At 43.4% G+C, this 72089-nt stretch overlaps 2 long non-coding RNA genes across 2 annotated transcripts; both read right to left on the bottom strand.

The window, feature by feature from the left end:
* Positions 1–24595: 24595 nt before the first annotated feature.
* On the bottom strand, positions 24596–29834 carry LOC310754962. Its single transcript, XR_014544112.1, has 3 exons — positions 29783–29834; positions 26574–26676; positions 24596–24668 (listed from the first exon to the last, which is right to left on the bottom strand). It is a non-coding gene; the product is annotated as an uncharacterized lncRNA (long non-coding RNA).
* A 9575-nt stretch (positions 29835–39409) lies between these two features.
* On the bottom strand, positions 39410–45435 carry LOC310754934. The gene is made up of 3 exons (XR_014544080.1): positions 45301–45435; positions 44474–44536; positions 39410–39675 (listed from the first exon to the last, which is right to left on the bottom strand). It is a non-coding gene; the product is annotated as an uncharacterized lncRNA (long non-coding RNA).
* Positions 45436–72089: the final 26654 nt, after the last annotated feature.

The following is a 72089-nucleotide window of genomic DNA, read 5'->3' as shown; positions in this document are numbered from 1 at the left end:
GTTTTTGTTTCCAAAGACCTGGACTCCCCAACATGGAACATATCCCCTTAAACATGCCCACACTTCATTGGATGCCAACATGGGCGCAGCTAAGGGGGGAAGCTGTCCCCTCTGAATCAAGTAAATCAGTAAAAATACCTAACTAACTCAGGTTCTACCCCCTCCCCCATAAAGCCTGCCTCCCGACCATCAATCCTGGCTATGCCCATGGATACCAAGATTGGACACCCACATTCTGAACAGAGATGGAGCTCAGAGCTTTTATCTGTGAGAATGCATGCTGGTAGCTGGTGAAGGTGCCATTTTGCTTACTGACTGGTGTGTCTGATGGGTGGAGTGTGGAGGCCTTGTTAATGCTGTGATCCAAATTGGAAATATGAGAATTTTCTGCAAATAACCCCGGTTCACCTTGTAGCTTGTTGTGCAAAGCTTGCTGGGTGGTAGAGCAGCTGCTTTGCATGCAGAAGATCCCAGGTTCAACTCCTAGCACCTGTAGTTACATGTTCCCTGCATGAAACCCCACAGAGCTATTGTCAGTTAGTGTAGACAATACTGAGCAAGATGGACGAAATGGCCTGACTTGGTATAAAGCAGTTTTCTATTTCATTGGGGAAGAAACATAGCTCATTGGCAGAGCATCCACTTTGTACACAGAAGGTCCTATGTAGGGCTGGAAGACACCTTTGCCTGAAATCCCAGAAAGCTGCTACCTAATAACAAACAAACAAACAAACAAACAAACCTTTATTGTCACTACACTACCTGTGTGCAGCGAAATTGCCTCTCTGTGTAGGCAATACTGAGCTAAATGGATGAAATAGTCTGACTTGGTATAATGCAGAATCTTTTGCTCTGCAAGATCCATTTGCTGCATTTGGGTTAAATCAGTGCATTATCTGTATTAGTAAGCTTATTTAATTCAACAGTAGCTTGTGTCTATCAGAGATTAATTACCACTCTATTTTCTTCCTACTTGATAACAACTTTATAATCTGGAGTTATATTTTCCTTGCTCTCAAAATAGTCAAATGCAAGTCAAACAGTCCAAAATGTGGTGATCTGCATAAGTGTACACACACACACACACACACACTTTAATTTCCTATATGCACACACAGAGACACACATTTTTATATGGCTGCATTTTTGTGAAACATCTTGGCTATGTTTTCTCAAAGCTTTCTCAGTAGTCATAAGGACTAGACACTTACTTTTAAAAAAATCACATGCACTAAACAGCAGCAGATTGTCACATTTTGCATCAGATTCCAATGTTGGTGATGGTTCAATGATATCCCAAATGCCAAGAATACATGTGTGCTTCCTTAGTACCTAAAGGAATTTGCATTCTAATCCACCCATTATTGTATTTGTAGTTTCCTGGCAAATCTTTCCCCACTGCAATATCTGATGCAATCAACTATTTCCCACATATGTTCTTGTACAATTATCATGCCTGCATCACAAACAAATCAACCTTCACACTTTAAGAATCCTTCCCAATGAGACTCTCTCACATCCACTTGCCAGTAACTGGTACTGTGCCTCTTGCACACCTGACTTTCACAAGATTGCTCACATATACCCATAGAGGAATCAGATCATACTCTACTTCTACTGAATGGTTATTACTCCCCCTCCCCACCAAATGCCATCATTTCAGGTTGCTATGCCCTCTTCTTGCTTTGCCTTTACATAACAGGCCTTCACAAAACACCAGCTGTTTTCTGTGTGCCTGGCCTGCTCTGCCTGCACCACCTCTGCAACAAATGGTTAAGCTACTGTGAAGTCACAAGCTGTGTACGAACATTCCAACTGCAAAGGGGGAAGGGTCAAGGACTGCTAAATAAGGGAGGCCCCTTTTTCTCTTGCCAAGCCTCTTGCTGGCACTGCCAAGCCTGGGGAGGAGGAAGAACCCGCACTTGTCCCAAGTGGTGGTGGAAAGGAGGAGCTGATTTCTTCTCCCTGGCTGCTGTTGCCAGCCTTTTTCATTGGGTAGCCCGTAGCAGCTGCTAAGGAGTGACCAAGAAGGAGGAGAAGCTGCCACCACAGAGGCCCACCCCTGTGTGATGGGCCATTTGTGTGATGGACAGGCAGAGGGCAGGGCCATTCTGGGCAGGGAGAAAGGGAAAGCAGAGGGCAGTGGAAAGATGCTTGATTTTTTGTGATTTATTTTTTGGGAAGAGGGGAATAATAATAAAAATAATAATTTATTATTTATACCCCACCCACCCCCAGCCACTCTGGACAGCTTCCAATAGAATATTTAAAATAATACAGCATTAGACATTAAAAACTTCCCAAAACAGGGCCGCCTTCAGTTGTCTTTTAAAAGTAAAATAGTTGTTTATTGCCTTGACATCTGATGGGAGGGTGTTCCACAGGGCAGGTGCCACTATCGAGAAGGCCCTCTGCCTGGTTCCCTGTAACCTCACTTCTCACAGCAAGGGAACCGCCAGAAGGCCCTTGGCGCTGGACCTTAGTGTCTGGGCTGGTTGATGGGGGTGGAGATGCTCCTTCAGGTATACAGGACTGAGGCCGTTTAGGGCTTTAAAGGTCAGCACCAACACTTTGAATTGTGCTCAGAAACGTACAGGGAGCCAATGAAGATCTTTCAGGACTGGTGTTATATGGTCCCGGCAGCCACTCCCAGTCACCAATCTAGCTGCTGCATTCTGGATTAATTGCAGTTTCTGAGTCACCTTCAAAGGTAGCCAGCCCCATGTAGAGCGCATTGCAGTAGTCCAAGCTAGAGATAACTAGAGCATGCACCACTCTGCAAGACAGTCTGCGGGCAGTTAGGGTCTCAGCCTGTGTACCAGATGGAGCTGGTAGACAGCTGCTCTGGACACAGAATTAACTTTGACCTCCATGGACAGCTGTGAGTCCAAAATGACTCCCAGGCTGCGTACCTGGTCATTCAGGGGCACAGTTACCCCATTCAGGACCAGGGAGTCCCCCACACCCACCTGCCCCCTGTCCCCCCAAAACAGTACTTCTGTCTTGTCAGGATTCATTCTCAATCCGTTAGCTGCTTTGTGTGTCTGCATCTAATCTTGCCCCTTTCTAAAGTTTATTTATTGGTGTGTGTTTTTCTTTTTGTAAATGTACCAAAAAATAAAATGAAATAAAATCAGAATTAAGGGGTTTTCTCAGGATGGTGGAGGGTGTTTGTGTGTGCTGTGTCCTGTTGGTGTAGCAGTGGCATCACTCGCCCTTCTTCTGATAGGAAATGCTCTGTGGGGACAGGGAACAAAAATGGGGGTCAAGGAGGGCCAGTTGGAGGGAGCGAAAAATGTCCCTATTTCCATCTGAGGAATGTGGGAGGGTATGCACCAATCAATCTGAGGAATGGTTTGGGTGTTCTGCAAGAAATCTGCACATTGTTGAAACTTTTAGTTTACTTGCAGTGCTTATAAGGTGTGGTTCAGAGACCACCTCTTTTCTGTTGCTTGCTTTTTACGACCACCTCTGAGTGGAGCTGTGAGGCAGCCACATTTTTCCTGTACAGTGTTACCTCGGGTTAAGAACTTATTTCATTCTGGAGGTCTGTTCTTAACCTAAGGTGCCACTTTAGCTAATGGGGCCTCCCGCTGTCACCGCGCGATTTCTGTTCTCATCCTGAATCAAAGTTCTTAACCCGAGGTACTATTTCTTTGTTAGCGGAGTCTGTAACCTGAAGTGTCTGTAACCTGAGGTCCCACTGTATAGAATTTTCCCCATCCTGAGCAATGACACACCATCAAGCTATGCCTATGCATTTATACTTTTTGATTGGAGCTGTGGCAGGGCCCTGTGTGCCAGCTAGCTGCTTGTGAGCGTCTGTAACTCCTTTTTTAAAACAATAAAGGAGAGAGACAGACACAGTTGTCTAAGACAACAGTCTCACAGTGTCATCTATAAATCCATTTTGCTCTTTCTTTCTGTGAAGGACCACCAGGAATCGCCCCTCCTCCATTCTCTTGTGCTTTGGTCCTCTGTGGATACAACATCAGGGTTCATCCACACTTACCATTTTCCTTGCGCTTTCTAGGCACAGGTTCTACACTTTAAAGCTCTGTGTCTTGAGCCGCCCTTTGTTGCCACACCACTTTCCTCAGGAAAACCCACTCTTTAATGCTGAATCAGAACAAAGGGAGATTCAGATTTGCTTCAACTCAGTGGTAAAGAGTGGGTTTTTATAGGAAAAGTGTGGGTGGGTGACACTGCTCAGACAAGGAGTGCCTAGAAAGGCAGCACAAAAAGGAAGTCTGGATGAGTTATTGCTGGTGGAGAATGGCTGAGAAGGAAACCTGAAGGCAGACAAGGAATGTCATTTCTCCTCCTTGCTGCCTGATAAGACATATATATAACAGCTGTCATGGGGCAGAGAAGGCCTGATTGGAGGTTCAGGTGAGCTTAGAGCCAAGCAGGGAGAAGGTGCTGGAGAAGAGTCTGAGGGGCTGGCAGGCAACTATACACAACTGATTCTTCAACAAGGAACTACAGGGTTGTTTGCCGTGGAGTAATAGAGGGCTTATGAACGCTTACCTTTTGCCCCACTCTTTCAGGCTGAGGTCAGTGCTTTAATGCTCCATGTCTGAGTGTGTGTGATTGCTATCCCTGTGAAAACAGCTCTCTAAAGCTCAATCAGAGCAAACATCAATTTGGGTTTTCTGCGGATTGACATTTGCTCCAATTGAACTTTAAAGAGTGGGTTTTCACATGGAAAGCTTGAGGCAAAAAAGAGGGGGGACTCAGACAGGGAGCTTTAAATCATGGACCATGCCTACAAAGAGTTGGAGAAAATGTAAGTGTGTATAAGCTCAGAGTGCGATGTAACACCTTGTCCCTTTAAAAATGATTGTGGGTTGAATGATCCAGTGGTTATGGCTATTTGTCTGAAGGAATGAAAGATCTGGGGCCAGGGACACAGGGCCTTTTGACATACCCCTGTCCATAGGAGCTCAGCAGTATATAGAAATCCTGAACTCTCTGAATAATAGCAGATTTCCCATGGGCTACTTACACCAAATAGAACAGCAAGAGACCACCAGCTGTCCCTTGAGCCTACGTTGCGTGGTAATTGTGTTTTAGTTTGCACTCCATATAAATATTTTTTGTTATACAATATGAAGTCTTCATGTGGGCATTTTTTTCTTTTGAGAATGTTGTGAACCCTTGGCCCCTCCTACATCATTATTACTAAGGATAAAGAATTGACTCATCATAAGGGCAAATGCGTCATCTAAAAGCATCTCCATATGCCCATCTGATGCCAGGTGGGACGGGTTGTTCTAAAATATGTTCCAGATTGTATCTGACACCAGCAAAACTAATTTCTCCTCCCCCTCCCCTTTATAATCATAATGGAATCTTGGCAAAAAAGATGGATTTGTTAATTTCCATTTCTTCTCACTTTCTCTTTTAATTGCTGTCACACATAAATTAATTTCAGCGTGAACAGCTTCAACCAGATCCTGTCATTGCCTGCCTTTCTCAAAGGCCACAACAGAAGATAAACCCCCAAATGCAGCCCTTGTCTTCTTATATTTCTTCTATTTCCCACTTCAGTTTCCTTAGCACGGAGTGATCTTCTTGTACTATCCAGTGGAAAAATTTATGGAAATGAAAAGACAGAAAGTCACCAGTAGTCGGTCAAGATGAACCTATAGCCCAAGACATGCTGCCCAATGCCTAAACAGGAGGTGGGTGTTCTGTTGCATCTCTAGGTGCCCTTGGACTCCAACTCCCATAAGTCACATCCAACATGGTCAATGGACATTGCAGCCCAACAACATCTGGAGGGTCAGAGGGTCCCCATACCTGATCAGAAGCATGCAGAAAATATCAGCTAGATTTCGCTGTACGTGCCCAGACATCACATACCAAATTCTAGAAAGCCCCTCCAAAATGTGAAATGGTGCCTAGAATCGTTGGGAGATCTAGTCACATATGCCAGGGCCAGTCCTAACATTGAGTAAAGGAAGGGAGGTGATGAAAAGGCATAACGTTGTGAATTAACTTTTTATTACAGTGGTACCTCGGGTTACATACGCTTCAGGTTACATACGCTTCAGGTTACAGACTCCGCTAACCCAGAAATAGTGCTTCAGGTTAAGAACTTTGCTTCAGGATGAGAACAGACATCATGCTCCAGCGGTGCGGCTGCAGCAGGAGGCCCTGTTAGCTAAAGTGGTGCTTCCGGTTAAGAACAGTTTCAGGTTAGGAACAGACTCTGGAATGAATTACGTACTTAACCCGAGGTACCACTGTATTGCATTTTGACTGCCAGGGAGAGGGAGAGCTGCTTGTGGAATATTTAGCCTTGGGTGACACAATACCTTGATTAGACTTGTAATTTGATGTGGTGAGGCAGGGAATCATTTTCTGTTTCACTTTATGCAGCAAAATTTCTGGAAGCTCCTTGCATTCCATGCACATGAATTACATCATCACATCACCCAGCCATGTCACCTTTCTAAGTACTTTTTACACATGCCTTATAACAGGCATGTCCAACAGGTAGATCATGATCTACTGGTAGATCACTGGCTACCCCCCAAAAAAGCTCAACAATTTTGGCTCCCCTAAAAAAAGTTCAATAGCACCCCCCCAAAAGGGCCTTCCTCCTCCCTAAAAAAAAGCTCTACAACTTTGACCTGAACCCCAAAAAGGGGGTAGATCACTGCCAGTTTTTAACTCCATGAGTAGATCACAGTCTCTTGGGAGTTGGCCACTCCTGCCTTACAAGATACAAGATCCCTTTCTCACAGAGAACATATTTAAACTCTTGGTTTTGTTGCTATGAGATGTGGTGATGGCCACCAGCTTGGATGAGCTTTAAAAGGGTGTTCAGCAAGTTCATAGATGTAGTGGCTACTACTGATGCTTCTCAGTTGGAGGCAGCAAGTTGGAGGCAGCAAGATCCTGCTTACAGAACTCAGGTTCTGCTTACAGGTTTCCTATGGGCATCTGCTTGGCCACAGTAAGAAACAGATTATGGACTAAATGGGCCATTGGACCCATCCAGCAAGATTATGCTCATGTTCTTATGGACTACAAGAACTCCCATTGGGACAGTTTACTTAGGACATAGAAAACTTCCTTATGCTGAGCCAAACCATTAGTCTCCGAAGCATGTTGCTAGGAATTACAAAAGGGAGTGCACTGCTGCACTCAGATCCTGTTTGTGGGCTTCCCATAATTATTTGGTTGAGCTTCTATAAAAACAGGATGTTAGGCTAGATGAGCCTTTGACCTGATCCAGCAAACTCTTCCTATCTTCTCATGAGGAATCCTTTAGGGAACAACAACTGGAGAGAGCAGTTGCCTTCATGCCCTGATGACTAGATTTTCTGGGGACATCTGGTTGACTACTGTGGGAAACAGGATGCTAGTTGGGTGTTTGTGTTCATATGCCCCTCCTGCACAAAATTGGCAACAACACTTCATGAAAATTTACCCATATCTAACAATGGATGCTGTGGGGTCTAAGTTCAATGGCAGAGCCACAAATCCACCTCTGAATTTTAGTAGGAGAAAAATTGGAATAGAATCCCTATTGGTAGATGACGTTTCCCACCTGCTGTCTGAGAAATGGGGCTAACAGATAAAAATAAGGACAGGGTTTGAGATCAGAAACACAGACCAAATGGATTTACTTACATAACTTGCCAGATGCCAGGCTGTCCTTGTGCTCTCCTCTGGAAATGAAGGCAATGAGAAAATATGCATTTAACTGAATTGCAATTACACAGACCAGGAGTTCTCAAAATGTGGTCTGTGGTATTTCTGTGGATTTATGGCTGAAGACAGGAGATGGCACATCCATCATATTAAATATTCATATTGATTTTTAATTGTATTTTTATTGCTTCTTTTATTTCTCATACCATATATTATCATGTTACAATTGGAATTCTATAGTATTCAAATTGTAATACAATAAAAGTCCTGGCTCCCATCCCAAATGCTATGACAGAGGCTATTATGTGAGAGTAGAATCATAGAATCTTAGAGGTGGAAGGGATCCAAGGGTCATCTATTCTGACCACCCACAAAGCAGGAATCTCAGCAAAAGCATCCATGACAGATGGCCATCCAATCTCTGCTTAAAACCTCCAAAGAAGGAGAGTCCACCACCTCTTGTGGGAGTCTGTTCCAGGACCAAACAGCTCTTACTGTCAGAAAGTTTTTCCAAATGTTTAGTCAAAATCTCAGTTCCTGTAACTTAAAGCCATTGGTTTGGGTCCTTCCCTCCAGAGCAGGAGAAAAAAAGGCATGTTCCCTCTTCCAAGTTACAACCCTTAAGATATTTGAAGAAGGCTGTCATATCTCCTCCTAGTCTCCTCTTTCCCATGCTAAACATACCCAGCTCCACACCATACATCCTCCATTCTTCATAAGGCTTGGCTTCTAGACTCTTGATCATCTTGGTTGCCCTCCTCTACACACGTTCCAGCTTGTCAACATCTTTCTTAAATGTGGTGCTCAGAACTGGACACAGTATTCCAGGTGTGGCATGACCAAGGGAGAATAGAGTGCTGCTATTACTTCCCTTGATCTGGACATTATATTTCTGTTGCTACAGCCTAGAACAGCATTTGTTTCATTTGCTGCTGCATCACAATGTTGACTCATGTTAAGCTTGTGGTCTACTAAGGCCTCAAGATACTTTTCACATGTACTGCTGGCAAAACACGTGTCCTGTATTTTATATTTGTGCAGCTGGTTCTTCCTGCCTAAGTGTAGAACCTTACATTTGTCCCTACTAAAATTCGTTTTGTTAGTGTCATGGGCCAGGAGTCAGCTTCACTTGCTGAGCAGCAGCCTGAAGGAGTAGAAGGTGAAGTGACTCCACCTGCTGCTGATCAGCCTTCTTGCTCCTGATGACAACCAGCTGGCTCCAGCTTTCTTAAGCAGCCTCAGTCAGTTGCTGGAAACAACATTTGTCGTTCCTGGCCAGACCTTGCTGCTTCTTGCTTCTCATGACCTTGGATCCTTGGCTTTCTTGATTGTTTGACTACATGAACTGAGATACTCCTGACCTTAAGACTGGATTGGACTTTGTATATGGACTCTGCCTTCAAGCAAGCTCAGCTGGTTTGCTGGTTTCTCTCTCCACTGAGCTCTGCCATGGCTGACAACACAGGACTATTAGCTGTGTTAGCTTGCACCCAGTTCTCCAATCTGTTAAGGTCATTTTGAATTCTGATTCTGACTTCTGTGGCATTAGCTACCCCTCCCAGTTTGGTGTTGTCTGTAAATTTTATGAGCATCCCCTCAATTCCTTCATCCAAGTCATTTATAAAGATGTTGAATAACAACAGGCCTGGGACAGAACTCGGTGACACCCTGCTTATCACCTTTCCCCTGGATGACGAGGAACCATTAATGAGTACTCTTTGGGTTTGATCAGTCAACCAGCTACAAATCCACCTAACGGTTACCTCATCCAACCCACATTTTACCAGCTTCCTCATGAGAATATCATGGGGGACTTTATCAAAAGCCTTACTGAAATCAAGTTACATTATGTCCACAGCATTCCCCTGATCCACCAAGCTTGTAACTCCATCAGAAAAAGAAATGATCAAACATTCCATTTCCCAGTAAGATTATGTGTGTGCATGTGATGATTCACCAATGTGCAGGCTCATTAGAACCCATTGGTGGGTGGGTGGGAAGTGGGGGTTGGAATGAAGACAACCTAGAAAAGCTGTTAATCTCTTAAACTCCTGCTTTTGGAGGAATCTAAACAGAAGCTGAGCAGCCATCTGTCAGTGAAGCAATATGCCTGCATTGATGTAGGGGTTAGAACAGATAATCTTCAGGACCCCTTTCATCCAGTGGTGACCCTTGGAACAATTAAGACAGAGGGTAGGGAGGCCAATGTAGATGGAGCCAGAGCCAACAAAAGGTGAGATCAACTAATTCTAGTGCACTCCCCCTCCTTGCCTCTATCCTCTTCCATGGTAAGTTCTACAAAGAGTGCATTCTGATGTGGGGAATATTGTTAGAATTCCCGATTGTAATGCTAGCACTTCTGCCACATTTTCTAATAATCCTCTCATACTACAGTACCTGTTGGGTTGTGGAACTGCGGCTTTTTGACCAATACAGTGGTGTGTCATGCTAAATTTCATTCACACCGGTAGGTGTCATTGGACAATGATGCTGTTCCCAACCTTTTCTACACATGCCTGCTTCTATTCCCCTGTGACTTCCTGATGAAAACAGCAGGAAAAGGTCTGTATGTTTTGTCACTTTGCTCCCATGATTTTCCAAGTTAAGGGGGCTGAAAATGTGTCCCCCCCCCCAGAGTCAAATAAAATAAAAATGAGCTCTAAATATGTGCTATAGTCTGTTATTTTTCTGGAAGTATGTTTTTACAGCGTGTGACGGCTCAAACATAATGCATAGATTCATAGTTAGGAGGAAACCGATTGCCATCAAATGCAGCAACACTGGGGTTACAAAGGGAAAAGGTACAGTTAGTGTAACCTGCTGGACAGGCTGTAAGCAGGAAGCACAGTGGTGGGGTAGTGCCCCATTCATCCTTAGGGACCAGGCTCCTTTGCTTTCAGCTCTAAAATTCCATGATTCTATGCTAACGAAAGCTGGCTGTGTTAGAGCTCCTCAAGGAAATATTGCAACGAACAGACATTTCAGTGCTGGCTCTAGCTACCAGTCTTGAGTTTTGGTCAAGCCAGGCTCAAATCAGAGTTGCACCCCCCCCCCCTAATCACGCTGCCTTTACTGCCTTTCCCTGGATGACTCTGATGCAGCTGGCCCTTTTAATAGGGTTGCATGTAAACCTCCCAGTAAGCCAGTTGGCATCTTTTCAAATGAGCCATTGAATGGCAAACGTGCAGATACACGGGGATAAAATGAGCTCGTCTTATTGATTTTCTAAACCAATATGGCACCAGCGACGCATCTCCATGCCATTTGCCTCCTCTGCCAGAAGGCATTTGCGCCCCTTCCATCATTTTAATTAGACATTACACCTGACACAAATGCCGACTTGATTAACCTTAAAGGGAGCTGGAAGAGGTCCTTCTGATCATTAACATGGGGCCCCTGACATATTATAACTCACACTTAACATGTCCTATTGCACAAACTCCTCGCTCCTGCGCCTCATTCGCCGCAGCTGCCACGCGGCATTATAACATCTACCAAGAGCTGTTTTATGAGACTTTCCCCCCATAATAAAGCAATAAAGGAGAGATTTAAGAGAGAAACGACTCTGGACCTGGCAGGCGATGCATTTTAATGTTTACATAAAATGTGCGTTTTCTGTGGTGTTTTCAGAGATGGAATCATCTTCAGATGCCTGAGGTGTTGTGTGGTTTTTTTGGTGTGTTTTTTTAAAAGACTGGGTCTGCGTTTTCTTCTTGGCCCCACAGGTTCTCAGACAGAATCCGTTGAGTTGAAATCACCTCTCCAATCTTACTCTGCTTCAGTCTCTGAAATCTCCAGTTAGAAGAAGAATCAGATACTCTGGCAATATATGCACAACCATAATATAAATATGCATTTTTGAACATATTTCCTCACAGAATATGCGTTTCTAAATGCATTTTCTTGGAAAAGACAAATTTCTAAATATATCTTATCTCAAAATATGCATTGTAAATGCATAGAGAGAAAGAGGGTGGGAGGGAGCTAAGAAGTACATTTCAAACTCTGTAGAAGTGTAAAATCCAAGGTTTGTACAATGTGTGGATCACATCAGTGGCATAGTGTGGGTTGCTAGTGCCCAGGGCTGCGCAAAGGGTGGTGGGTAGCTCAAGGGAAATGGATGGAGTACATATGCTGCATAGGGGTGTTCATGTCACCAGGAGACTGCAGGTGCAGAGATGAGAAAATAAGAGTTATTCCATTGTCTGGAGAGGTCACTTCCTAGTATGCCTGGAGAAGCTGTTTTCAATGGAGCCCAGAGATGGAAGCACACAGCTATATTGAGGCAACACCCAGTGTTGAAATTTTACGCCCTTAACAATTTTGTGCCCAGGGCAACTTCTCCTGTGGCCCCCTGCATGCTATGCCACTGAGTCACGTCAATGCATTCTGGAGTTCTTGGTCATTGTGTGAGTGGAGTACAGATACATTTTCAGCACAAGTGCAAGACTCCCTTTTCGACAACCTTCTAAGGGCCACCTAACAGTGTTGGGTGGGGCTAGAGGCAAAAGTATTTGGAGCAATGAGGGTTACTTTTGCCTTTGCACATTAGGTTTGCTTTTGCAAACTCTTGTGAATTCCTCTCTGCCCTGTGGTATTATCAGAGCCAGGCAAAAACACTCAAGAAGGTTGCAAAAGCAGGGCTGGTGAGGTGTGTGGCCTGGGGAGAAGGGATGTGATTGGGGTAGATATGTGGCTTGGGAAGAGTCCCAAGGGCCAGAGAGAGAGAGGCTAGGAAGCAGCATTCAGCCTACAGATTTGATGTTTTCCACTCTTGATCTAAGCCCACTTCATTTATGATTATGGGGTAACCTGAGGAAGCAGTGGGAATGTGCATGGCAGATCCTCCCCCTGCCAGCATCCTGGGTGTGGATTGGGCTCTTCTGAAGCAGAAAGTCTTTGGTACTCATGGAGTCTCCTCATACATCCTAGAACCCTTGGAAATCAGGGTTCTAAAATACATGAAGGAGGTTCCATGGGCAAATAAGGGTCACCACGGCACTGGTATGCTGGACCCCTTCTCTGTATGTTGTTGTTTAGTCATTTAGTCGTATCTGACTCTTCGTGACCCCATGGACCAGAGCACGCCAGGCCCCCCTGTCTTCCACTGCCTCCCGCAGTTTGGTCAGACTCATGTTTGTGGCTTCGAGAACACTGTCCAACCATCTCGTCCTCTGTCGTCCCCTTCTCCTTGTGCCCTCCATCTTTCCCAACACCAGGGTCTTTTCCAGGGAGTCTTCTCTTCTCATGAGGTGGCCAAAGTATTGGAGCTCTGTATACTTGCCTGTAAATGTAACACTTGAAGATGGCTCTAATTCCTCAAGCACCCCTAAGTAGGTATATCTTTGTGTTGCCTGAAAATCTTCCTACACACACACACACACACACACACACACACACACACACACCCCAGACATCCTATTGTCCCGCTTTCCACATAGCCAGCTTCATAATTAGAGCCTGCAACCTCTGGGCTTCTTCTCTTCCAACGGATGAGCTGCTAAAAATACAACCCCTGCGGGTATCCATTCAACTTCTATTTCTGTATGATTATATTTCCTCTTTTCTTTTCTTTTTTATCCACAAAGCAATTGGAGGAGAAGGGAGGGGTGTTGGTGGAGGAAATGCTGTGATCACAAAAGCAGGTCTGGGGCATGTGCTTTACATTTTTGGTTTTAGATATTATTATTTATAACAACGAAAAATTATTGGCCTTACACTTATCAGCTTTCTTGTTAGGCTCCTGATGGAATGTTGGAGTTTCTGACCAGTAGGGCTTTTGTGCTCTTTTGATAACTTCTCCCCATGCCTGACAGGTAGAAGTACCTTTTCTGCTGCCCCCCCAAAGGCTGCAAATGAGGAAGTGGCATAACTATAGCTGTTGTGGGTCACAAAAGATATGTAAGAAGCTCCCTGGATCTTTTTGGCTAATAGAGATGCCACACTGATAAGGGGGATAAAAGACAGTGATGCTACATGACAACAAAAGATTTCCAGTAATTTGCTCCAAAGAAAGCCACTAAATGTTGCTTCAATGCACATTCATGCACAGCATTTTATTATTATTCTTCCAAAAATGGAAAGGATCTCAAGTCGTCCAGCTCTCTGCCATTGAAGGAAATCCACTTCTACAACACCCCAATAAGTGGTTATCTAGATTTCACTTTAAAATCTCCAGTGAAGCAGAGCCCACCACCATTCAAGATAGTCAATTTTACTGACATCAGGAAATTCTCCCTGTTTAGTCTAAAATCCCATTTCTCTTGCAATTTGAACCCACTGTTTTGGGTTTTACCATGGGAAAGAGTCTTAGTTCAGTGGTAGAGCAGCTTCATCACATACAGAAGGTCCCAGGTTCAAATTCAATGTGGCACTAACACTCTAGAACAGATTTAAAGGGCATGGGGGAACGAGAGGGGAAGGCCCATTATGTGCATGGATCTCATCCCATCGTATGTTTCTAAGAAGCAACAGAGAACAAATCTGCCCCATCATGTATGCGAAAGTTCTTCAAATATTTGGCTATGATAACTTTGATTCACTCTTCTCCACGTTAACTCCTCCAATCATTCCTCAAAGGACTTTGTTTCCAGGCCCTTCACCATCTTCGAATTTTACTCCAAAAATGTTTCAGCTTGTCGATATCCTTCTTAAACTTTGGTGCCCAGAACTTCACATAAGAAAAGATTTGTCAGAGCAGGCTAAGCATTCATCTAGTCATAGAATCATAGAGTTGGAAGGGGGCGCAATGATCATCTAGTCTAACCCCCTTCAATGAAGCAATCTTTTGCTCAACCTATGGCTCAAACCCACACTCTACCAACTGAGCTATCCCAGCTTGGTCCAATGTCAAGTTTCCAACGCCAACAGTGGCAAGAAAGGTGCCTTCAAAATCCCAGAAGCAGAACATGAAGACAATAACTCCTCTCTTTCCTCACAGCAACTGGTATTTAGAGGTATAGTGCCTCTGACCCGAGAGCTTCCATTTTGTCATCATCAGCTATCATCATGGCCAATAGCCATGTTATTCTTCATTAATTTGAAATCCTTCTAAACTAGTGACCATTGCTGTATCATGTGGCAATAATTTAATCACTTGTGCTAGGAGACAAACCACATATGTGGTCTCAGTTGTGGCACATGACTGGTCCCCTGCATTTAACACTAAATAAGAATGGAGCATCATTATATGTCATTTGTTGTACAGTTCCCTCATGGGAACATTCTGAGGGTTACATGGCAGTGGTAGGAGGGGCCAAAGACAAAAGTGGGTGGAGAGATGTTGCTTTCCAGTCACACACAAGCCTTGTCTGTTTGTTTTTCTGCCCAGGAATTCAAAGAAGGAAAGAAAAGAAATGTTATTTTTAAATGCATAGTATAATTTGTGACCTTTAGGGTTGTGTGTGTGTGTGTGTGTGTGTGTGTGCGCGCGCGCAAACAAACAAACATACATAGATACATACATACACATACATGCACACCAACACAGGGCTCTGAGCTGACCAGGGTCTGTTCCAGAGGGTAGGACTCGAACCAGTGGGTTCAAATTACAAGAAAGGAGATTCTGACTAAAACATTAGGAAGAACTTTATGTCGGCAAGAGCTGTTCATCAGTGGAAATGGCTCCCTCAGGAGATGGTGGTGCAACTGGACTTCTCTGCAACCCTTTCCCTCTGCAGGGAGGTGGGACCACCATCTCCTGAGGGAGCAGAAGTCTGGAGTGACTTCTGTAGGAAAGTAGAAAATCTTAGGAATTTAAGAAAATTGAGATTTGTTTTGACTGATAAAGATAAGTATGATATGCTAAAACTACTTAGGACCATAGCTGTCAATTTTTCCCTTTTCTTGCGAGGAATCCTATTCGGAATAAGGGAATTTCCCTTTAAAAAAGGGAAGCTTTGACAGCTATGCTTAGGACCCACGATGGGGTGATTGGAAGCCGCTATAGAAGCAATGTATGAACGTATTTTATCTTTTGGTAATGTGTATTATTCTTTTGTTAACTGTTTTCTTTATGGATTCAATAAAGCATTTTTTTTTAAAAAAAAGATAACTTGAAATGGGCTAATTCAGTTCAGGTTCAGGTCCCAATATTCAGCCAGATCTGGTGCAAAGTATTAATAATTCTACTTAATAATCATACTTAGAAGCTACTTTGTCAATTATGTGGTATATAAATTAAGAAATAATAATAATAATGATAATAATAATAATAATGATGATGATGATAATGATATTCCTCATCCTCTATGCATTCCTGCTTCCATTCTAAGACATGGCAACACTGGCCTTGAAGGTCACCCTTCAGACAGACTGTCAGAAGAAGCCAGGTGGAGAGAGAGAGAGAAATCCATGGGGACAAATTTGCTGAGAGACTGTTTTGCAGGGCACCTGTGAGGAGAAACAGCCAAGAGCAAGGAGGGGATATTGAACTTTCCCAAAATTGCTAAGGATGGGAAATAAATCTGAAATCTCTCATGGGACAGATCTTCAGGGCAAACTCCCAATTGCACCTGAGTTGCAGGTTTCTCTGGGAAGGTCATCTTGACTTTCCCCTTGGGTGCTGAGGAAGCTCAGTTGATGGATTTCAAATTACTTAGAGAAGAGAAAAACAGGGAGGGAGGGAGGAGGGAGGTTTTTATTTAGATAACTTGGCATATATAATTATTCTTCTGATTGCCTTGGTGGAAGTTATATGGAAATAAACTAATGATGATGATGATGATACTTAAAGTCAATTCTGAGCTGCTGAGGCCAGTATGTTGCAACAAATTAAAAGATCAGGAGCCAAATGCCTATGGCAGTCAATGAATATGTGGCGGTCCCTCTGAAGAAATGGAGTGTGTAGACCATGCATGTGATCTTGGTCGCATGGCAGATGAGGAGGAGAGCAAAGGAGCATGTTCCCAATACCCCATCATGCATTACCACCCATGTGCTTATGAGCTCTCTTCCCCACAAGGGTAAGCTTCATATTTGAGAGGGTGCCAGGAAAAATTCTCGTGAGTTTTTTCTCTGGCAGAGGTAGTGTGCAGCATCAATAATACTCTGAGCAGCCTCAAGCCTTACTAACTGAACACAACAGGACTAGACTGTACTCTGGAAACCCCTTGAGATTCATCTGCTGTAACAGCGGCGGCAGGATCCCAATGGATGCAAGCAATTTTATCCTCAAATGCTTTGCAAACAAGGTTCTGCCATCTCCTTTTGCAAAACTGTAACAGGCCCCGCGCTACGCAGAAAAGCTCTGCCAGACAGTACAATGAGGATGCAATGGAGGCAGCAATGTAGTCCTTCTTTTCAGCCTTCACTGCCACTAGGTAGGCTCAATGATGAGCCCTCACTAGTGCTTGATTGCATTCAGTCAGATTTTTCCTCCACTTACATTCTGGCTTATTTCATCACCCTAAACTCTGGAGTATATCAAGGAGCCAAACAGACTCCACAAAGCAGGAGAGGGCACTCAGGAGCAAACGTGTCAATGGCCAGAGTCATTTGGTTGTTCCAGAGGTTGGCCAGGGCTTCTACAGGAGTGCCAGTCATATCAGTTGGAAAATTTCTCGAAACCACATGGAATCCCACTGGATCCATTAGCCTCTGAGGCTCCCCTCCCTCTGTGGAGGGGAAAAGGTGCCTACCACATGCACTGGGCCAGTGAGATTATGGGACAGCCCCATGGTTGTCATGGCAGCCATGAAGTCCTGAGCCACCCCAGAGACAGCTGCCTCGGCATGGATGTTGAAGGCTCCCAGAACCAACATATCTGGTTGTCCTTGCGGTGAGACCATGGTGGGGAACCTCCGGCTGGTGAGAGGGATGAATGTGGCCCTCCAGGCCTCTTTATCTGGCCCTCAGAAGCCTTCCCAGGCCACACCTCTAACTGGCCTTGAGTTTGTGGGATTTTTCTTATAGAAGCACCAGAAGCCTGCTTGCCGCAAATGTGTAGTGCAAGACCTGAAAACCAGGGACCAAAAGTGACCATCTAGGTCTCTCTACCTGACCCCGGGACTCTCCTCAGGTCATGTACCCTCCCAAGCCATACCCTGCACCAGTATTGCTTTACACCTTAATTGGAGTGCTTTGCTTGGGATGTGCCATTTTACTCTGATCACCTATTATGATTGCCTTGATAGCATTTGGATGGGTGGTGTGAGTGTATATAGAAACTTGCCTTGTGTACAATGATAAAATTTTCAGTTGTTGCTCTGCCCACCTTTGCCTCTGGATATGCCCACCATGGATGTGGCCTCAGGAAGGTTGCCTGAAGGACAAAGAGGTTCTTGGGCTAAAAAAGATTCTCCTTATTTGGCCTAGAGGAGGATGCTAAACCATAAATTTAGCTCCATAGAGAAAACAATTAAAAACAATTCCATATATAAAAACAATATTCCTGCTTTGCAGGGGGTTGGAATAAATAGCTCTTTGATTCTAATACAAACATTTTAAAAGCACTCCACACACACACACACACACACATATATATATGCACACATACATATATGTGTGTGTGTGTGTGTGTGTGTGTGTGTGTGTGTGTGTATATTCCCATACAGATACAGTGTGGGATAAATACCTCCACTTAAAAGGTTGTTGAAAAAGGAAGGTCTTCAACAGACACCAGTAAGTCAAGAGAAATGCAGACCCTCCAAGTGTCCCTATTTTCCAGGGACAGTCCTGGAATTACGGAAGCCATCCCCATTTCTGATTTGATCCCAGAATGTTCCACTTTACCTTAGGATGCTCCTATTTTCATCAAAGAAATGTTGAAGGGTATGGAGCCATGTGACTCCTGAGCCATCTGAAGGCAGTCCTGTGTAGGAAAGTTTGTTAATGTTTTTATATATGTTGGAAGCCACCCAGAGTGGCTGGGGCAACTCAGTCAGATGGGTGGGCTAAAAATAGTAAAATGATGATGATGATGATGATGATGATGATGATGATGGAATAGGACATCCCTATTTTCATTGGAGAAATGGTGGAGGGTATGAAAATGGTGGATGTCTAGTATACAATGAAAGGAAATTCCAATGGTTAAGGGCTCCTATATTAATGGCCCAATTCTTATAACGTACAGAACAGACCTCCTGGTGATGAGATGGAGTCTGCAAGAGGCCCTTGCCATCAGAGAACAGTGGTCAATTGAGTTTACAGGGTGATCCTGTATCCTGGTCCTTAGCTGTATAGGGGTTTATACGCCAGCATTTTAAACGTATGTTGGTAGCTAAATGGCCATCTGTGCAATACTTTCAGCAGCAGCAGGGTAGCCTGGCAATGATAGTCTGCCGCAGTGAGCAGTTGAGCAGCTGCATTTTGCACTTGCTGCAGCTTCCAGGCCAACCTCAAGAACAGCCTGGATCTTATCTCCCTACCCTACTTTGTTTCTTCTATGAGTCAAGCGTGTTGTCCAGTCACAAAAACCCCAACCAACCTGAGTTTGTGTCCATAAATGTGTTTCGGCATCACTTGTCAAAGTTATCCCAAATCTGCATTTCTGAAATATATGGGGCAGAGAGAGGCTGTGTGTGCCTCGATTATTCCATGGTTCCTTTGCTTCCTGTCTCCATATTCCCCTGTCCCCTTGACAGCCTGTCATTAGGAAGATTTCTGCGTATTAGCTGGAATTAAGTTAAACTGCACCTTGAAAATGGTTCAGTGACTGACAGCTTTCTCAATGGATCTGAACAAATTAGTCCAGGCCTGTTTCTGACAGATCATCTACCCTGTCATATTCCACCCCATCTCCTCAACTTGCTGAAGGCTGCCTTAGCTAGTGAGCCCAGGAATCAGATAAGAGGTCCATCAATGCTGGGCTTTGACATTTGCACACCTGAAGCCTGAAGTCAAAAATTTATGACTCCCCTCCCTTTCCTGTACTAATGTCTGTTTTTTAATAGCATGTGTAGATGGAGGCTGGAGTCAAGGGGTGGGGGGAGAAAGGAAGATGGCATATTCCTTCAAATCTAATCTAATTCCTGTAGTGGAGTCCTTGTGTTGTGGCATATTGAGACCAGAGCTTCCTCCACCTGCACCCCAAAATCAATCCCCATCTGTAGGGATGGCAGACTTCAGCTAAGGGGTGGGGGGCAAATACAAGCCTCAAAACCTCTTTATCTGGCCCGTGTAATTATCCCCAGGCTGCACCCATCATTGGATCAGCTTCACGCTGAAAGTCGTCTTCCCTGTCTGGAAGGTGTCCGTGAGCTCTTATAATGCCTCTTGCTTCTCTGGATAGAGAACAGAGAGTTGGGGTGTTTGTGTGCAAGCATGTCTGTGAAAACTAGGCTACTGTACAAATACAAAAATTACATTAGTTGCTCCGCCCACTTTTCACTTTTGTTCTACTCACCCTCAGAAGGGGCCAAGTAGGAACTTGGGGGTGGGGATCGCTGATTGTCCATGTGGTGCCCTTTTTGCCTAATCTGTACTGTTTAGTAAGTGCCACTTACTTGGTTGATGAATTTCTTTCTTTGTTGCTCTTCCCTTTGCCATTTTATCATCACAACATCTCCTCAAGGTAGGCTATGTTGAATGTGTGTGACTAACTCAAAGCCACCCTGTGAGTTTCATGGCCAAGTAGGGATTTGAACCATGGTCCCCCAGGTCCCTAGTTAAGCATATTGTCAGTATTTGATGTATTGGCATGCTGTGATTCAAAAGGCAACCACTCTGTCACACTATGAGACTGTGAGGGAGGGTGCCACCATTGGGGAACAGACTGAGGCATGGCGGGCAATCCCTTAAATAGGGTCCTAATATCAGTCCTCCTCCTCCTCACCCCACATTTGAACATGCCAATAGGTGCCTCACAGGTGAGTGTGCTTCCTCTCTTAGCCACATAAGTCACAAATGTGCTCCACCAGCCAGATCCAGAGCAGAACAGATGAAGGAATGGGCATCAGATTCCTCCAGTTCAGAAGACACCTCTCCAGTTCATTCTTCACTGCCTCCATGCTGTTGGAGCCAGTAGTTATAGGATAGGGCAATGGTCCTTTAAAAAAATAGACAGCTCCGGGGGGGGGGGGCAAGGCTAATGGGAGGTTCCTAGGGCCTCTGAAGACTTTAGCATGCTACTGAAGTGGCAACTATTCCAAAATAAGTCCTATTCAGCACCACACATTGAGAGTTTCCCATGGTACATGACAGGCAATGTTTTGTATAGCTTTGCACAGCCTGCCCCACCCTACCCCAGGCTAACTGGGGGAACACTTGCCCCTGATCTACTCCCAAGGCAATTCCAGAGTGGGGATAATGTTTCATTTGGGATTTTAAGCCCTAATGAAACATACAGTCAGGAGAACAGGGAGGAAGAGGAGGAGGAGGAGGAGGAGGAGGAGGAGTTTGGATTTGATAATCCCTCTTTATCATTACCCTAAAGAGTCTCGAAGCTACAAACATGAGTTTGACCAAAGTGCGGGAGGCAGTGGAAGACAGGAGTGCCTGGCGTGCTCTGGTCCATGGGGTCACAAAGAGTCGGACACGACTAAACGACTAAACAACAAGAAATCTCAAAGCGGCTAACATTCTCCTTCCCTTCCTCCCCCATAACAAACACTCTGTGAGGTGAGTGAGGCTGAGAGACTTCAGAGAAGTGTGACTAGCCCAGGGTCACCCAGCAGCTGCTTGTGGAAGAGCGGGGAAGAGAACCTGGTTCAGCAGATTACGAGTCCACTACTCTTAACCACTACCCCACACTGGCTCTCAAGGGAGTTCAATTCTGCAAGGTGCTGCTTTTCATTAGCCTCTGATGGAACCCTAAGTTGGAAAAGAAGACATAGGAAGCTGCTATATACCATTGGACCATCTAGCAAAATGATGTCTATGAGACCTGTCAGTGACTTTCTGGAGTTTCAAGAAGCAGCTTCCCCCAACTCTACCAGGATATGTTGGGGATTGAACCTAGCACATATTGTAAGCAAAGCAAATGCTCTACCACTGAGCTACATCCCCCCCATTGTAATGACAATAATTAGAGGGCACTGGAAATATTTTATACCATATTGGTTGTATTTATTTCTCCCTTTTTTTCCTGCATAGAACTCTAGGTAACACAACTGGAGTTCTCAGATTCATGTCTCATCTTGGAAGTCCAGCAGGGGAAATAGCTAAGCAAATTGACACTATGATTAGCACAACAGCTCACCGTCCGATGGTTTAGTTTAGTGCAAAAGGCAGCCCATGAGTGTTTTGTTTTCTTGTTTTCTGTGGGAAGCTATGTGGCTACATTTGGGGTAGGAGGAAAGTGATGTATGGCAGAATCCTAATAAATCAAAAAGTTGGCTGTTCCTATTGGACAATCAACAAGAATAAAAACTTCACTCCGAATAAATACTGTACCTCTTTGAGTTACAGGATGAAGTACAACTTTTTCTGACAGATTCAAAATTTCCATGAGATCAGCTGAACAACTTTGCATGGTTGTGTATGGCAGCCTGTGTAGCAGACGTTTTCACATACTTGAACACTCTCAACACAAGCCTTCAAGGCAGTGATGTGATCAACGTTATGTAGATAGAAGGTTGTAGCCTCACTAACATCTCAACTCTGGAGATATTTCTGGAGGCCACTGACAAAGAATTGATACCAGAAGTGAAACATTACGTCACTGAGTACCTGCATGATTTAGCAACAAGCTTCAGAGATTACTTCCTTGCACTAAATCCTGAGACTCATGGATAAGGAATTCTTTTGGGTGTGGTGATGTACAGCTAACAACTCTTAACTGTGAAAGAGCAATATGCACTTGTTGAGATGACGTGTGATGGTTCATTGAAATCATTTTTCAAAGAATGTAGAATGGACCAATAAGAAGTTAGGTGAAAAAGCTTTGAAATTCCCTTTTGTTCCACATATCTTTGTGAACAAACATTTCAACATTTTGTTATATGAAGAACAAGCATAGAAATTGGCTTGATGTTGAATCAGATTTGAGAATAAAATTAGGAAATATTGAACTGGATGTGTAAGGGATTCTTTGGGGCAAAAGGAAACATGATTTCTCCCAACACATGTAGGTTTAGTGTGTTTTTAACATTTTGTTTGGAGCTATCCAGAGTGGCTGGGGCAATCCAGCCAGATGGGTGGCATATAAATAAATTATTATTATTTAGGTTTAGTAGCTGCTAGACATGTTGTAATTTGTTCACTTGTGCTATACATTAATAAAATTACATTTATTTCCCCCCCCCATTAAATCTTTGTCATTTTTGTGGTAATATCACAAATTTCATGGTCTGTTTTTTAGTATTCCTAAAATCCATTGCTTTTTAAGGGCTCCCCCACATTTTCTTCAAAAAATTGCTTTGCACAGGTAATTACCATAGAGTTATCAAAATTTTCAAAAGTGTGTGTGTGGGGGGGGGGTGTCTGTGGCTTGGCCTTTGAAAAATAGGGGGTCCTGAGTACTTAGCTAATTGGGAACCAATGTGCTAGAAGATTCTACTGAGGTGGTGCGGGAATTCCCTACAATGAAAAATGTATAACCAGCACCAACAACAGAATGAGTGCACTCTATAGATGACAAATTGGAAGGAGTGGTAAATGGATCTATGAAAGGGCTAAAAGGTTGTGTTGAGGTAGTATGGGAATTCACTTCAGAGAAAAATGCACAACCAGCAGATGGTGATATACTGCAACTCAAGCTACGGTCTCCTATGAGGAAAATGATCTGGAGGAGATGCCAGATAAGGCAGCGGAACTAAGTGTCTCTTCGCTCACAATGGAAGAATCAAGGATGGGGGGAAGGAACCACAACTAAGGGGAACTGGATGAATATAAATTGGTCAACAAATTTAGACTGTGACTTGACTGAAACTTGCTGGAACTTTAAAAGGATTTTATATAGAAACTGGAGAAATATCAATTTGGATTACTAGAAGGACATTAGCATGCCCTCCACAATTTCTCCAATGAAAACAGGGACATCCCATTCCATAATGATAATTTTACTATTTATACCCCACACATCTTACTGGGTTGCCTCAGTCACTCTGGGCAGCTTCCAACATATATAAAAATAATAATACAACATTAAACAAGAGTTCCCTATACAGGATTGCCTTCATACGGCTCAGGGGTCAGATAACTCCATACCCTCCAACATTTCTCCAATCAAAATAGGGACATCCTAAGGAAAAGTAAGACATCCTGGAATCAAATCAAGGATGTCCCTGAAAAATAGGAACACTTGGAAGGTCTGCATTAGATGAGTCATATTTTGCTGTCAGAGTGACTGGCTGGGCTTGGGAAGGAAATTTGGGGAATGTTACATCCTGCAGAGGGGGAAAACCATTCTGAAGTGCATATGTTAAACATTCTGAATAATTGTTGTTACAGATAATTGTCAGATAGGGTGATGGGAGTTATTTTAATCTATTTTTCTATAATTTTCTATTCTTTTAGGTTTTTCCCTCTGTTCTTTTATTTCTTTCTCTTTTTTATATAATTTTGTTTTGTAAGCATCATGAGTATTCTATTTTATATTTTCATTCTTTTCTTCTTCTTTTTTGGCATATTAGGGTTGCCATGTGTCCTCTTTTTCCAGGACATGTCCTCTTTTTTCCAGGGGTAAAATTTCTGTCTGGGTGGATTTTTTAAATTTGCCAAAATATCTCTGACTATACTTTCTGGATAAGACATAGACATAACTTGTGGTTGAATACTTGCTTTCCTCTTTCTTCTCTTCTCCTGCCCCCCTCAGCAATTATCACAGCTTCTATAGCCTACATATAGTAGGGGTATTTAAAATGAGAGTTGTCATAGCATCCTCTTTTTCACTCTTCAACATATGGCAACCCTATATATTGTTTTTTATTATCTTTTTATAAATGAGTTTGGATTTTAGTACTAAATATATTAAAAACGTTCAATAAAATTGTTTTTTTAAAAGGAAATATATATACTGTATTGCAATCCAGTCCTATACATGTTTACCCAGAGTTATTATCTTCTGTGTTCAATGGGTCTCCCTCTCAGAAAAGTCTTTCTTAGGTTGCAGACTTATTCTGTAAAATTAATGCATAGCAAAAGAATGCACGTTATACAGTTGTAAATATATACTCTTCCTTCCAGGCTTCTCACTGCAAATGTGTCACATTGGGAAGGGAGTGAGCTTGGAAGGAGAAGTTTTGTACTGTCAGACACAGCCCTGGGGTCAAATTCACAGAGCTATCTATGGCAGAAGCACATCTGATGCTGAGACAGGGAAAGCAGAACAGAAAGTCCTTCAGAAGGTCATCCTAACACTCTTGCCATTTATTTCCAGAGCAATCCTAAAGTGATGGTGGCAGTGGGGAAAATGCATAGTAGAAAAATCTACTCTTCTAATCCCTGCTTGCTTGTGCTGGCCAAGCCAGAAGGTAGAATTGACATATTTTCAATCTCCTGTCATTTGGCCTTCTGTATGTGCATTCCTTCACACTAATGGGAGGAAACTAAAGAGCAGCCGGTTTTTGTTTCTTGCTTCTGCTTTTTCCAGGTGTATATCAAGACCAAGACCATTCCTGATCCACCCCTCCATGTTGATCATAAGATCTATTGTGACTAATAACATGACACTAGTTCACACCCATGCCTTTGTGTCTTGCCTGCTTATCTCCTTTTTCCTCGTGCAAAAAGCTATTTCCTACACCAGCCCCTTTGCAACCTGGTGCCTAAATCTTGTTGGACTACAACTCTCACCAGCCCCAGATAGCATGGCCAAGGGCTGAGGGGTGGTGGGGGTTTTAGCCCCAAACAACTGGAGGGCACCAGGTTGGGAAAGACTGTTCTAACTGAGAGGGGGAAGCATAGAGAGTCTCCCCCCTTTTTTTGCAAATGCAAAACTAAAACAAATAGAAGGGATCTAAATATCTTTCCTCCTAAGACTTCCTGGCTCCATTTAATCATTTAATCCATTGCAGGCCAGTGAGATGTATTCCAAAGTCAAAAAGCATTGGTGGGCATTTATAGCTGTTGTTCACTGAAGTCTTGTGTTTTGTCCCAAAAGGACTCCCCTCCCCTTTACTTTATCCTTCTCAGTCTTCCACATCAGCGCACTGAAGATTAATGGCTTGGGCAAAGCTCTCTGGCTGCCAGTGGTTCCAAACAGGCCCTGTCTGAAATGACCGTATTTCCTCCTATCTTTCCAAAGTGCAATACAGGAGTCAGGTCAAGCCCTCATTTCCCTGAGAAGAGTCAGCAAGTCAAAGTTAATTAAGATAACAAAGAGCAAAAAGCAACAATAATTAAAATTTGGCATTGGCTTCTGAGATGTGCAAAAAGGAAAAGAAGAAAAGGGGAAAGATTCTAATACTTAGGCCTGGTGATGGAACAGAAGGGATGCCATCAACCCTGAACATCCCCTGCAAAATCTTTTGTGTAGTTCCAGTACATTTTCATCCGGTTTGGGTAAGGGGTTTGTGATTGCTGTTGGTTGTTGTTTGCACTGTGTAGGTTGATCTACATGTGGGGTATGCGCAACAAGCCCTCACAGCAGTGGCGGAGCGTTTCTCGCTTGCGCCCGGCATGGGCAGGTGTGTACACAAGGGAACACCATGGGGGCAGGGGGGTGCACTGCCAGAGCTACCCCTGCCCACTGCTGCAAAGTAGGTTGCATGCCCCTGGCACCCTCCAAGTGGGGGGTGGGGGTGGCTGAGAAGGACGCAACAGCTCACGGCACCCTCCCTGCAAGCAAGGGCCAGGATGCATGCCTATTGCATCCTTCTCAACCACTCTCCAGCTGGAGAGCACTGAGAAGGAGGCCACAGCTCATGATGGGGCAGGGCACCATTATGTGCCCCCCCCAATAAACTGTGCCCAGAGCAATGGCCCCTCAAACACACACACACACACACTTGCCTCACACCAATGAATTTAATATTAAAATCTTTCTTTTCCCTAACTCACAACAATAGCCTTCATAAATGTACCACATCATGGACTTTGTGGTCTCAGTGATGCATAAATAGTCATTCTTGGGTGCTGTGCTGAAGACCACTCACTGCACCAGTTAACAAGATATTGGCGCATTTCCTGGAATAAAAAATTACTGCAACATAAATATACATTATTAAAATGAATCCAAAGAATTTGGTCAAAAGAATAGGGTAGCTCCTAAAAACAAGTATCTTTGGTGTCAAGGGCCAGCTGATCCATGCAGATCAGCTGAAGGGTGTTATTTCTGCCTTGTCACTCATCAAATAATTGATATAATGACTAGGAAATGAGTGGTTTTCATCTTCGTTGAGCTGCTGGGCTGGGCAGAGAGGTTTAAGCATCTACCCCCAGTGTTGTATTTACTTTACTCCTCCTTCCCCTCCCTTCTTTTTTACCACTGTTCTCAGAAGTGTTGCTTTTTTGGGGGGGGTGTTGGAAAATATTTGCTTGGAGTGCCAGATCAAACACTAAGACTGGGAGTTGGTCACCCCTTCAGTTGAAGACTGAACAAAGTTTGTCTAACTTTTTGTGACTTTGAAGCTTTCCTATCAATTTGAAATAGGTATGGGCTGGTTGTGACAACAGAGTAATGCAAGAATTGGCACATCCTAGAGCTTAGCACTAGGGCTAAGCTTTTGGCATTGACCAACACTTTCCTAACCTTAGCCCAGATGGGGAACCTAAAGCCAGGGGCCACTTATAGCCCTCCAGGTTTGTCTATCTGGTCATCAGCACTCTCACTGGACTACACCTTCAAACCAAGGATACCTCTTATCAGCCCTGCTCTGTGCCCTCTTTTGAGTGCTTTTGCCTAGCTGAAATGTGTCCTTCAACTGGATGCCCTTTGCTTGCCTATGTGCAGGATGGGAAGATGTATAGATGTACACATCAACACATGTAAAGTAAGGAATTACTGGGTGAGATCATATGGTCAGAAATATTCAAAGCAGAGGGAGTCCATGACAGATTAGAGTTTCTTAAAGCCCCTACATTTGTGTGTCTTGTGCCTCTGGTCCTACCTACTGTTGGAATGTGTCTCCCATAGGGTTCCTTGTGTAGGAATGTGGCCCTTGGGCTGAAAAAAAGGACTCTGTCCACCCCTGGACTTCTCCTTCTGGACCTTCCATATGTTTCTGTACCAGCACAGCCCTATTCTATCACTCTGACCTCCCCACATTGCTATGGCTTCTTCTACCTGTTGGTGGTGACCAGGGGCATAGCTAGCTGCTCCGGCACCTGGTGCGGTGGGGGCGGGGCAATCCGCCCACGGGGGTGCCGCAGTGATCCGTTTCGGGCAGCGTAGGGCCTGAGCCACTGCATCACTCCCAGGAGAGATGCGTGGCCCGGGTGCGCTGCAAGCCAGGCCCCGCAGTAAGTGCCCCCCCAAAGGATGACATCCGGGGCAGCCCGCACCCCCCTTCCTATGCCCCTGGTGGTGTCTTCCTGCCTTTTCTTCCTGTAGCCAAAATGGTCTCCTTAATCCCCATCAGAAGCTGCTCCTGACAAATGCTCCAGATTAATTCTTCTCTTTCCCACTCCCTTTTTCAGAAACTTTTAATTAGGACCTGATACTGTGCCATTATTAGTATTTGTTATTAAGTGTTAATATCTTGTTCGCTTTCTGGCTCTAATGCGCCCATGCTCCATCTCCCTTCTTTCCCCTCTTCCTGGGCTTTGTTTTAATTGTTATATTTTTTCATCAGTGATCAGCCGAGCTTCCCTAATGATCTCAACTCATTTAAAGGGGTTTATAACTCCAATACAGAACTCCAATAAAAAAGAAGCAACAGTCTTGCTGGGGATCCCCTAAGGGGATTCAACATCTACAAAGACAATAAACTAATTTACTACTTGCTGGCTTTTCTTATCCTTTCCCCACCTCCTACTGCCTATTATATTATTTTGTGCAAAAATCCAAATCCTACTAGAAAGGGGTGCAGAAGACCCACAAACTTTATTGCCTACTCTGTGCCATGAAGATCAAGATGAAGTCTAAAGCCTGATTCTTTATTATAGGAGGCTATATCCCACAAAGAGAAACCCTAACCCTAACATTAACACGAGGATAGACTCCAGTCTGAGCAGTGAAAAAGAAACACCTTCCATTTGTGCCCTTGAGAGCTTGCTCGTTTTCTGCAAATAGCACCACAAACCAGAAGTTATGGGCAGTTTTATCCAGCCCTGCTTCCCACCTCCAGCCCCCTCTCATAAAGCGCCCAGTCACCCCCATAGTGATAGGGCGCATGCAGGCATTGATGTGACATGACATCATGATATCATGTAATGTGGTGCACATGCATGCTGGGTACCCAGATTCTGGGGCTGAAGTCAGCGCCCCTGATCCCTGGCATCTCCAGTTAGAAGGTGATGGGAAATATTTCTGTCCATCTGAGCCCCTGGAAAGTCATAGCCACAGTAGACAATTTTGGACTAGAGGTGCAGGTAGGCTGAAATGATATAAAGCAGCTTTCTATACAAGATAAATATAAGAAGCCCCAAAATATCAGAACAGTGCAAGGGATGGTTTGAGCAGTTAATCCCATTCAAACTTATTTATTGATAATAAATATCTATAAAAAATGATAACTGGCTTTTTGGTTTCAAACAAATTATCCAATTGTTTCAATGTCTCAAGTGTCTCAGAATCTGAAAAAGCTGCCAGTCCAAACAAATTTATTAGAAGATGTTGTAGCTGCAGATATTGCCACTGCATATAAAATTCATCTTCCTCATCTATCAGTTGATCCAAAGTCATAGCTGTCAACTTTTCCCTTTTCTTGCGAGGAATCCTATTCGGAATAAGGGAATTTCCCTTAAAAAAAGGGAAACGTTGACAGCTATGTCCAAAGTCAATACCCCTGCTTCCATCCATTTTTTCCATGTTACTATCTTTCACCCAGTTTTTTAAAATAGGATCTCCCTACATAGTGATTTTAGCATGTGAAAATGGATCAGATTTATTTTTATTAGACAATATACTCCATATCCTTCTAACAGACTTGTTTCAAGAGCCACCTGAATTTTCAAGTATTTTGATCCTAATATTCTCCAGCCAACACAATGGCCGACATTGATGACAAAATCCAGCATCGCTTGAGCTCTGTGAATGCAGCTTTCTCCAACTGAAATGCAGAGTGTTTGAGGACTGGGACATTTGCAGGGAAATTGAAATGCTTGTTTACAAACCTATTGTACTACCAACCTTACTGTACGCTTGTGGAACATGGACCACTTATAAACACCATCTCCAGCTCCTTGAATGATTCCACAACGGTGTCTCTGAAAAATTCTACAAATCACTTGGGAAGACAGGTGAACTAACGCCTGTGTACTGAAAGAAGCAAAGCTCATCAATGTCAAAGCAACAATTCTTCAACATCAAATTCATTGGACTGGTCATGTTTGGATGTCTGGTTATGGTCTTCCAAAGTAACTACTCTATTCCAAACTTAAAAATGGAAAACATAATGCTGGTGGTCAACAAAAGAGGTTTAAAGACTCTCTCAAGGCAAATCTAAGAAAAATGTTGGTTAAACACCAGCAACTGGGAAACTCTGGCCTGTGAGCACTCCAGTTGGAGAACAGCCTTTACCAAAGGTGTTATGGACTTTGAAGACGCTAGAACTCAGGACAAAAGGGAGAAACATGCTAAGAGGAAGGCACATTTGGCAAACCCTCACTGTGATCAACTCCCACCCAGAAACCTATGTCCTCACTGTGGAAGAACATGTGGATCCAGAATCATAGCTGTCAACTCACAGATTTGAAAATAAGGGACCAGCAGCCTCAAAAATAAGGGATCAGAAGCCAAAATAAGGGATTTTGCGGGCACAGGTATGTTCAACTTCTGAGCCCCTCTGAGCCAAAGGCAGAAAGCCCAGCCAGCAGCCAAACGAAGCCTCAAGCCTCAGGGAAAACCGCCGTCACCTCTCCGCTGGGAAGCACTGAGCAAAGGCAAGTCCCCAGGCAACGCAGCCAATTTGATCAGCACAAGGCATGCAAGCTCCATGCCTTGGAGAGCCAGTGTGGGGTAGTGGTTAAGAGTGGTGGACTTGTAATCTGGGGAACCGGGTTCGCGTCTCTGCTCCTCCACATGCAGCTGCTGGGTGACCTTGGGCCAGTCACACTTCTCTGCAGTCTCTCAGCCCCACTCACCTCACAGAGTGTTTGTTGTGGGGGAGGAAGGGAAAGGAGAATGTTAGCCGCTTTGAGACTCCTTCGGGTAGTGATAAAGCGGGATATCAAATCCAAACTCTTCTTCTTCCACCCCCCCCCCCAGTCGTTCTTAGACTTCTTATTGGGTGAGAAACGCAGCCAAGCAACACAGTTGGAGCCTCCCTCCTCCCTGGCCGGCAGGGAGGGAGGGAGAGAAGCTGCTTCCTTTGTAACCCGGGAAATTTAAGGGACATCATCAATAAGGGACAGCAGCTGGACATGGCGCTAGGATAAGGGACTTTCCCGCCAAATAACGGACGCTTGACAGATATGTCCAGAATTGGCATCCACTGTCACTTATGGACTCACTGTTAAGACTGTGTTCATGGAAGACAATCTTACTCAGCTACAAATGATCACCAAAGAAGAAGAAAAGTGTATTCTAAAGTTGCTCAGGTCGGGAAGTTATGACCAACCACAGGTTTCAAATATTTGATACTTAACAATAAGTAGGCATGATGGTATATTTCTAAATCTGGAATTCCAAATTTCATTAATTTGCAATTGCATTTTCTGCAAGGATATTCTGGGTGTTATTGAACCCAAAGACATTTCCTAAACAAAGAGTTTATCTTTGGGAAATATGATAGCGGCTATCAAACCTTGAGATTCACAGGATTCTGTATTTTTCAATATTATCTAGAATCTGTGAGCTGTCATCAACACCAAATAGCAATTTGATGCTTTCTTGGTTACTGTTTCAGGCATTTTGTAGCAGAGTTGAAATCCCCATGATTCATATTATGTTCCCCTTTGTGAAAAGCCTCCTCTAATTGAGCAGACGGTGACCAATTTTGGGTGTGAGAAACTGCTCGGAGGAAATTAATTACCTGCTGGGCAAAATCTATTTCCGTTGGCATAAGTGCAAGTTGTGTTCTTGAGTGATGACCCAGCAGCGTATCAGAGGGCAGAGCTATAATTCACCTTGAGAGTCATTGTACAAAGAATATAGGGTAGCTATAATATGCTCACTCAGGACTAGCAACTGGGACACGTTGAAAAAGGCAATGAACTGGAAGTGATTTCCTTGTGAGTAAAAGCTTTAAGTATTTGGAGAATTTAGGAGTGATTGCTTTTTGGCTTTCTTTAGTTTAGAACAGGGGTGACGAATTGCAGACCCAGCGGCCAAATGCAGCCCCTTCAGACACACTATCTTGCCTTCATGACTCTCACCAGGCCACACCCTTTTCCCATAAACACCCTTCTCAAATGTGTTCGTGAACTCTGATATTGCTTCTTGCTTGCCTGGATGGCAGACAGAGAAGGATGTGTGAGTGTGTGCAGAACCTAGTCGACTGTACAAAGATGATATTCACATTTATTGCTCTACCCACCCACATTTGCATCTGGCCCTGCCCACCACTGGCATGTGGCCCCTGGATGATTGTCCAGAAGGGTAGGTGGCACTCTGGCTGAAAAATATTTCCCACTCAGGACTTAGGAAAGGACCCGGTTCCACCCTCCCAACCTGATAACTGGATCTGACTGGGCAGCAAAGACTATAACAGGGTTTATTGCTTAAGCCATACTTTGAATGAACAAAAAGCAGTTTGGTTAAAATGGATCTCTCAACACACCCAATTCTCTATAATGAGGAATATAAATACAGCTATTTTTCCCCTTTCCACAGAACAGAAGTGGATGAAATATGCAGGCACAGCGGTTTCTCCAGAGTGGATTTAAAACAGCCAAATTGTAGGTAGTTTTACCCAAGGTTGTATTTTTGTTTTGTTTTAGTGCAGGACATTTTTAAACTTTTACCATTGTTATTGTAATTTTTATTATTGTACTAGTAGTGGTAGTAAAACAAAACAATTTCTTTGAGAAATGGATGAAATTTGCAGGCATGGCTACCCCTAATGAGGGGGATGATGGTTCTTCTCCAATAACACATTTTGGAATGGGTGCCATAAGACTAATAGGGAGGGGGAGTTGAAAAGGACATGAATCCCCAGTAAACCCTGGGGTGGGGAAGATGCCACCCTTCCCCACCCCCCACCCAGGTACCTGTTACCTTAAGGATCAATGGTGTGGGTGGGCTTCTGCCCCTCCAACAGACTTCTCCCTGGAAGAGAGAGATCTCTCATTTGACTTGCATTGGGGAAGGCCAGTGGTAAGAGAAAATAATTCCTTGTTCTCTGTAAATACTGAGGTAGGAGAAATGTTATCTTCCCCACAAATTGTTCTGTTAACTCAAGAATAATGGGTGAGCAATGGGCTTCTGCCACCCCTCGTGGATTTTGGGAGATGCAATAGGCTTACATGTGGAAAGGCATAGATCCAGATGAAAAATAACACAGTATTTAGTCCCGCTCCCAAATCACTGTAATTGGAGTGCCCTGGGAAAACAATATATTGCTGGTCAAAATGAAAGAGTCCCCCAGCTCTCTGTTCTCTTTCATCTTGATTTCTGGGTGTTCCCACAGTCAGCTTGATTTTATTTCTCAGGGACAGGTTGTCTGTTTTCTGAATGGACTAGACTGACAGGAAGCTTAATTTGTGCCTGATCTGACTTAAGCCTTCTTGTTAATAATGCAGTCTGACTCAGATCTCCCCTACATCACCATGATTCATCTCATAATTTGGGCTATACATGGAGCTGGTGCACACCCCTCATGTTCAGGTATTGGTCTAATGGATGAAGTCACCAGGTCTAATTCAGGTGAAACTTCATTTGTTTTCAACCTTAAGAACTGGCTATCTATCTTACCCTATCTTCACACTTCATATTACGTTAGGTTATGGTGGGATTATTTGGCTATCCCTTGGATTTGTGATGACAAGTTACTTGCCCATCACAATCCATCCCTCAACTGGAGGAACAGTCAATTTAGTGACATGATCTGAAGGCTTTAGAAGCAGTTCCTGAATGAGATATGTGCTGGAGACCTGTGTGGGCCAACTAGAGTTCCATAGAATGGGGGAAAGGAGTACAAATATAATGATTGATTTGATTTTTACTTCCTCTCTTGAGTCTGCAGTGAAACCAGATTAGCATCACCAGCAAACAGAAGGGAATCATTGCATAAGTCCATGAAAATGACTGGAAGCTGTGAGGCAGCAGTGCATAGCATAGTGTTCCCCAGCAAATCCAGATCTAAACAATGACTATTGTATGTCGGTATCCTGCTCCTGGGCTTGGAGCCAGCCCTTCAGTTGCTCAGATATGGCTGTTTGCTATGGTTACATTATGTTGTGGGATTTATAATTCATGTGATCGGTCAATTAAATGGGGGAGGGTGCAGCAAAATCCTTCAAAAGGGCCATCACTCAAATTTTATTCCCATGTCTCTTTCCAGCTTCTGTGTGTGTGCCATCTACAGCCTTGGGGTACCTAGTCTGGGGCATGCTTGCCATATGGGCCCCAAATCGACATATACATTCCCAAATATTTCAGTTTAGTATTGGAAAGATGTGCGTGCTTTACAGAACTGCAGTCTCATCCACTATTTGGAACTATCCATCAGGCCCTGAAATGTGGATCATGTATGCAACAGGGGCAGCAAAATGTATCCTTTTTACGTTGATGGACTCCAGTTTCCGTCAACCTCAACCAGTACAGCCAATGGTAAAGGATAATGGGAGCTGCAGTCCTGAATTAAGGATCTGCACTCTTCACCCTGAATATGTATCAACATCAGCAGAAAAAGGAGACATATGAAGATACTGGCTCTTTTTTTGTGAGACTTAAACTTAATAGTAATGCTAAACAGCATTTTATTGCACATTGGGTTTGTTCATTTCATGCCCATCCACTTGTTCATTTTAGTTGCCCTTTTCTGAATCTTTTTAAACCTGACATAATTTTTTTGAGGTAAGATAAATATAGATAAGATAGGTAAGATAAATATTTGTCCCTAATTGAAAATTTACTATTAAAACACTTAGAGGATGAATGGAATATGAATTCCAGAGGAAGTAAACTCAACCTGCAAAACAATCAAAATTCAACTGCCAGTAAATTCATATTTCAAGCTTCACCTCCCCAAATTTCAGTGGCATCTAGGGGTGTACAAATCTGTTTCAGATTTTCTACATTTCTCTTTTTTTTCATGCTTCAAGGTTGAGTTTGCCCCATTTTACATCAACCAATTCATTTTCTTTTTGAAATAATCTGCAAAGGAGTCAGTATGCATACTGCACATTTTTAAAAATGTGGTTATTAATTTATAAATCACCTTCATATTTGCCAAGGTTATTTACAAGCATACAATAAAAACAGCTAAAATAGCTGATGATCCTAATATATATCCTTTTGTATGCAATTTGGACAAATATATACATGCCTGCAAACGTATTTCCCTAATGTGATGGCGCTATGTATATTCTGTTCGTTAACATTTGCATTTTTCACATACCTTTTGGTTGAAGACCTACATCACACATTTTGGAGATGTGTGAACTTTAGTTCACTTTATTGGTTCAGGAAGCACAATTTGGGAAGATTTGCATGAAAAATGTGACCTGAATGAATGACTCCTCCATATCAACTTAATATCTCTCCACAGCAAGGGACTAGGGATTTTTGCTCAAGCAACCAAGTTTCACTTATTTCTTTCAAGTGCTCCTTTTCACAGGAGAGGCCAGATCAGGAGTAGGCTGCCTGTAACATTTTCAAGCTTTTGAGACTCCGCATGGCGGCATTGCGCTGGAATTTCTGCGTTTCTTTTCTCTGCATTCAGCTGTCAGGGACAAACCTCTTGCATTTAAATGAGACAAGAAAAGCACCTCTTGCAAATAGGGCCATTTCATTTACCCATTATGAATGTTCCCCCCTCCCCACCTCCACTGATACCTCTTCACAAGGCCTGCTACACAAGCGAGAATGAATAGGCAAGTAAAACAGCAGAGACGCTAACTGTAACAGGGAGGAACTGGAAATAAGGTGATGGAAATTTCACGAAGAATGAAATGAAATAATATGTAATTTCCCTGGTCATAAAGGGTCTAACTGCTCTCATTATGAGCACATCAGAGAAGTCAAGGGAAAATAATGTCATTACATGTGAAGAAATGTGTAGTACTTTTACATATTGTTACATGCCACCCCAGTCTCCAAGCTGTGCAAGATTCCAGGGGCAACATGTATGCTTACCAGGGTCTGTGTTTTCTTTTGGACAATGAGGCACAGTGGAGACTGTGGTGTCCTTGTGATATACAGTTTATTTACACATATATACAACCTGAGCCTAGGATGGAGAGGTTTTGCAAGATCACTTTCCAAGAGGTTTGTATTCCACTCTGCACTGCAGCCTTGCAATCCCACCAGCAAAAAGCCCTATTTTTCTCCTGTCAGTTTGCACCACACTGTTCCCCCCTAAGCTTTAATTGTCTATGCCTTCTCCAACTCCTGGAAAGGCCCCACCCTTCTGATGCGCTAATGACCAATACCTCAAAAGAAATTAGGGTGACTCCATTACCTTTAAACTCATGTTGATTTACCAGGATTAAGAAGTGCCTAACACACAATTTAGGAAATCTGCCCAACATAATTAGCTTTCCCACATGCTAATTAAATTATTAGGGTCAAATGCACAAATGGATAGCTTAGTTGGTAGAGTATGAGACTCTTAATCTCAGGGTTGTGAGTTTGAGCCTCATGTTGGGCAAAAAGATTTCTGCATTGCATGGGGTGAACTAGATGAGCTTCATGATCCTGTCCAATTCTCTTCCCCCCCCTCCCCTGCCCCCTCCCACCGCCTCCATGATCCTGTCCAATTCTACAGTTCTATGATTCTACCTTAATGCAAACAGGCCTGACATCACATTTTAACAGACAAGTGCTAATTAAATGCTAGTGTTTACTGAGCCCAGACATTTAGCACCCACGAACCTATAACAATATATATTTGTGTATTTGTGTGTGTGTGTGTGTGTGTTGAGTATTCAATGATGGGGAGCCTTTTTGAGTGGAAAGTCTATGTTCCTTCCCAGGGTGTGTGTAATAGTGTTGGGTAATATCAGAGGCAAAGTGGGGAAAACTTCAGCTGGGATGGAGAACTGGAACCTTACCTCCCCCAGGCCCACAAACCAACATTGACAGGTGAGTGTGGTTGCTCACTTGTCAATCACCTGGCACTCTTATGATATCAAGTGACAATTTCAATTGGGATCAATCTTTGCACCAACCAGCTGTTTAGCACTGAGAGTGAATCTTGTCAACTGCACTAGGTAATTCAGACCATCAAAGTGAGCCTTGCTAGCTGCACTGTCAGCAAGCCCTGCTTGTCCAGGAACAATCCAGAGCAGGCTTTAATCTCCTGATTGTTTTTTTTCAGTACCTGTCCCACAGCAGCTAAGCCTAAGGATATTGAAACCATGAACTTGAAAAACTTCCAGTTGCCTGTGGATAAAAGCGGTGGGGGGGAGGGGGGCTAATCTAGAACTTTAACATAATTCTAAGCCAGAGAGAGAGAGTGAGCATGAGAGAGAGATGGAAAAGAATGAATGAAAGAATGAAATAAATAGTAGGTTGTTCTCTGTATTCTTTAGCGGAATAACCTACAGGAGGTTTAAACAGCTTAGCACCAGTGGATGTCAGGAGTCCAGGTTCCCACTTGATAACACAGTAAGCATAGTTAATAAAAAAGGATGATTTATTGTCAAAACAAACAGATAGCTTTGGACGGCTCTAACACAGCCTCCAACATCATCAATCAAGATGACCCTTCTGAAGACTTCTTCCGGTTTCTACAGAAGACAGAGAACTTCCATGTCTTACGTCTCTTGCCTTGTTTCTGGTCTAACAGCCTTCCCCTTAGCTGATTCTGAGGAGGGATTGGATCAGCTCCTCATTACTCCCTTTCTGACAAACTACTTCTGTCTCTGTTTGTGCCGGTTTGAACTTCCCGAGAACTTTGGCTGGGTTCCAACCCGCTCTCAGCTGTTCCCTTATCACCTGGCATTCCAAGGGGTGGGGGAGTTGGCACTAGCTGCTGTTCATCATGCATCAAAGTCAACTCTCTCTGTTCCCGGCTGCTTTCTTCTATTGGCTGCAAACCTTCCCTGGGAGCTGGCTGCAAACTTTCACTGGGAGCTGGCTCATTCCTGACAGTGGAGGAGATGGTTTCAGCTGCTACTGGGACTAAGGGATAGTTATGGTTAATTTGATTCCCAGAGGCTAAGTCCTTGTTAGAAACAAGCAAAACTAGGTGGTGTAATATACTCATTATTTCTCTTAGCAGGGAGTCAATATTGTGTGTTCTAGTGGCCACCCAACAAAAGTATTTTGCCAGAAGATCTACAGAGCACATATCTGAGGAGATAGGCTCAATGAGTGGTAATCTTATTCTGTGGTGAAAAGCAACTTCAATCTTAAACATTGGCTCATTGTTAGCAGCAAGTAATGAAACTATATATGTCATTGGGGCAATAAAGACCAGTTCATTCTTCTGGACTGTTTTGAGAGACAAAAAATAAGCAACTTGACTTTGTTCAGAGTGGTGCAAAGGGCAAATCAATTAAAGAGCTGGGTCTCTTTCTACCTCTCATGTGCTGGACTCAGTAAGGTCATAACACCTATATAGGATGCCAAACATGCCATGTACAAGCTTCTTCTCCAGTCATGGGATTGCTGTCAGCCATGCTCCCCAAATGTGCCACTAATTGCATCATTACTGCTCTGCTCCAGATTGCTAACAGATGCTCTTGATAAACTTCAGAGCCAATGAAGTGTTTAAGGAAATGAAGCAAAGATATTTAAAGGGGTGTGGTTGCTTGCAGTGATCTGAAATACTTGACAAAGTCCTTGAAATGGCCCTGTGGTTGTGAGATAAAGGTTGATGAAGCCACAGTGCAGGAAAGTAGGAGGTTGCGCAATAAAACTGAAAAGTCACCACCCCCACTTTCACAGAACCACTCCTCTCCCATGAAAAGGGCCCATTTTGGAAACTCTTGAGGTGGGGAAAAATGTTCCTTGTGGGTTTAGAAGCCAGAATTATGGGACATCTTTGGGAGAAGAAAAGGCTGAGGAGTAAACCCTGCACCCTACACAAATCTGGAATGCTAAAGGCGGTTGGATGGCATCTTGTACCTCTTATTCCAGCAACTCCTGCAGCCAGTAGCAGAGCAACATGCTGCAGTCCCTGGGGTGGAGAACAGATGGGGGTGGCTGGCTGGCGTGAGTCCTGAGGGGTGGGGTGGGTCGCCCGAGGGGATGCGGTGCACGGCGTGGGGTTGCGCATCCCAGGGGGTCGGCCACAATAGCACCCTTCCCCCTAAAGGTACCCGGTGCGGCGCGCTCCCCCGCCCCCCCTTCGTATGCCAGTGCCTGCAGCCAGGTTGGTGCCAAATGTACTGCTTTCTTTTCCTTTTTAAAACATCAGTAAGGCCAAGAGGAGGACTTTATTGTATGGGCAGCCCAGGACCTCCAAACACGCTGCCTAGGACAGCAGTTGTGAGTTATAAGCTCAACCTGATTGGTGTAAAGTCCCTACAGCTACAGCAGGTGTTGTAAGTTTGAATTTGACTTCACCCTCAAAGGCACACTCTTCTATTGTCTCCTGAGACAGACAGATGTCAACAATAAGGCACAGCAGATCTCCTCATTGAGAATGGCTCAAGGAGAGCAAATGCTATGTTACTGTTCCAGAATGAAAGACTATTAAACCAGATGGACCCTTCAATGTTTTCATTCATTGTAGAAAAAATGGAGATTCCTAGTGAACAATGGGAATGTTTCCACATGCTCAACATGGTAGACTTTCTCAGACTGTGTGGCAGCCACAGCTTTCAGGCCCTCTGTATGGGGTTGTCACCCCACCCCACATTGCAAGAAGGCCATAGCAATGTGAGTAGTCTTGGCTATTTCTCTCCCATTCTGCATCCTGTTTCTCACCATTGCTGCAAACCCCAATTCTGAGTCAGACAGCAACTTCACGGCTGAAAAGCAAATGACAGTGCTATTAGCTATCCAGTAGAGAAAAGAGATTAGGTGTGGAGTGCCCCCCCTTTCCTTTTTCTGCACTCAGAATGGCTTGGAGGCCAAGGAGAAAATGGATCAACCAAGATGCAGGGGGGGGGGCATGTGGTTGAGGACAGAAAGGCAATGTGTAATGGAATGGAAAGAAAAAGAGGTGAGAAAATGAAATGGAAAAATAGAGATGTACAGCACAGGAGAATTTCACTGAAATGAGGTTCTCATCAAATCCACTATGGGCTTAAAATGGGGTGGGGGATTCCCTACTGAAATCATAACAGGATTCTGTGATGCTGCTGTGTTTGAGTGCCTATTTCTCCTCCTGTCCTTACTCCTCTTCCGGATTAGATTACCCTTTGTGAAAGTCCCCTGAAGTTTTGATTGCTTCCTTTAATGGAGGAAATCAGATTCATACATATATTCTCTGACCCCAAGTTGTTGCTGTTATTGTTGTTGTTTTTAAGGAAAAGTCAAGTAAGAAAATTTACAGCATGGCAAGCACCATGATAACAACCCAGAAACTTCAATCCTTGTGATTCCAGAAGCGCAGCCAAGTTCGGCTCCCCATCTGTAAAGATAATAGGTGCTGCAGCACCTTTGAGATTAACCAGCACATGCTTTTTATAGGCAACAACTCACTTGAGACAGTGGCAGTGAAGCCAAGCTCTCAAGGTGAGAATTAAAGAGGAGGAAGTGCAGGAGGTGCCATTCCAAAGGAGAAGTGCCCAAGCTTGCCTCTACAGGCTTCTATGAAAGACTGTACATCTTTTGAATGAATTACTGCAATGGGTGGGAATTCGCACAGTTAATTGTCAACTTATTTATTTGGAGGTGGGATGGGTTAGGTAAATTTTCCTAAACCAGATGGTATAAAGTAGCATCCTTGTTGTTTGGAGGATTTTTTATGGAGGGAAAGTGGCAATTTAAAATGGAAGGTATGTGGATCAATGACAAATCATCTTTGTTGCAGGAAGAAGGTCCCAAGATCAGTCCCCAAGCATCTCCAAGTAGGTCTGGGAAAGTAGCATTTGGGACTTTTTAGTTTACAGAAAAGATGAGTTAGAGGGGGCATGGTAAGGGGTGAGAGGCTACATGAAAGTTTTTCTCCCTCTCTCATAACGCAGGAACTCAGGGACATTCAGTGAAGCTGAATGTTGGCAGACAGCTTCTTCTGTCCCTGCATTCCTATGTGCTCTACACGGAATAGCACTTGGAGGAATCTCTTTAGCCCTGGAAATTATAGAGCCTAAACTTTGCAAAAAGCAAACATTAGGTTCCCCCAACATTGCTTGAAAGCAGCTTTCTCTACCCCTCTGCTCACAACACAGTCTCAAAAGACCATTTGAATCAAAGCATCTGTTCGTTCTCCTGTCCCTTGGCCTTCTTTCCACAAATTGCCTCTCTCATAATACTATAATCCACTGGGGCCATTCAAAGAAGCTACGTGTTGCAAGATTCAGGACAAACAAAGGGAAACCCTTCACATAGCTGAACTGTGGAACTTGCTCTCACAGGAGGCAATGATGACCACCAGGTTGGATGGCTTTAAAAGAGTATTGGACAGATTCATGGAGGATAAGTCCAACAATGGCCAATAATGATGACTCTGTTTTGACTCCAGGGTCAGAGTCAGCAATGTTTCTGTATATCAGTTGCTCAAACCCACAAGAAGGAAGAGTGATGTTGCACTCAGGTCCTGCTTGTAGGTGGCCACTGTGAGAACAGTCCGTTTGACTAGCTTGGCCATTGCCTCATCCACCATGCTGTTCTTATGTCCTCTGTTTGGAACTCTGGAAACTGCTGCTGGTCAGCATAGGTAATGATCTGACTCAGCTCCCTGTCTTTGTGTAGTCTACTTGTACTGGAAACAATGATATTCCCTGTCTTCGGTTCTTATCTCTTCTTTTTGCTTCCCTAAATCGTTTCTTCTATTTCCACCCCAAGCTTCATGCAGGATGCTTGATAACTGTGATTTCTGTTTGCTGCTTGGCTGAGGTCATGGAACTTTCTACATTTTCTGTTCTATTGCAAAAACAGCCTCTGCATACAAGAAGCTCCATTAGTAAATATTGATGCACGACAGGTTTTGGGTGTGCATAGATTACCCGGATGTGTCAAGCCACAGGAATGACAGATAGCCCACTGAGTTGTGAGATCTCATGTTAATGTAAGGAAGAAAAGTCAGTGGATGCAACTGGGGCAAGGGGGTGGAATATATGATGGCAGGTCCCATCACCAAATCTAAGTCACCAAACTGGAAAAGAAAGCAAGGTGGAGATTCTCCAATTGAATATATCAAGGGTCTTTCTAGCATGTCGACTGAGATGGAAGAAGCAGGAAGAGAGGGAGAACACCAGCCCAAGGTCACCCAGCAAGGGCCAAACATGATATCGGTAGAGTCTGCCCTGCCAACTTGAACCTGCTTTCTAGGGTTGCCACCTGTCCTGTACAATACAGGATTGTCCAGTATTCCAATTTAAAATGCTAGTCCCATATTGATACAGTTTTGTCCTGTATTTCAGGTCTTCTCTCTCCCTCTCTGCCAAGTTAGGGAACCTCTCCAAATACATGGGTTTGAAAGGGTATGTGAAAGGTCATGTATTTAAGCTCTAGGTGGCCAAGCACAAACAGATTTACAGGTGTGTGTGAGAGAGAGGGGGGGCGGGTTGCAGTAGATTGTAATGGGTTGCTTTGAAGTCACTTCAGCACCAGATGAAAAAATAAATTGCCACCCAACCACATGGCCTGGCCTGGTCCTGGCCTGTATTTTACCAGAACAAAGGTGGCAACCCTATTTACAACCCTTTCCAGTAAGTGTCACTGCTTGTCACTTTTCTCCTTCTTGGACTCAGCATGACCTTTGTAGAATACATCGCCGGGGTGGCTGGGTAGGGGGGGACTAAATCAGAATTAGTTAGCTGTGCCTGTCTTTGGCTCTCAATCCATCTCCTGTTGTGTGTCCTTGCCTTCTGCCCAACCAGTCTGAATGGGCACCAGGAACCACTGACTGATACAATGGGACTGTCATTCACATGCCTATCCCATTTGTGTATGCAGCAGAAAGCGGGGGTCTTAACATATTGTTCCCAGAGTTGGCAAAAAAGAGGAGGAGGAGGAGGGAATGAGAATAGTAATACAAGTGTATGAAGAAAAGACAAATGAAAAAGCCGGTTACCAAAGTGCCCTGACTGATCTCTGCTTCATAATTGAAAGATTGGGGTATTAAAGGGACACAGTAGGCCTGTAGGAATGGCAAGATCATTTGTGCAAATGGTAATTTCAGTATTCAGCCTATCATATCCATAAGCCTAATGTGCTTGGACCTGACATGACTTATAGTAAATTTCTCCTCCCAGGGGGCTTCATGCCAGTTTGATGCAATGCTTGGAAATCAGAGAGTAGTGGAGTAGCTCGAGATGTTTCTGTTCACTCTTTCCGTCATTCTCTCTGCTGATGGGCGAAAACCCGGTCTGATTACGACAGATTTGAAGGAATTAAATGGAAGAGCCATGCAGTGGAGAGAGGGAGGGAGGAGAGAACCATTTCAGTTCCAGGAAAAGCTTTTTTGCTTGCTGCTACTTACCACCGAACATCACAAATCTTCTTGGTAAATAAAGACATGTTGCTTCATCTCAACACGTGCCTGTTGCTGAAGTACTAACATACTTGAAAGTATGTTCCCAATATTCTTCATGCATAGGAATGTGGGCGGGGGTTTGATTCAGATTGTATTTATAGGTGAACCTACGTACTTTGCACTTTCTGGAGCAATACAAGATCTGAAACTCAGCAATCCTGCCAAATTTGCAATGCAGTTTTCTGGCCAAATAATGTGTATACAGTGGTACCTCGGGTTACAGACGCTTCAGGTTAAAGACGCTTCAGGTTACAGACTCTGCTAACCCAGAAATAGTACCTCAGGTTAAGAACTTTGATTCAGGATGAGAACAAAAATTGCGAGGCAGCAGTGGGAGGTCCCATTAGCTAAAGTGGTACCTCAGGTTAAGAACAGCTTCAGGTTAAGAACAGACCTCCAGAACGAATTAAGTTCTTAACCCGAGGTACCACTGTAAAACCATATGTGCCAGGGTGAAGTGGAGAACTGAACTTAAGGTTGGAAAACCAAGAAACCAAAAGAAACCAACATGGACAGATTGGCCATCACTTCTTCTACCTTATGAATGTACTACTCAGCTTCCTGATCTTTTGAACTTCTAACCCAAGCCATTGCAGGGCCTAAAATTGCAAGCAGGCAATGTCTAAGACCTGTCAATCCCACCCCCACCCCCAATGTGCAATGGAAAGATTTTGTTTCAGGAGGTATTCTTTCTGAATCTTACTTTGAAAATAACAATAAACATTATTTACTTGGTTAAACTATGGGATCTGCTCCTACAAGAAGTAGTGAAGGCCAGTAACATGGATGGCCTTAAAAGAGGATTAGACCACCCTGCTCTTCCTCCCAATCATGTCACTCCAGTCTGATGAAACTAAACAACAGGGGAATTGACACTTGGCTTCATCTCTAAATCTAGCAGTGCAGAAATGGTTCCCCAGATGATAGTCAGCAATGAGGTTACCAGCTGGAGTATTATTTCCCCACAACACCCACACCTTTACTATTCTGTGCCAAGCCTGTCACCTCACGCTTCTGCTGCTAATTAAATGAACTAGAGTCCAAACAGGTTAACAGCTAGGAAACAACCTGCATTTTTCTTTACGTATGTTTCATTCTGCCATACACTTTCCATGCTTAGTTACCTTGCTTCCTTCCACATGATCTACTCCCTCTTCCTTGTTCATCCAGACATTAGAGAAGGATGCCTTCAGAAGGAGGAGAGGGGAGAGAGTACTATTTAGGAATGCTTGAGGAATTCAATTTCTGTCAATTCCAGTGCAACATGACCTTCATCTACACCTCTCGGACTAACGTGCGCATCAGAATGTAATTAGTCTTTTGATTTCATACATCTCCAAATTTTGTGATACGCTTCTTGATTAAAACTATCCACAAAAGTGCATTTAAAAAGGCATGCTTTAAGGTTAGATATTTTTAGAAATGCATACATTGAGATAAACTTTAGGAAAATATATTTTGTGATAAAATGTATGTATTTAAATATGATGTTTGTTTAGTTTTTTTAAAAAATGCAGATTAATGCAGAAATGGGACAGGATGGAGTTACGAATGGCAACATGAAACATTGGCATGGGACAGAAATAAACTGATCCATCCATCCTTATGAGTAGGAAGAAGACCCATTCATCCATAGTCTTGTACCAACAAATCATTCCCTCTTATTATCAGCACTGAAGCTGGGAGTGTAGTTGGTTAGTTTTTAAGCAGCAGTTGGAAAACCATCTGTCATGTATGATCTAGATGAGATTCCTGCATTGCAGGGGGTTGGAGTAGAGGACCCCCAGGGTCCCTTCCAACTCTAAAATTTTATGATTCAGTGTAGCCAAAACAGCACCACTTAAGCACAAAAAGAGGCAGTCTTTGGGACAGGGGTAGACCACATGGCTGAGAAAAGTACAAAAATATTTAGGGAAACTTGTTGGGAAACTGTGTAAGTGCAGCTACTCACACAGAGTCAATTAAGGTTTGGCAGATAGCCAGAAGGTCATGTGAAGGAGTAAGTCTGCCTGGTGATAACAGAGACATGGAGACAGCTCCCTGATTGGTCAAGCTCTCTCAAGGGAGTGATAATTAATGGCCTACTAACTGGAATGTTCAGTAGTTCAGTGTTCTGAGTTCAGAGGTTCAGAGTTCTGTGCGTCAGTGCTGGAGTTGTGAGTCATGTATGAGAGAGCTAGCAAAAGATCCGTATTCTGCTCCTGTAATTAGTCCACTGTATATAATAAACACCTAACTACAAGTTCCTGGTTCTTGCTTCGTCTATCCTGTCTGCAGCCAAGTCGCCAATTGCTTCCGTGGCTTCTGCATGTACTCTGCTAGGTCTGGCTAAGGTCCTGCAACTAGTCAGAAAGTTGCGAAACACCAATTGGTTTTACCAATAAAACTCACACCATTCCTAGTCTTGACCTTGTTGCAGACACTGAATCCTCAAAGACAAACCAGACACTCCATAGCTTGAATACCTTGAGGAATGGATGGAGTCTAGTGGGAACCAGTGCCATTAAAAGTTTGCACTTATCTGAATTTTGTGATGCATTTTTCCAACCAATGTTTACGAAAATGCAAATATTAGGGGAAGATGTGCATGAAAATGAAGATATTAGTGAAAATAACATAAAAGTTTATTATATTAAGAGAAATTGTTTGCAAAAATGTGCACCTTAGTATTATAAAAAGGTGTTCATTAAGATAAATCCACACTAAAATGCTAATAAGTTTTCATGAGAACTTTTTTTAAGAATGCAAATTTCTACAACCTTTGGAGACCTGAATTTAAGCTTGAAAAAAAAAGAAAAGCTCAGAGAACAGAAATGGGCAGATCCTTCTATCCCTACCTGAAAATCCCATACTGCCTGCAGTTGCAGCTGGGGCATGGTCTAGGAGACTACAGCTTATTAGGTGTTGCCTCTTGAGCCTTCTGGTTGCTGAAAACAACACAGGTCTCTGGCTCCTTGTTTTCCCTCCTTGGTGTGGTGTATCTAGCTGAACTCCTTGTGAAGTTGACCTTGAACTGTTTCCTGACCAGCTTCTGGATCTTCTTTGGAACTGGATTGATTGGAGCTTAGTTTGTTTGGGCTCTGCTACATGTGAAACCCTGTCTGTGTTGGTGAGTACTCTTGTGAGAGACTTCTATCTTGTTGGAGTGGGGCCCACTGGGCACTCACGGGAGCATGACAACTCATAAGTTTTGGTGGGATGGAACCGAAATATCCCAACAGAACTGCCTATTGAGGCCCATGGGGGTGGGTTCAAAAACTGGGAATGGAATAGTGGGACTGGAATTCTAAACAGCAAACTCCATGTTGCAACCTATTTTAGAACCTATTGCATACTTCAGGATCTGCTCTTGATAGTAAACAACAAAATCAAAATAAACCAGAATTTGCTCCCTGCACTAAAATTAATCCATTTCACTTCCCAAACTCTCTTCAAAGCTTCCTTTTTAAAAAAAAAAAAATGCTGAGACATTATGATCCACTCAAAGCTCACTGCCTCTTTTTCTAAATCCCCTCTGCCATGGAAAGGAGTAATGGGAGAAGCTATATTTAAGGGTCTTTAGAGGAAAAAGACTCAGCCACTTTAGGAGTACAGTTGTCTGCCAGATAGTGACCTTTCAAATCCTTCACTTCCATTTCACATTCCTCTTTTCAGCACTTCCCAAATTGCTTCTGATTTGGGGACTGGGTTTATGAAATGTGAACAGAAACTCCTTTATGGAGCAGTGAAAGGCAGGCTGAGGCATTCCCAGTGAAGGCTCTAGCTCCACCTCTCCGTGGCTTCCTTGATTTTTGTCCTACCAGCCACAGTGGGTGCCAGGAACCAAAGGGCACTCCTCAGAAATCCTGGAGAGCCACTGCCAGTCAGTGTAAACAATAACAGTGTTAGATGGACTGATTGATCTGCCGGTGTAAGGTAGCTTTGCATCTTTCTATGTTGCATGGTTTTCCTGGGCTCTCCCACAGGGCTGACCCATCCATGAGGCAAGGTGAGGCAACCACCTCAGGTGGCAGAATTCACAGGAGCACCAGATCCAGCTTCCAAGGAATGCATCATCTACTACTGCCACTGGATTAGAGGATTCCTATCCTCCTCATGACATCATTAACCCACCAAATTATTCTGAGAGATGAACAGATCCATCTATTTCCAGTCCATATTGGTTTTGAATATGTTTAATATTTATTCCATTTATGCATTTAAAAATAATACAGAAACATGGGGGGCTGCACTTGAACAGACTCTATTTCCCCCTAAAATATGCATTATGCATGCACTTTTTGTATTGCATTGGCCTCCAAAGTATGCAGTTCTCAATCTCCTCCTAAGATATGTTTGTACACATTTTGTGAGCTAAGAACTGCATTGCAAAATTTGGAGGAGTGTTGTATCATAAAGGTAATTGTAATTCATGTATTAGTCCACAGAAGTGAGAATTGGGGCTTGTCGACACTTCTACTTGCTCCATGCCTAGAAAGCATGGGTCCAAGTGGTTTTCTGCTTGTCCTGCACTTTCTAGGTATGGGTCCAAGCAGTTTTGCATTTGTCTCACAGCTTTCTCCTGAAAAACCCATTCTTTACAGCTGAATCAGAACAATTAGAAATCCATGGAAAACCCAATTGCTATTTGGTCCAATTCAGCAGGGCAAACAGAGGGGTGGAAGAGCATTTAGTCTGATTCACTTCAGAATTCAGATCAAATGAAATTCTCCTCCATCCCTAATCCACCACTTCCTCTCCTAATACAGTATATGTTTACTGGATGCTACTAAATCTTGTCCTGAAATGAAAATGAAGCTGAATTGCCATCACTGGCTCTTGTTTTGATGAATTCCCATTCTCTCTTGCCCAGCTTCCTTCTCACTGAGGTCAGACCTTTGAGCATGAGGTATATGCAACTTGACTGCAGACTAGAATACAGACACAGAAATGGACTGATTTGAACTCTTAGAGTATAATCCAGACTATTCATTTGGGACCATATAAGTCCAAGCCACCAATGCTTATTGTCTTTCCTTTCTATACGTAGCTGGTAGGAGCAAAATAAATGGATACCGTTTTAGAAAGGAAGAAAGGAAGAAAGGAAGGAAGGAAGGAAGAGACCCATAGCAACCCAGACTAGTGCACTTCAATCCTTTCTCCCTATGCATTTGTTCTGTGCTACTGGTCGGTGCCCTTTTCCAACTGGCTAAGCATTTGCATGGCCTGGAACTATTGAAAAGAGTGGCTGAAAAATGGTGTGGAACTGCTGATAAATAGCCCTAAATGGAAGCAATTTTAGCTAGGGAGCCCTGAGGCTATCTGTGACTCTATTTCTTGAAGACTATAACACTCCAAAGAAAAGGCTCCTGGCTACAACAAAGTCCTAAAAGACAGAGTGATTGGATAATTTCCAGTGAAGAGAAACTATCTTCAGCTTCGCTTCTCTCTTTAACGATTGTGTAGGTCCAGCTGGTTCTCCGCACTGGCCAAACAAGAGCCTGGGTAGCTTAGTGAAGATATGTTCTTTCGCCAACTTTGTTCTGTCTGTGTATCAGCAAGTTTGAGGTATGTGTTTGTATTGGGACACATTCTCTCTTAGAGCAGCAGTGGGGAACTTCTATCCCATGGGTGTAATTAGGCCTGCACACCTGTCCGCACACCAATCCATACCCATTGCCCCCATTGTCCGCACACCAATCCACACCCATTGTTTGATAGGGTTATCAAACTGTTCAGGGCTGACCTGAATTGTCCAAGTTTCCCTGGCCTTCTCCAGGTGACAGGGGGAGGGTTTAAAACTTCACATGGCCAAGAATGCATTGCGTGACCAGGCGGCGACTGCCCCAGCCCCCAGAAATGAATAATGACTCATGACAAGGTGTTATGGAATTAAAATTTGGCCACAGCTTTATTAAACTCTCAAATGTAGAAAGACTTTGGCTTAGGCATTGGATTTGTATCCCTCCCAGCCAGGGGAACTGGGGCTCATCAGGGTAAATGGGATATGGGGGTGCTCTGCAAGATGTACCGTATGTGTAGGCAGGCAGCTCACCCTATATCCCCCCACACAGGGTAAGTTCACTGACAACCTTTCAGTGTACAGTGGTACCTCGGGATGCAAACGGGATCCATTCCGGAGCCCGCATCCTGAACAGAACGTAAGATGCAATAGCGCATCTGCGCGTGTGCGGGTCGTGTTTTGCCGCTTCCACGCATGCGTGTGACATCATTTTGAGTGTCTGCGCATGTGTGAGCAGCGAAACCCAGAAGTAACACACTCTGTTACTTCCGGGTTGCCACGGAGCGCAACCCGAAAGCACTCAACCTGAAGCACATTCAACCCGAGGTATGACTGTATGGCCAATGACACCCATACATATAACCCCTTTAAGAGGAGGATCCTGGAATCGCCGCTGCAGGGGGGTGAGTCACCACTTCAAACTGCCCCCCCCCCATTTTAGGGAAGAAAAGGCTAAAGGATTCTGCTCAATGCCTTAAACCACCAAAGTTGTGACAAATTGCTATGGGGATGACAAAACCTGCCAATGCAGGAAAAATTTTTCCTGGCTCTTCAACAGCAGCCAGTCAAAAGACCATAGCAGTGCCCGCTAAACAGGAACAGATTCTTTGATGCAGAAGGTCCCAGGTTCAATCCTTAGCATCTCAAGGTAGGACTAGGAGAGGCCCCTGCCTGAAATGTGGTTGATGTTGTTTTCTAATAAAGAAGCAGGAACATCCATTACTGCAATCCATTACTCTCTCTCCTGAGCCGTGATTTGTGTTTGCAGGCCCACAATCGTTGGCACGGACCATAGCTCAGTGGTAGAGCATCTGCTTTGCATGCCAAAGGTTCCAGGTTTAATCCTTGGCATCTCCAGGTAGGTCTGGGAGAGACACCTTGCCTGACTCTGTAGAGATCCACTGCTAGTTGGTTTAACCAATACAGTACTGAGCTAGGTGGACCAAGAGTCTGACTTGCTTCCTATCATTCCTTTGTGGACAATTTTCCAGGGCCACATGCTAGTGAGTAGTGAACATGACCAGAGGCAAAGCAACAGCTTCTATGGTTCCAGAGGGGAGAACTATTTCTCATGGGGTTACGTTTCAGGAGGGAAGACATCAGCTCAACTTTAAAAGACACTTATTGATGCTAACAAGAGTTGGACAATGGAACCATTTACCTATGAGGTGGTAGACTCTCCCTTTATGGAGGTCTTTAAGCAGAAACCATCTGTGGGAGAAACCCTAGCTATGGATTTCCTATGTTGAGCATGAAATTGGGCCTACAAGACCAGCTTTATGATTCTGTACTTCTATATATGATCTCTTACAGTTGAAGAGGATCTCCACCTGTCAATGAAACCATCAAGAAGCAGGAGTATGTTTCATATTCCTGGTTCAGATATTGCTGATTTCAGAAACATTTATTTTTATTTTTTTGTTAAATTTCCATACCACCCTTTATCTGAGGATCGCAGGATGGTTTAGAATATTAAAAAACAAAACATATTAATTAAATGAGTTGTTGGATCTATGAAAGCAGATTCTTGTAATGGCATTGTGGGTGAGCACAAACATATATGCAGTATCTATCCAATATGTATTTATGATGCCTCAGACCTTTGAGAAATTGATTGTTAAGCTCACCATGCCCTGCTAAAAATCAAAGCTCAATCAAGGATCTGTTGAAGATGCTTTTGGCATGGGCTCAAAGAGAGAGATGTTTTTCTTTTCCTTTTTAAAATTTATATAACGTATTGGTTCTAAAAGCATGCATGAAAACACACAGCCTGTTAGGGAATAGTTACACTAGCTGTTTATATGAAGAACAGAAGAAGAATGTTAGGTAAAGGTAAAGGGACCCCTGACCATTAGGTCCAGTCATGGCCAACTCTGGGGTTGGGTGCTCATCTCGCTTTATTGGCCGAGGGAGCCGGCGTACAGCTTCTGGGTCATGTGGCCAGCATGACTAAGCTGCTTCTGGTGAACCAGAGCAGCACACAGAAACACCGTTTACCTTCCCGCTGAAGTGGTACCTATTTATCTACTTGCACTTTGACATGCTTTCGAACTGCTAGGTTGGCAGGAACAGGGACTGAGCAACGGGAGCTCACCCCATTGCGGGGATTCGAACCGCTGACCTTCTGATTGGCAAGTCCTAGGCTCTGTGGTTTAACCCACAGCGCCACTCGTTTCCCTAAGAAGGTTAGATTAGGCCAAAGCCTATCTAGTTCCACATCCTCTTCTTACATACAGTATGCCTATGGGAAGTCCTGAGTGTAAATTCTCTCACTTTGTGATTCCCTGCAACTGATATTCAGAGGCATAGTGCCTCCAACAGTGAAGGCAGAGCATACAGGTTAGCAGCCATTGATAGCCTTACCCTCCATGGATTTGTCTAATTCTCTTTTAAGGCCACCTATATTGGTTTGCCATCACTACCTCTGAATGTAAAAATCATTAATATTCAGGGGTAAACAGTGGAAGGAGAAGAAGAAGAAGTGTGCATGCACACGAAAGCTCATAGCAAAAACAAACTTAGTTGGTCTCTAAGGCGCTACTGGAAGGAATTTTTTTATTTTGTTTCGACTACGGCAGACCACACAGCTACCTACCTGTAAGTGGAAGGAAAACATAGCCATTGTGGATTGTAGCTACCGATTATTTTATCCTCCAAATGGCCTGTATGTAGCATAAACAGAGAATTTTGAAGCTTGGGTTGATATTTCCAGGTTAATAAAGACTAGAACTGGGATGAATTATTTTGGGTAAATACTTTTAGTAACCTATTCTTTGAACCGAAATGGGATCAGTCAGCATTTTCATTAAACTACTTTATAAGTGAAGTCATCTTTCTTCATAGAGATGAGAGAACTCATCAGAACAAGCAGCTGCCATTATTGTCACAAAGAATGCTTTGCTGGAATGATGTTATATCTGTAAAAAACAACAACAACACTGGGGCCTAATTTGAATAGTAGAGTGTTTGGTATCTGGTGGGCGGGGCTTGTGTGTTCTGCTCCGGAATCAGCCCCTCCCTTCAGTGTCTGTTCAGTTAAGAGTGTCAGTTAAGAGGGACCAACTGCCTCTTCTTGTCTCTTGCCTCAGACTTGCCTCATGTTGTTGTATTTAGTTTAAGGTTACCAGATATTTTTCAATGAATCCGGGGACACTTTTCAACTTCAATGGATTTTGTGTGGTGACTGATTTGTAAATCCAGGGACTGTCCCCGGGAAACGGGGACGTCTGGTAACCTTAATTTAGTTTCTCTCATTTGATTCTTCATGTTTGTAGTCTCAAAGTCATCGTTGACCAAATGGAAAGTTGGGCTGGGTATCCAGTTATTGTTTTCCCCCATACTGTTAATTTGCTAAGAGTTTAATGAATGCATTAAACCATGTGCAAATTAGTTGTTGTTTTTTAATGGATTGCTTAGTTGCAGATTGAAAGTGTATGATACATCATCATTGGCTCAGTGGGAATTAATGAGCCATTAGGCCATCTTCTGTCATGGAGACCAGACATGAATGATCCCTAAGATTCCAGATGCAAAGCTTGTACCGGGTCCCTCTGTCACCCTCCCCATACATCTCTCCCCCCCCCCCGCACTTGCCTGCTCATTCCTCTAGTGTCACTGATGTATGTGAAATAAAAATGTAGTTTCTGCATCAGTTTTATAATGAAAAGTAGCCCATTGTGGATGACAAATACTGTTTACGGTTGCCAGAAAAGAGGATGGAACGCAGAGGAAATATATTAGTGGAGAAGAGAGTGGCTTTCTTGTTCCTTAGGCTGTTATTTTGGTCCCATGAAGACACAAAACCTCTCTTCCTTCTCTTTTCATCATACCTCTGCTTTTGGATCACTACATAGCAATAATAAGCCAAGCTGCCCCGCCACACATTATGTATTCTAAATGAAAGAAGTCTTTCCCAGCGGTCCAAGATTCAAAAGACCTCATGCTCCAAGCATTTTTACCAATATAATTCTGGGGGAGCAACTGGACCAGAAGATGGTTTTGTGGGTTGTTGATGGATTTATTTATTTGCACAATCTGCTAATGATAACTAGGTGCACGTGAAAGCTGGTGCCATCTTTTAGAGAAACATTGTCCTGAGATTTGCATTGGGATAATAAGATGCAGAGCTGCTCACTGGGAATGGCTGTCACCATTACTCATATGACATGCTCAAGAAGAAGAAGCAGCAGCATATTTGCTCTCCACAGTTAGCTTTGTTTGCCCTCCATGTGTAGCTGATTCTAACATGGTCAATCACACATTTGCAACATGGTCTCTGATTGGCTGTGATTAGGACAGAACCAAAGCAGCAGCAGATCAGGATGAGGTGGGCAGTAAACAGGCTAGCATTTTTCATGATCATTCCCCACCCCAGAAATATTTTCATGTATATTGTTTTATTTCAAAATTTCTCTCTCACTCAGGCTGGTTCACAGCAATTTAAAATCCCAATTATTTTGATAGACCCCGATACACTACACTGCACTACACTACACTACACTACACTACACTACACTACACTCATCTCCAACAAGAAATATACATAAAATACATTAAAAATGCAAAAGTTGTAAAAGATAAGTGTTTTTTTTAAAAAAATAGAAGGCAGATAATACTTAGCAGACAACAGCCTGCTGGAATAAAAATGCTTTTACCAGTCAGTGAAATACAGCATGTGGTGATGGTGTATTCATGTTTCATGGGGCTATGTATTTACAACATTGGTGTAAACACTGAAAAGACCCTGCCTTTCGTTTTCATCACCCATGTCTCCATCCATTTGCAAAGCTAAGCAGAATCCACTATTGTTTCAAACTGGATGGGGGATCATGATATTCCTGCATTGCAGGGGTTGGACTAGATGGCCCTTCAGATCCCTTCCAGCTTTATAATTCTCGGATTCTAGTCACCCTAAGTGGGGCAAATAGAAGGTTCTCTCCTTCTGATCTCAGGGTTGTCTTCAACTAATTCCGAGTTGACCCATTGAAATTAAGGTCCCTAACTTTGTGCTGTCTATTAGCATCAATGGGTCTACTGTGAATAGGACTAACATTGGCTACAACCCTTAGGGAGTAAGCAGGGTAGCATGAGAGCAGGAGCTCCTACAGGTATCCTGAACACATGCCATTTATGACTTTAAAGGTAATTCCAAATGCTTTGAGCTGTGCTGGAAAACTAGTATGTCAGGGAGAGAGTTTCTACACTTGCATTCTCCCTGATGAGATACAGTCCCATCTTCAGGGATGCTTATTTAACATATAGGAACAATCAAAGAAGAAAAAGAAAGCTCCAGTTTTAAGTGATTGGGCCCAGCAATCACCCCTGCACATAATTCTTATGCCTTCTCCAATCTCCTTCAAAAAAACAACTCTCATCAGCCCCAGTCAGTATGGCCACATTGGATACTACGTCATGGCCATGCAGTCTGGGATGGATGGAAGTTGCTATCCAAATCATCAGGAGAGATTCGCGAAGGCTAGTATATCTTGTCTCTAAAGGCTGCATTTGGCTCACTGCAGAGTCAGAGACACCTGATTCTCTGTTAAGTCCTGTATACCTGAAGGAGCGTCTCCACTCCCATTGTTCAGCCCAGACTCTGAGATCCAGCACTGGGGGCCTTCTGGCAGTTCCCTCATTGTGAGAAGTGAGGTTACAGGGAACCAGACAGAAGGCCTTCTCGGTAATGGCACCCACACTGTGGAACGCCCTCCCATCAGATGTCAAGGAAATGAGCAGCTATCTTATTTTTAAAAGACATCTGAAGGCAGCCCTGTTTAGGGAAGTTTTTTATATTTAATGCTGTATTGTTTTTAACACTCGATTGGGAGTCTCCCAGTGTGGCTGGGGAAACTCAGCCAGATGGGTGGGGTATAAATAATAAATTATTACTATTATTATAATTAAGGTTGGACTTCAGCTCTCATCAACCCTACCTGGCTGATTATCAGGGCTGAAGGGAGTTGTGGAGCATCAGCATATGGAGAGCCACAGGTGAGCCAGCCCTGCTCTGGTGGTTATATCAGGTGTAATCAATATGGTGCCCTTCAGACAACAACTCCCATAATTCCTGATCATTGGACATGCTAGCTAGGGCTGATGGGAGTTTGAGTCTAATAATGTCTAGAAGACACCACATTGGCTTCACACAATGCATAGTCAAACTATGGAACTCCTACACTGATGGCAGTGATGGCCATCAACATGGATGGCTTTAAAAGAGAATTGGACAAATTTGTGGAGGATAAGGGTATAAATGGCTACTAGCTATGTATCCATGGCAAGAGGCAATAATGCTTCTAAATATGTTGCTGGAAGCCACAGAATTAGAGAGTGCTCCTGTGCTTGGGTCATTTTTGCCAGTTTCCCATAAGCATCTGGTCAGCCACTGTGAGAACATGACGCTGGATGAGACAAGCTTTGGCCTGATGTAAAGGTAAAGGTAAAGGGACCCCTGACCATTAGGTCCAGTTGTGACCGACTCTGGGGTTGCGCACTCTATGGGCTGAGGGAGCCGGCGTTTGTCTGCAGACAGCTTCTGGGTCATGTGGCCAGCATGACTAAGCTACTTCTGGCGAACCAGAGCAGCACACGGAAACACCGTTTACCGCCAGAACAGTACCTATTTATCTACTTGCACTTTGATGTGCTTTCGAACTGCTAGGTGGGCAGGAGCAGGGACCAAACAACGGGAGCTCACCCCGTCGCGGGGATTCGAAGCACCGACCTTCTGATCGGCATGTCCTAGGCTCTGTGGTTTAACCCACAGCGCCACCCATGTCCCCTTTGGCCTGATGTAGCAGACTCATATTTTTATGCTATTCTTATACATAGGTATACTGCAGATGCAGATATATCACCAATGTTCCATCCGGGATCACCTTCAGAAAAGCGTATAAAGCCTTTTGCATTATTATTTCAAAAGCAATTAAGAATCTATTATCTCCCCCTCCCCAAAGTAGTTTTTCTCCTGTTATTTTTCAAAGTCATTGTAAAAGCTAGCTTGGTTGCTTGTGTGTGTGTGGTGGTATCTTTTTATTGAATGTTTCTATGTAAAGAGACCCTAGCAATAATCGGGCAGAATGAATGCAATATAAATAAAATTATTATTCATCTGTTATCATTGCTGTGCCTTTTCAGCAGGAAAAGCTTGTTTGGGAAAGCGCCTCCCCACCACTGCTTTCCCTGACATATTAGTGCAAGCTTTACGAATGCTTGTAATCCCTTTAGACAACAGTTGAAAGAGCATCAGCACCTGCCAAGTCTTAAGCTTGGAACTGAATCCCCCACTGACAGGCTCCAACCTCCAAGTGGGGTTGGGGAGGTATAGACAAGGTGATTTGATTACATGCAACAAGAAGGAAGTTTAACCAAAGTTTTTCCTTGTCCCCCCCCCCTTTCATTCAGAAAAGAAGTTGCATTTTTTTACCCTAACAAACAGAGTAGAATTTGACTGATTGATTTAAACTGCAGCAACTTATTAAAAATAAAAAAATGAATATGACTATAAGAAGATAAGAGACCACACACAAAAAAGCCCCACAACCCGCTGAAATGTTTCCTCTCTATCTCTCTGTGTGCTTGGAAGTTGCAGTGGATATAATATCCTTAAGACAGGGTAATCTGCTCACTTCCTCCTGTCTTTCCTGCAGCACACAGATCTGCTTAGCATTAATATTTCTCATGCTACAGCGAGCGAACACCCAGGGGGGCAGCTGACTCAGTCTGTAGTTCTTCTTTCCCCTTCCATTTCTTTTCTCCTTCCTGTGAACTGCTGAGAAAATTCACACAAGATACACAGTACAAGGGAGAGAGGGAGAGAACTAAGTGTCCTGCAGCATGTTAAAGATTAATAAATATGATTGTGGCTGGGGGCAGCTGGCAGGGCTACAGGACCCTCACAGGGCCAACTGCGCTTCCTCCCAAATAACACCACTTGGTAGGATGTAGCTATGCTTTCAATTTCCCATATTGACCTAGTATTGTGGGAAATATAAAGAATGCTTAGTGACAGCTGTCCACCAAGGCTCACTGATGGATGATGGTGTTCATCAGAGGATTCCTTGCCCTCTTTAGAACTTCAAACCAGCTTTCATGGTCTGGAACCCACTTTGTCAGAAGTTATCTGACAGTGCATAGTTGAAATATGGAACTCACTCCCACAGGAGGTAGTGATGACCATGAATTTGGATGGATTTAATAGAGGGTTAGGGACCTGGGTGGCGCTGTAGGTTAAACCACAGAGCCTAGGGCTTGCCGATCGGAAGGTCGGCGGTTCGAATCCCCGCGATGGGGTGAGCTCCTGTCACTCGGTCCCAGCTCCTGCCAACCTAGCAGCTCAAAAGCACGTCAAAGTGCAAGTAGATAAATAGGTACCGCTCCAGCAGGAAGGTATACGGTGTTTCTGTGCGCTGCTCTGGTTCGCCAGAAGCGGCTTAGTCATGCTGGCCACATGACCCGGAAGCTGTACGCTGGCTCCCTCGGCCAATAAAGCGAGATGAGCGCCACAACCCCAGACTCGGCCACGACTGGACCTAATGGTCAGGGGCCCCTTTACCTTTAATAGAGGGTTAGACAAATTCATGGAGGAGAGCGCTATCAGCAGCTACTAGCTATGATGGCTATTCTCTGCCTCCACAGTTGGAGGCAGCAATGCTTCTGAATAGCTGTTGCTAGAAACCACAAGAGAGCTCTTCTCTTTGGGTCCTGCTTGTGCGTTTTCCCATTGGGGTATCTGGTTAGCCACTGCGAGAACAAGATGTTGAACTAGGTATTTCACTGCCTGGTCCAGCAATCTTTTCTTATGTTCCTGATTCATGGGCTTGAGGTTTCTCACCTCTAACCCAGGGGGTTTATGGCTGTGAATATGGTATTTTTACCATATTCACAGCCATAAACCCCTTGGTCACAGGTGAGAAATCTCAGACTCATGGGTCAAATGTGCCTCTCCCAGTCACCACCACCCTGTGGCCCTCAGAAGGTTGCCCTGAAGCAAATGTGGCCCTCATGCTGAAAAAATTTTCTCTACCCTTGACCCTAGGTCTTGCTTAGTAATTCCTCCTGCTCCCACATACAGGTCCTTGTCCTTCATCTGCCTCCCCACACCCACCCTTTCCACCAGCCAAACCAGTACAACAGCCAACTTTAAGCTCAGAAAGGCTGGAGAGAGAAAGAGGTTTAAAAGCTAAGCCTGCTGCACTACTCAGGCGAGGCTGACGTTACCAGACAGCATTAATTTAATTCCACTCAGTTATGCTTTTAGATTTGATTTGGGGTGGGGGGAGTCATAATATGCTATTGAGAAGTGTGGTGAGGCATTCATAAGCAGCCAGAGAAAGGTTTCCTGCTTTGACAAAGCTCTGGAGTCGAAGCAAGTGAATTTGTGCAAGTATAAAGTCTTATGTGCATTAATGCAGAAGTCCCCAGATTAGGGCAAGGAAGTTTTTTGGAAAGCTGCTACATTTAATGTTCTGGTTATAACAAACAAGATTGATTTGCCTCATTGTCTCAGATATCCATGGAAACTCTCCACAGAGAGTGTCTTGAATATCCTTACTTTTAGGAATTGCAAATCAGTTACATTCCACAAAGCAAAGCCAGACAGTCCTTGTAGAATGAGGTCAGGGAGGTTCTTGAATCACTGCCTCAATCTCACAGCCTTTGCTAAATAAGAGATATACCACTCACATCTACAGCTTATGGTTCCTTCAATTGATTTGTGACCACTTGTCCCCTTCTTACATAATACTGGAACTGGGGGACATGCAATGAAGCTGACTGTTGGAAGATTCAGGACAGGCAAAATAAAATAGGTCTTCACATAACACATAAACTATGGAATTTTCTCCTAAGGGATGTTGTTATGCCCATTACCTTTGATGGCTCTGAAAAGAGGATTATACAAATTCATGGAATATAAGGCTATCAATGGCTACTAACCACAGGGGTTATGTACTATCGCCACTGCCAGCAATGGTATGCTACTGAATGCCAGTTGCTGGGATGTACAAGTGGGGAGAGCTGCTGTTGTGCTCATGTATTGCTTGTGAGCTTCCTAGAGACATCTGGTTAGCCACTGGGAGAACAGGATATAGATGCCAGCTCCCTGGGGCCCTGTGTGTCTGAGCACCCACAAAATTCCCCATGAAGGGGCCAGGCACACACAAATTTCAGTGCCAGGGCCATGCAACCTACATGGCACCCATGGCCTCCGGCACCCACTGTCATGGTGCCAAGTTGGCACTTCTGGAACAGGATACTATTAAATTCTATGTTTCTCACCACTGTGTGTATTCCACATAGTGCTTTTTTTCCAGGAGATACTCAAGGGTACACAGTACAGACACGTTTGTTTGTTTGTTTGTTTGTTAAAAAGTGTGGCACTTACTGTAATAACTTCACGGCAAGTACTGGCACCTATTTTTCTAGAAGAAAAGCACTGATTCCGCCCACCACCAGGTCAGTGTAGTATAAGGTTGTGAGACCCTGCTAAACGGACCAATATAATTATATTGGCATAATAATAATAATAATAATAATAATAATAATAATAATAATAGCAATGGCTCCTTGCCTCCCAAAGACAAACAGCTGTTCCAGAAGCAGGGGGAGATGGTCACCAAAATCCACAGATGCCAAAATGAGAGTGGAGTGAGCCTACATATCCTCAGTGTGGCATGCAGACACGTGCTGATCAGTAAGCACTGCACAAAATGAATCTTGATGGATGGTTGTATTAATATTGATTATTTTTTTGCAGTGTTTTATCAATGAGAAATGGTACATCAGTGGAGCCAGTGTGGTGTAGTGGTTAGCATGTCAGACCAGAACCTGAAATACCAGGGTTCAAATCTCCACTCAGCCATGAAGCTGACTGGGTGACCTTTGACCAGCCACTATATCTCAGCCTAACCAACCTCATAGGGTTGTTGTGAGGATAGAATAAAGAGGGGGAGGACACGTACACCATTTTGAGTTGTTTGCTGAAAAGGTGGGATATAAATTTAATAAACAAAATAAACACACACACACACACACACACACGGTGTGGCCTGGGAGATATACAAATGAACTAAAGGAACTGAAAGCTGTGACAAACAGAACCAGCTCCAGTTAGGAATTAATTTCAGAAACTCTTATAGTTAAACATGAATGCAAGAGGAGTAGGTTGAAGGGCAAAGAAAATCAGAGGAATAATAAAAGAATGGTGCAGAGAGGAAATCTTCTCATCCATGGGTCTTACTTTAACCTCTCCCTGTCCTTGTCCCAAAGGAAATGTACATGATGCATTCAAAAAAGGCAGAACTGGGCATTTTAAATTTCAAAATAATTCAGCAGGCAGAGAAAGCATGGTAGAAAGTTCCTGGATCATTACAATAGGCTGCAACCCCTGTGCTGATTATTAATATATATATTTTGAATGTTAAAAGCTTTTTGAGTAGGTCACTTGCTGAAGTGACTGATGAACTGTGCCTTCTGCAAGATGAAGTGTTTTCTGTCGCCTTGACTCTTGACCTCATATACTTTTGCACAGTTAAAAGTTATTCTTCAAATGCGTAAATCATCTCAGCCCAGAATATATTAGAGAGTGTCGTCTACATGGCTGGAAGCAGAAGCTGGCAAAGTTGGGTATTTGCTAAGACTCCAAGACCAGTAAAAGTGCCCACTGTCCTATCAGTGATGCTGTACTTGAGAAGATCAGAGGCAACTTAAAATAAATATAATAACATAAGAAGGGCCTTACTGGAGCAGGCCAAAGGCTCATCCAGTACAACATCATGTCCTCAGAGTGAGCAACCAGATGCCCATGGAAAGCCGACAACCAGGACCTGAGCCCAATAGTCTAGCTAGAGCTAGACTGGCCCAACAAGGGGTATTGATGAGCCTTCATTGATGGAGAGCTCCACATTAAATATTGGGACAGCTGTACCTGGAGAAAATGTGGAAGTGGTCCTGTCGATAACATTCCTAATCCCAGCAAAACACACCTGGAAAATAACATAGAGATAATGTCTTCTCCTAGATCTCCTTCCTTTTCTTTCTGTGTTCTTTTGTTATTATAATTTCCCCATCTCTGAAATTTCTCTTTCCTTTCTGTTTCTGGCTCAGAATTAATGTTATAAGCTTTGCCCTTTCTTAAGGACAGGTATGCAAATATTGAAACATTCTCATCCTTGCAAAAATCCATCTACAGTGCTACGGCCCTGAAGACCTACGGTGCAGTCCAAGAATATTGAGTGCAACCTACAGCTTCCCAGTGTTAGTGCACCAGGGACACAGTGCAACCCTAGAATACTGAGTAATTCAGTCTTGCCCACCAGAATACTGAGTGACCAGTTGGTGTACACCACTAGAATCCTGAGTAATCCACAGCCACACTGCTTCTGTGTTGCCAAATAGCTGTACACCTTTTGAATAGCAAGTAAGGGCCCATTACACACAACCATTTTTTTGTTAATGCAGTGAAGGCTTGTAATGCAAAGGCTGCAAAGACTTGTAATGCACAGACAGGAATGTTGCTTGTGGGCAGGGGAGTGAGAGAGAGATTGGCTAACACATCCATGAAGAGAAGACTTGGGAGACACCCCCCTACGACCCCCAAGCCTAATCCAGCATTGGCCACCCCAACGGTACACTTAACCCAATAATGGCACAGGTATCTATCCCACAGGATGAAAAAAAAAATTCATTTCCTGGCCAGACTAAAGGCCAATTAAACCAGTCAAAATTGCCACTACTGCAGAATACTCCCAGCAACATGGAATAAGTGAAATTTTAGGGCTCACCTAAAATTCCTACTTAGCCAGTCCAAAAGTGATTAGCTGATGTTTATACTGCATGGGGGGGTACTGCACTAAGCAAAGGTATAAGAGGAGCTGGCTTTGAAAGCCTGATTATCCACACAGACCACATAGTCATCCCCAACTCCTCCTATGAGATCTACCATCTGGAGTCTTCTTCAAGGTGCGAGTTGGGGTGTGGCAAAGATGCACCTTCTTTGAGGAGAGGAGAGGCAATCTAGGAATGGACAAATCTGTGTATTTCAGTTTCTCCCCAGTCTGGACTGATATATTTATTTTTGCAATTGATTTCCCCTAAAAATGATGCATTACAGTATGTTGCTAATATCTGCATTATTCTGTATGTTCCCCTAACGTATGCATTTTTGTCCACCTCTTATTGAAGAACTGCATCACAAAATTTTGAAAAGTACAGATTTCAATGAATAGCTGTGTTCACATGCATGTGGGATCATTTTACTTAATTTGTGAAGGATAACCAGCCTCATACAACAAACATGCTTAAGCCTAATTAATGCATTAAGGAGTTAACACTCCTTAATGTAAGTAAATTGTCCTGTGGAGCTTAGCTATGTCACTTCTTCTTACCTTGGGAGGAAATAGGTAATCAAGCTTATTGTTCCTCCCACCCATCTACCCAAGAGGCTCAGCATGTGAAGAGGTTTGAGCTGGTTGCCCAGCTTAGACCCATAGCTCTCAACAGCCTCTCTTGAGTTTCTAACACCAATAATCTAGGAACTTTTACTGCTTGTAACTAAGCCAAGCTTTTACTGTCTGTGCAACTTTTCAGACTGGTGTATGGAAAAGCACATGAACCAGACCTTTGAAGAGTTTGTAAAGAAACCATTTTTTATCTTCCCAAACGTGTGGTCTTTTTCTATAGTGGGGAAAAGGGGAAACTTTCACTGGCGTAGCAAGGTCAGGTGGTACCTGGTGCAAAAAGTTTCTTGTCACCCCCCCCACCCACATTGAAATTATTAAAAGGAGGAAAAATAAGATACTTACAGTTGCAAGTGTTATTTTCTGGTTTATTTACTTACTGGTAACATTGTCAGCATAAGCACTTAAAACCGTTTTTTCATGATGGGAATTTTGTATGAATGGATTTTTTTTTAACTTAATTTCACTAGTTTCCAGCTTTGGCTTAATGTACAAATACAAACAAATAGCATGCATCATAACATTTACGTTACTTACCAAACTCAATATCATAGAAAAGATCACTCAATGAACTAAAAATGTAACAAAAATAAATTTAGCACGGCACTTATAAGCTTCAGTAATAATGCACAACTAACTCAACAGAAGGGACACAGGTGGCGCTGTGGGTTAAACCACAGAGCCTAGGGCTTGCCAAACAGAAGGTCGGCAGTTTGAATCCCCGCGACGGGGTGAGCTCCCGTTGCTCGGTCCCTGCTCCTGCCAACCTAGCAGTTCGAAAGCACATCAACGTGCAAGTAGATAAATAGGTACCGCTCCAGCGGGAAGGTAAACGGCGTTTCTGTGTGCTGCTCTGGTTCACCAGAAGCAGCTTAGTCATGCTGACCACATGACCTGGAAGCTGTACGCCGGCTCCCTCGGCCAATAAAGCAAGATGAGCACCACAACCCCAGAGTCGTCCACGACTAGACCTTTTGGTCAGGGGTCCCTTTACCTTTACCTTAACTCAACAGAATGATGTGGGGTGACTGACTGGCATGACAGTGGAAAGGATTGGTTGTGGGTTGAGTGATGATGAGTCCCCGTTTGTTTATGTCTCGCTCAAGTACAAATTGCAGACACAGACTTTGGCAAATTGGTGGAAAGAAACACCCCATCCCCTTCCTTATCCATACACTCTCCACTACACAGTGTCAAGTTCAGTTGAGTTTTGATGCATTTGTTGACTGAACTAAAAAGTTTCATATTATATTGACTTGTTGAGGTTAATTAATTGTCAGACGAAGTTATTAAACTTGTTTTAAATATTTTTTCAAAAAAAGTGTCGTGAGCCCCCCCATTTTATATTAAAAACACATATTTTTGCCATTTTGTCAACAACAAAAAACCCCCTCAGTGATGACACCCAGGGCGGCCCGCACCCACTGCACCTCCCTTCCTACACCACTGGAAACTTTGGAAGGAACTTGAGAGGACATTTATTAAAGACCTAACAGCCTATATTTCCACATTTTACTTTGCTACATATTTTGTGACTGAAATCTCTGCTGGAGTTCTCTCACCAAAGAGTACTTGCCCCAAACTTGGATCTTGGCATCCAGGAATTCTTTCTATTTTCTTTTCTTTTCTTTTCCTGCCAACTATTTGTTTATAACCCATTTCGTCCTGTTTTTCTGATAGTGTCTTTCAAAGTGGCTCATGCCAAGTAGACATGCACAGGGAGAGTGAATTGGCTACACCCTACACCGCTAAAGAAGAGGAGAGGTGGTTCAGGTTGGAGTGGAATGTACTGTGGCATATGGGATTGATGGCTAATGAGGTAAGAGGCAGAGTTCAGGCTATTTAAGCTGACTCCACCTCACAGTCTTCCCTCTTCTTTGGTTGGCACTGTTGGGATTCGCAGGATACTGAGTAAGTCTGCAGGCTTTAACAGGCTGATGCAATAATCTGTGAAGTGCTGGGTCAGAGTGACTCAGCGGGGATGTGATTGGCTATCACCTGTTTTAAAAGGGAAAGCCTGTTCAACAGTAACTGTGGTGGTTGTGCTGTAGTGTGGTGGTGCTGTGGTGGAGAGTATTCATTTGCCTTAAGGAGCAGGTACTCTGTATGGACTGTTTTTGTAAATACTTGTATACAGCTCACATTAAAAAGACTGCACTGAAAAGAAACCTGGGACTATGAGCGTTTCGCTAAAAAGCGCCGCGAGGAATTCGCGACAGGCACCTGTCCTCCTGCCCTTTCACAATGTGGGCTTTCCTAGTTGCTCTATTGACAGCTGAGTAGGAATTTTCTGGGGAGCTCCTGACTGGCCTTGTAACTCCTCTTTTTGTCTATTCCACACTGTGGGGCATTGTGTTTTGAGTGGGGCTTCCCCCCTCTTAATTTGGCTCATTTGGTAATTAGCCTGGGCAGGTGAGAGGATTTAATAAATGGTTGATCGAATACCTGGGGCACTATTAGCTTTTGGTTTGGTAGATATACTGGGGTGAATGCGGTGCCTGTCAGGTTCACACCCAAGGTACACACTGCAGGGAGGGTGTTTTCTTACAAACTGCTGTGTGATCACAGTGTTTGGCTGTAAACGTGCTCTAGAGATTTGGGGGTGGGGGGTGGATGGAATTACAAATCACCTGCCCAGACAAATTTAATTTGGTTAATTTTGTTTGTTAGATTTAATAAATACAATCTGTTTCCCAAGTATTTATTTGTCTTGACTCTTCTTTGGTGTGTTGGCAAAGTTAGAAGGGAAGGAAAAGGTCAAGGAAGACCACTTCTTCCAGATCAGAATGAAGCTGCACCCTATGGGTATTGCTGGGCTCTAGCTCCCATCATCCCTGACTATGTTGGCAGGGCCTCTTAGGAGATTTAGTCCATTCTGATCTGGTGAGCACCTCATTAGCTCTGTGAAGGCACTTATGTCCAATTGGAGCCAAGCTGCTCTTCTCTTGCTGGTGTTTTTGCTTAAATAATGGTTGGTGGCTTGTCTTTACTTGTGTCAGGAGTGCATGCAAGAGCCAGGCCCTGTGACTGGTAGGGCTTCGCAGGACTGGGGCTTTCCTAAGTTTGTTCTGAAGAGGCAAGGCGCGGCCACACAGGTGAGGCCGATTGGTAACTCACAGCACCTGGTGGCAAGAGCCGGGAAAGGATATAAGGTCAGCATTTCCCTTTGGCTTTTTGCCACAGCAACATGCTTCCTGCCTTGCTGCATTTGGCTCCTTGATTCCCTGCTTCCTCACCCCTGGACCCTTGGCTTCCTGGCTCCTGGCTTCCTGACTCCCATTCCTGCTCCCACCCCGCCGTCTTGCCCCTGGTCCCAACATCCTCAGCCGGGACCTCGACTGCCTGTAAACCGGACCGTGACAATTTGGCTGATGGATGGGGTCTTGTTGTCCTCCAGATGTTGCTGTGCTCCAACTGCCTTCCTCCCAGGTCAAACTCTCAAGCTAACCAGGGCAGGTGGGGATTGTAATCTAAAACATATGGAAGACCAAAGGTAGATCACTGGTCTGGGAATAATCCAAAAGATATGGTTAACTCCATAATTCAGGGATTGACAACATGGTACTTTCCAGATGTTGTGGACTCCCTTTATCCATGGCAACAATCCCTGGAGTTGCAACCAGCAACATATGGAGTGTGGAGTCCATGTTTGGTACCCTTGGTATAAACTGTTCTTGGGACTGGCAGGTGGGGAGCATGTCAAGTGTCATGGAGTGGTGGAATGCAGAGGAATGTTGGGAGGAACCAATTACAGAATACCCAAGAGAAGAAAGCTAAGAGCCTGGGGAGTGGTGGTGAGACAATGAGTGATCAAAGGAAGAAAACTGGGAGGAGAAAACATTGGAAGCTGAACAGGTAACAGGGCTTAATGAGCTAGGGAGTCTGTGGCAGAGGTCCAGAATCAGAGGCAGAAACTGAAGCAGGAGAGGGGAGTGAGGGAGGCTAAAAGGCAGAGATGAGTCAGGCTGATGAAGAGTCATGGGTGTCTCCCCCTCCTGCTGTGAGAAGCTCCCCTCCCTGCTAGTCTCTCAGAACCAGCAGAGGCAGGAAGAGGGTGGAGGATAGGTTGGTTTTACACAGGTGCAGTTTCTGATTGCTTGGCAAAAATCCTGGAGAGGAGGGGACTTAAAAGGCTGTGGGGAGGTGGGGACTGATCCAGGGAGCAAGAGGTACTGGTGATGAGCTGCTATGCTTATTAGTCTTGACACCCACCCAGACTGTGGAGATCATGTTCTTGCTAAAAAGAGTTAACTCCAGCTTCCACTATGTGATTTACTGCCAGCTTACTCTTAATATCAAGGTGACTTTTCACTTGGTAGGTAGGTAGGCTTTTCACCCCGGGGACAGATTTCCCTGTTAGGCAACCTTCTGGGGCCACATGCCAATGGTGGGCAGGGCCAGAGGCAAAACTGTGTGGAGAAACAAATGCAAATTTCTCCTTTGTACAGCAGGTTAGTTTCTACACCTGCCCTTTCGCAGTCTCTGTCCAGGCAAGTGAAAGGCATAACCAGAATTCACACATTATAGCCATGCATAAACACTCAGAGTGCAAAGCAGGGCTAGTGAAGAGTATGGCTCAGGAATAGGGGTATATAGCCTGGTGACAGTTACAAGGGTCAGATAGAAAGGATTGGGAGGCATTTGGCTCCCATTTTCACTACCCCTACCTTATACTCTTGTTTTCTGCGTACATTAAGTTTTGCCAAAGGGGGCATTTGTTCATGTGATTGTCTCACCTGCATTTCAAAGTGGTGCTCCTGTAGGCACCCTGTAACAAACGAAATGTATCAAATTTTTTGACTGCAAGTGTAACCCCCCCCAATTTGGGTTGGTGCTCCGACACTCTTTTACAAGGAGTCACTCTAAAAAAAAAAATCCTTACCTTTCTGTGCACAAATGCTTCTTTCCCACCCACTGCCCCATCCTTGAAAGGAGAGGGTCATAAATCGTTCCTGTAATTGGTGATCAAGCACCTGTACAAGTCCAAAAAGATATTCCCATTTGGCAGGTGCCTGTTCCAGCATCATGTAATTGTATAGCCCTTGCTGTGATGTATTGGTGTGCCCCTAGTCTCCAAAAGATGTAACAGAATCAATGCGAGCATTAAGTGTGCCTTGGAAAAGACGAAGGGAAGGAAGGAAGTCCATGAAGACTCAGAAGTTTTATCTTCCTCCAGAGCATTGTTTGGGTGACAGCTGAGTCAGCTGGAGTTGAAAGCCATCTTACACACATTAACAGAATGGTTATCTGACATCAGAGGAGCTCCAAGTTCCACTGCCTGTCCTCTCTCATCTCTTTGAGGGAGACAGACTGCTTGCATGACTTTCTGCAATGCAGTTTGAGAATTATGCACCAAATTGGAAAGTAGCTTGTCTGTCTGTCTGTCTGAACTCTATTCATTCAGACACCTCTTAAGATATTCTCACCTAATTTGGCACAATGGTTCCAAAGCTCAAAGAGCATGTTCTCATCTACGTTTGGATACCACGAAACACCATTTTGAATCAAGACAGTAGACTGTACCATTAAAAACTACATTGATTTTAACTAAATTTTGCATGGTGTGTTCTGGGATCAAGGAACATTTTAGTTGATGTTTGGATACCATTGGCGATACTATTCTGAGTCAATATGGCAGACCAAATATCTCCAAACTATCCTGATTTGGGTATCTCTTAGAATATTGACACAAAATTTGTTTTTGAAGTTCCTAAGACTGAGGAACAGGTTTTGGCTTATGTTTGAATACTTTGGGGCACCATTTTCAATTAAAGATTACAAACTGAATATTTCCAAACTGTACTAATTTAGAGACCTCTTAAGATATCATCATAACAGTCATGCCCTCCCTGGAGGATTTCTCTTCAGAAGACAACCTGGTGCTTCCAAACCTGACAGAGGAGCAGCCTTTGGAAAGTGATGATTTGGGCCAATCTTGTTTGTGTTTGGACACCACTGAACACCAATTTGAATCAAGATGGTGGACTGAATCTTTCAAAACTGCTCTGATTGTTTTGGTTTCCTACAGTTCATGAGCAAAGTCAGGCAGTTTCTGGTAGCAGTCAAATAAAAATAACTCCAAGGTGATTATCTTTTCAGGAGGCATCCCATTTGCAAACTACTGATTTCCCATCCCTCAGCAGCAAATGTCTGCATTCTTTCATGTGTTCTTTTCATTCTTGGTCACCCAAACTGCGCATAAAGCTGTTACAACCAAGTTGAGTCCCTGCTGGGAATAATTATGCTGATAATAAACATATGATGTTTTTATTGCACTGGCTGCTGGTCAATTTCCAGGCTCAATTCAAAGTGATAGTTTCAACACTGAAACCCCTTTCAGACTTGGGAATAGGAATGAGGGAGAAATTCTCCCCCCTTTTTTCTTTGATTTACAAATTTTCCATTAGCATAATTCACATTTCATTGCATATATCCATACATTCAATTTTGACTTCCCTTTCCCCCTTCCATGGTTCCATTTATTCATCTATTAAGCTGACTGTAATTTATCAATATATTCATATTTCTCCCTTTCCCCGGTATCCAATATTTTAAACTGCTGAATTTATATTAATCCTGCTAATATTTTAACCTGTTTGACATAATTCTTCAGATATTCTGCAAACTTTCCCCACTCTTCCTTAAATACTCTGTTTTCCTGATGTCTTGCTATATTAGTTAAATTTGCTAATTCTACATATTTTATCAATTTCATCTGCCGCTTCCATTTCTGAGTATATACCATTCGGGCTGCTGTAATTGCATAGAGAAATAAATTCTTTTGATTTGTAGGAACTTGTATTCCTAATATTCCTAATAAGAAGGTTTCTGGTCTTTTTACAAAAGTTTTCTCAAACATTTTTTTTTCCATTTCATTATATATCATCTCCCAGAAATTCTTCACAAATTTATATGTCCATCACATATGATAAAAAGTACACTCTGCTTCTTGACACTTCCAGCAGGTACCTGACTTTATACATTTTTGCTAATTTATTTGGTGTTAGGTACCACCTTCATCTTCATTACATTTTCTTTCAGTATAACAAGCTGTAAATTTTAAATCTCTTTTCCACAATTTTTCTCAAACACTCAGCTCTATGTTATGTTCTATTTCTGTTGCCCAATGTATTATAGCAGACTTGACCACAAGGGAGAAATTCAGTTCAGGTGACCCTATCCATCTTGCACTTTGTGAAACATTACATTAACCAAAACACAGCTATCTTTTGAAATTCACACTACTCCAAATTTTGCAATGCAGTACTCAGGCAAACAATGTGTACAAAAATGCATATATTCATGAAAAGAATGTACAAAAATACATCAGGGAAAAGGTGCTGACAAAAATGCAAAAATATGTACACTAAGAAACAGTCGCTGATAAATTTACATAAGAGCTTTTTTAAAAATGCAAACTGAAATGGAAATGTGGAAAACTAAACTTAAGATTGGCGAAGTCAGAAACTAAGACCCACCAGAATTGACAAATTTTCCCTACTGCTAATTGGCAGGGCATGCCCACACATGATACAAGGTGACATAACTGCCCCAGGTGGCAGGAACCACAGAGACAGCAGATCCCAATGTAGATTTTTATTTCCCTCCTTGTTCCTGATGTAGATTTTCACTCAACCCTTCTTCCCTGGCAGCAAGAGGGGCACAATTTTGTGGTAAGCCTCAAGTGCCAAAATGTCTTGGGTCAACCCTGCTAGTTGAGACCAGAGTACCCATAGGAAACGCCTCTGGCGATCTCTTGACCATTTCCCTTATAAGCTTGTTTTCTATGCGCTGGGAGTTTTGCCACAGGGGAGCACTTAATCATGTGATTCTTCCCCCTGAATTCTTACTGCACAATAAGTAGCTGAAGCCCAGGCAGCCACTAAGAGCACAATGTATAGATAATTTTCAATACAACGGAATCTGAAGTAAGTCATTTTTGTGTTTGATTGGGATTAGTCCCACATAAGTGGGTCCAGGACTTTAGCTTTGAGTTTCTTGTAAGGAAGGAGTAGAAGGATTGTGGTGATGGTGGGCATCAATAGGTACAGATCCTATATGCAGACAGACTAGGGGGGGGAGGTTAAATAAAAGTGTAGTGTTAGGTTAATAATTTTAATACAAATTATTAATAAAGATAAAACTTACTCCATACCATTTTAAAATCTTGTTAGTTATCCCAGTGGTTTTGCTGCTGAAGAACAGCATTGGAAAGCAAAAGCAAGGCTGTTGTTTTACTGAGCAATTGGGGAAAATACTGACTCCTTACTGTTTTACCTATGAAATTAAAATAGTACAAAAATTAAAATTAAATTACATTTCTCTGCTTTCTACAATCCCATGCCCCCTGTGGCTACAGGTCAAAGGTAACTCCTCTTAGGAATAAACTCCCTGTGCAACTGAACACAAGTAGGAATTATGGATTAGGACAACATGTAGTAACGGGTGTCAACTTGAATAAAATGGGTCGGGGTCGGGGTCCAGGTAAGCTCCATCCCACATAATTGATCACAAAATGAGGGACCTCAGCCCTAGGAGTTGGCTCCTATGTGTACTCATAAGGCTACATTAAGATTGATTGAAGCCTTGGAATGGACAGATTTGAGGGGGTGAAGTACCCAGAAACATATGGATATAGCACAAGATATGGATATAGCACAAGAATATACAACTCTGTTTAAAAGGACCAAAATTTGATCCAAATTCTTAAAGTCACAACTTGTTGCTGCTGTTAAAGTATTGTGTTTGCATTTGTGCACATGCAAGGACTATTTTAGTTTAGCCATTTCACTCAATATCTCTCGGCTTGGTTTTGTGGATATTGGTGATTTCCAGGGAAGGAAACAGCTTTGAACAAAGTTGGAAATAGCAGCTGAAATTATTTAGTTGAAACGTGAAAGTTCAGAAGGAATTGCCTGGAAGAAAAGACCTTTCTTGTTCCATGCACTACTGGAGAAGAGCATTCTGCCTCTGCAGTGGTTTTCCTTGTTATACCTAACTTGATAAGCTGAAAAAATATATATACTTGTTTATATTTAATAGCAATAAAGCAGACTGTCCTTCACTGGAGGAATTTAAGGAGAGGCTGAATAGCCATCTGCCATAGATGCTTTAGTTGAGATTCCTGCATTGCAGGGGGTTGGACTAGATGACCCTTTGTTAGCATTTGTCTGGTTTGAGAGAAAATTGAGTACTTCTCTGGGGCTGAAGTCAAATTGCTGTGCTAGCAATTCCCCAGGATGCAAACCTAGGTAGTCTGTAAGAAAGTCCTGGGCTGCCCAA

The sequence above is a fragment of the Podarcis filfolensis genome (genome assembly GCF_964270895.1).
Source record: "Podarcis filfolensis genome assembly, chromosome: Z".
Classification (NCBI taxonomy): Eukaryota; Metazoa; Chordata; class Lepidosauria; order Squamata; family Lacertidae; genus Podarcis; species Podarcis filfolensis.
This window is presented reverse-complemented; position numbering and strand designations above follow the sequence as displayed.